Source organism: Cyprinodon tularosa, unplaced genomic scaffold (genome assembly GCF_016077235.1).
Source record: "Cyprinodon tularosa strain WSP-4 unplaced genomic scaffold, ASM1607723v1 ctg666, whole genome shotgun sequence".
Lineage (NCBI taxonomy): Eukaryota > Metazoa > Chordata > Actinopteri > Cyprinodontiformes > Cyprinodontidae > Cyprinodon > Cyprinodon tularosa.
In genome coordinates, this window is record NW_024039414.1 from 219,334 (window position 1) to 290,176 (window position 70,843).

Consider the following 70,843-nt stretch of genomic DNA (forward strand, 5'->3'; position numbering starts at 1 on the left):
TTGTATGAGTAATTTGTAATTTTCTGAGTAGTTTTTGAAATATGCAATTTTTACTTTTACTCGAGTAAATTTTAACCTAAGAAGTTTTACTTTGCTACATTTAAAACCCCCTCACGTTACTGAGTAAAAAAAAAATAATACTGATGGTGAAAAAATTAAATGGGTCTCATAATCCAGTGCTGCGCTTTGGAAGATGGCAGTTTCTAATCACGACATAGGGAGTATGGATGAGGAAAGGCCTGTAGAGGAAACATATTCTGGAGACGAAAGCCAGAAAAACCCTTGGCCATATTTGGACGGATTATTTGTTTTCAAATGCACAAAAGGGAACAATGTGATAATGCAGTGCAACATGTGCCTGCCCAGCAAAACGGAGCTTTCGTCTTTTAAAACATCAACATCCAATTTACGAAAAAATGTGGCGGTAAGTTAGTTATCATGGTGTTGTCTGTTGGACAGTAGGATTGAAAATAGTTTGCACTTTATGGTTCAGGTTGTGACTGTCCTTGTGCTGTGAGGAAGTATGTTCCTTAGCCCAGCTGATCTTTTGCAAGTGTGGATGTCCACTGAAATACGCCTTGAAATCGATTAAAACACCTTGTGCTCAATTCGATTCATGACTCATCCTTTTTTTGCATTAAATAACTCAAAGTAACTAAGTAACTTTTACTCAAATTACATTTTAAATGAAGTAATTTTGTACTTTTACTTGAGTAAATTTTGAGATGGGTAATTTTACTTTTACTCTGAGTAGAATTTAGGCAAAGTAAAGATACTTTTACTCAGTTACAATTTTTTAGTACTCTTTCCACCTCTGCCAAAAGTAAAAAACAGTCATTCTCAATCTTGAAGGCAAGTAATGCGTTTTACTACAGACTAATGCTACGTTCAGACCGCAAGCAGCAAGAGCAGCAAAAACGCGTGTGCTGCTTCATTTTTGATACAAGTTTAGTTCTGACGAGCGGCTGAAACATCTTTCCTGCTCCAGCTGCGCGGTGGAAAAGTGGATCTGATGCGCGTCGGGCAGAGCTACCCTATCCTTTATATGCCTGTAACAATGGCAGCTATATATGCTGTGATCAGTGGGTAAAAAGTAGTTTTAATATGTTTTTAAGTGAGAAAGTCCACCTGAAAACTTAATCTGTGCATTCAGTTCATCCAGATTACCATCCTGCATTCAAATATTATTTCTGCCGGAGCGGCTCAGACCCACGTACGACGGCGGTGCACTGTCACTAGGATTCCGGTTCAACCGCAGCCTCTTGCCCGGTCGCCTATTTGCCACGATGGCTGGAAGACGTTTTCATATACATAATCCTGCAGGCACCAGGATAATAAAAGTGAACATGCTTTCCCCGCAGATTTTGGCATTTTCAGTTAAATTAGATGTTAATAAACAGTTTCAGAAAAGTGATCATAGTGATCTGCATCAGCAGTACTGTGTCTGCCAGGTCCCAGATCAGCTACTCTGATTGGTTGATGTGGGGCGTCGAGCGGCAAAAGTAAAATTTTTCTAACTCCAGCAGCAGCTGCATATGCGGGATCCTTTTGCTGCGCCTTGATGGGCGTCAACCATTGACTTTGCATGTAAACTAGCTGCTTCTGCTGCCTTTGCTGCTTCTTAATCTTAAAAGAATGTCTTTTGTGGAGATTTTAGTCAAACTGTTATTCTACCAATACAAATTTGACAGTTGTTGTTGATAATAATGTCAAAGTGATTTAGCTTAATTTGGGTAACGGATTAAACTAAGAGAATCTGACCAAAAAGTCTCTATTGCTTTTATACCAGTTTGTGATTTTTTTAGATAAGCAGCACCTGTGGGGGATTTACGTCGATAATCTGATCATACAAAAATACATGCTGGATGATCTCCATCTCCCTTATAGACAACATGATATACTGATTCATGAGTGGTAATAATCTCCACAAATGCAATCACTTCTATGTTTTCTCACACATATTTAATAAAAATCAGGATATTAGGTATTTTAACAGCCACATAGCTTTTTTTTCTTCTTCTCTAGACAGCAAGACACCAACAGCTATCAGATTATGGAGGATTTATTGCACCAACAAAGGGCAGTCCTATCTTCTGAAAACAGACCAAACACTCTTAACTCACATCTACCCTTCTCACACTTTTTGTAAAGATTCTTCTGTTACTTTGATGTTGAATAACACTTTGCATGGATAAGTTTTTGCAGAGCTTTTAAATTATGCTTTTATGTCATAGGATTTTATAAGCTACTAAAACAATCTATTGACTTACTGTTACTGATATCAAACTATATCTGTTTTGTGCTTTAGCTAAGTCTGTATTTTAGACATTTTCCAGCTGCTTACAAACTATCTCTTACTTAATTAATTATGCTGTAACTCACTTTGGCCCAACTTTATTAATAAAAAAACATTTAATTTGTTCTTTCAAAACTATTAAAAGCTACTACTAAAATGTTTGCATTTAAAATAGTTAATATCAACACTTTTGAAAATCTCACTCCCACAGGTTTGACTCTCTGATGTAGCAGATTATTATTCTTACTGCTAAATGGAGATGCAAGAACTTTTCATTGACGTTTCAAATGAGCTTTTGTGCCAGAGGGATTTCAACATCTGATAGTGGAACACAGCCCCTGTTAATCCCTAACTGGAACACTTTTTTGGTTGCAACATGTGCGGTGCATGTTGAGTTTCCACATCTGCAGCGCATGTGAACCAGTCATCCAGTCGGCATGAACGAGTTTAGTTCACTCCTGTCTGACCTTTGACCCTGGATAGCCGTGGTCTAAATTTGCTTGGACAAAGCGCTGCGTTATCTTCGTCATTGAGTGTCAGTGGAGATATGTGGTGCAGCTGTGTGTGAGTTTGTGTTTTGTTTATTTACTACTATAGATAAAGAGATAGGCAGATGAGATCCTACGTGACTTGAATCATGCAGAAAGATTATGAATCTCTGGCATAAAAACATGTTTGATTATTTTTTTAGAGGCCAAACTTAAACACCTTATTAGAAAGGATTTTGATTTATCTGACCTATTCTCTTGGTATGCGTGTCTTTCCCATTATTGAATTACACAGCCATTTTTATTTTTTTTTATGGTATAAACACAAACCCCATTTGTCTGGAAAATTAAAAAATGTTAGCATGGCTTAAATTATCTCAATTCAATTCAGTTTATTTATTGATATAGCGCCAGTTCACAGGTTGGTTCAAAGTTTTGTATCTAAGGAAAACTAGCTGATTGCATCAGCTCATTGACTCAACAGCAATCCCTCACACTAAGCATGCTTGTAGCGACAGTGGAGTGGAAAAACTCCCTTTTTAACAGGAAGAAAGCTCCAACAGAAACAGGCTCAGTGTGAGCGGCCATCTGCAGAGGCCGACTGGGGTTCAAGGAGACAGAAGCAGACATACGGAAAGAAGCAGAGATACAAAAGGTAACTGTCAGCCAGCTCAACAGGTGGTCCAGGCTAGGAAAAACATAGCAAGGTAGACAGAGGATGTCAAAGGGTGATAGAGAGCACATACAGTTAGTCACAGTAAGAGAAACGTGAATACATTGAAAAAACAAGCAAAGCTCCAACATCTATAAACAAAGGTGTTATTTGAACATAGCTGATATTTCTCTCCAGGACGAACAGACCAGACGATAAAAGCAGATAAAGCATTAAGTTAGAGATTGAACTAACAAATACTGCAGAATGGGAGAATAGAGATAGAATGAAGCAAAATGATGAAAATGGGATACTATGTCCTCCAGCAGTCTAAGCCTATAGCAGCATAACAATAGAGATAGCTCAGGATCTCAGGCTTGTTTTTGTAAAAATCCTTTGGTGTTAATGAAAGGAACTGCAGTTTCCTACATTAAACCAGAGGTTGCAATATTTATGGCCACTAGATGGCAGTATATGGGCATTTCAAAATAGTTTTGAGATTAATTCTCTACTCTACGGATCTTGAAAGTTAGAATCAACAAACCAAAGGCAACAGATTTCTTAGCATTCTATGCATTTTGTGATCGCTTTCATTAGACAGTCAAAATAAGAATTAAAAATAAAAACAATTTGTTGATTTTATTTCAGCATAACTGATGAAGCCTAGGTACAATTCAGACTTCAAGTCTTGCATCAAATTGCTGCCTTTCATTTATAAGTGTATCTATATGTGCTGAACAGTCATTTAGTGTCGATATAAGGAACCAATTTTACCAAATTCTTGTGGACAAAAAAATATTTCAACCCTAGGTTGTTTTTTTTTAATGTAATGATCTTCCATGTTATTACAAACTAAGATAAAACTCCCAGACTGAGGAGTTGCTGTTTAGAAGAACTTGCTATGGACCTAACTTAATATATTATTTAAAATTAAGGGGATTTTTTTTAACATTATTGTTTTTAAATATATCAACTTGTGTTTATTGGAGCTATAAATTACATTGCTTTCTCTTTATTAATTCAATTTAGGGAAAAACTTTTTTTGTGATATTTCAAATTACTATAAATCAACAGAAGAAAAAAGACATAAAATTTATGGAAAAAAATCTTCCAAATGTGGAAGTAGAGCTGGGTGTGCAGAGATTTACTTTTTTTGGATAAATTATTTCTTTCTATAGAGCAATCAGTGATTTCTTCAAGTAGTGTTTTGAGTAAATGTGCTTAAAAACCAGTTGTGGAGATAATCTCTGGACAATACATATGTTTGCTAATTGCTTAGTTTTGTAATAATTCAAATATGAATGATGTTTTTTTTTAAACTCATTGTCATTGTTTCTTTTTTAACCAGCTTAAGAAAAAGGACCTGGAAGATGTCCCAGTAATGCCTGTTATCTCTGTTAGAGCAAAAGGTTTCAATAGGAAAAAGGGAAATACGTTTCTATCATTAAATGTGTTTTATTGCTCTATTTCCTCAACTCTATTACAGAGATGAAAGGATATACTGTGACAATTATGGCTAAATGCTTTATGCTAGAAGTTATAGCCTGTGTGTGGTGCCGTTTCCATACTATTAGTCTTTTCTAGTGGGAGAATTATGGTTTAATTCTCACTGGTCTCTTTAAAGTGCAGCCTGGTTAATGAACAAATTACTCTTGAAACTAATTAAAACAAGAAGAACAAACAAACCGGAGTCGTGGAGCATATCAAAGCCAGACGCTCACTCAGGAAACAGTTTTCCACCCAGAATGTGGGACTTTATCAACATCTCCATGCATGGGAGATGTTGAGCAGCCATGGTGACCACCAAGAGAGAGCCGTCACACTCTGATTGAGTTTCCATCCAGCTGTGGTGGAGTTTGATAGAAAGTTCCAACATCTGGTCTCTACAAAACAGGATCACATCATGCAGATGTGGGATCATTAAGGTGTTTTGAAAAAATGTGTATGTGGGATGCATATATAGTGGAATAACCATGTATTGGGTATATATATACAATTGCAATATAAAGATTTTGAGCATATTTTTAAAAAGTCTGTAAAAATACTGTGGTGTTCACAGATATTTTGACAAGCCGTTTATGCGAGGTGGTTATCTTATTAGAGGTAGAAGTACCTCCTAACTGGGGAAAAAATGTTTTTATTAAGCTTACACAAATGATCATTTTAAACATCGGCTTTGAATAAAGCTTTTCATCTTTAGAGCTAAAAAAAGATAATCAGATAAATGTTTACAAAGCGTCATCAGCAGGATAACACTTCCCTGGCTATATGAATGATAAGAAATGATAAGATTTGGAAGGGATGAAAATGAACAGTGCTTCATTGATTATATTCCCAGGAATAAGATGTTTACAAACTGACACCTTTGCAACAACCATGCTAACAATTATTTTTTTCGCTTTCTTGTATGAAAGCTGCTATTTTTTTCCTTTTTGAGCTCTTTTGTCATTGATCTCTGAAAAACGTTTTTAACAAATCTAAGTCAAAATAGTGACTATGTAATGTATCTATCAATGTATCTAGTTATTTATCTATCTATCTATCTATCTATCTACGTATCTATGTATCTATCTATCTATGTATCTACGTATCTATGTACATATCTATCTATGAATATATATATCTACATGTCTACATATCCATCTATCTATCTAATCTATCTATCTATCTTTCTACACTTCTATCTATTTATCTTTCTACGTATCTATCTATCTTTCTAAGTATCTATCTACATATCTATCTATGAATATATCTATCTACGTGTCTACATATCTATCTATCTATCTATCTATCTATCTATCTATCTATCTATCTATCTATCTACGTATCTATGTATCTATCTATCTATGTATCTACGTATCTATGTACATATCTATCTATGAATATATCTATCTACATGTCTACATATCCATCTATCTATCTAATCTATCTATCTATCTTTCTACATTTCTATCTATTTATCTTTCTACGTATCTATCTATCTTTCTAAGTATCTATCTACATATCTATCTATGAATATATCTATCTACGTGTCTACATATCCATCTATCTATATAATCTATCTATCTATCTTTCTACATATCTATCTATTTATCTTGCTACGTATCTATCTATCTTCCTACGTATATATCTACATATCTATCTATGAATATATCTACGTGTCTACATATCAATCTATGAATATATCAATCTACGTGTCTACATATCCATCTATCAATCTAATCTATCTATCTATCTATCTGTTTATCTAAACAAATGAGGAAGTATTATTGATCAAACAAATACATTTTAATTAAACTGTTTAATCTACTGCTGTTAACAATGTTGACACATAACTTTCCCAGACCACTCAGGTCTCCTAGTTCCAGTCTACTCTGTCCATCCAAAACTAGAACCAAACATGGAGAAGCAACATTTAGTTCCAAAGCTCCACTTATCTGGAACAAAGTCCCAGAAGACTGGAAAAGAGCTGAAAGCCGGAGTTCTTTTAAGTGAAAGTTAAAACCCTTTTGTTTATAACTGCTTTTGACTGTTGGAGTTAAGCTGTTAACTGAGGTATCAATAGTTTAAGGTTTTGGTCCAACGGTAATAAGAGCCTAATAATCACTATTCTGGTTTTGTTTTTCCTTTATTTAAATGTATAATTAGCGTAAAGTACTTTGAATTGTCCTTGTACTCAATTATGCTATACAAATAAACTTGAATTGCCCTAACAGTATTTTGTTCTAGTGATCAACATTGCCCTCTGGTGGGTAGAATTGGCCACTGCAAATATAAGTGCAAATATAACTACAATTGTGTTGAACTCATTAATTTTTTTCCCCCTTTTGGCTTTGAAAATAGGTTCCCATGGCGTGTTTTTATACTATATACCGATTGTATTCCCCTTCTTTCTTTATTTATCTGAAAACATATATTACATATAGTGTCCCATAGAATAACTGAGAATATGAGAAGAAATCTATTAAGGCAAAAAGTTACATTTCAACAGTAACTGCAGTAGATGGAAAGCAGTTTCAAAAATATATAAGTTAATCCTGGCTTTTAATGTCAGTTGATTTGAAATATAAGGACCAGACCAGTTAAAAACACACTCAGGAGCTACTAATGTTGGAACGCGGCCGCGTCACCCTGTCGCCATGGAAACGTAACCTAGCAGTTAGCTCGTTGTGTTTGTATTTCTCTGCGTTTTCTCAGTAATTCAGCTAAAAAAAAATCTTTGGCCTGAAGAAATGCTCAGGTTTGTATAAACCACGGTCACAGTAGACTTAGGCGCTAATAACATTCAACTAAAGCTGCCGTTTGTCACTATCAGCTGTTATTATTAAGTCCTGCTAACTTCAGTTAGCAGCGCGAACTTTAACCATATTTATTTTGGTTTCCTGTCAAGGAGTCTATCAAACTAAAAAAGCCTGATTTAGAATGATATTATTGTTTAACTATAAACGGTATTCTTTGAGTTAATATTACCCCCTGAGAATAACATCTGTACTCTAATAAACAGTGGCGGACTTAGCTATTTCAGGGCCCTGGGCTAGTTTTTTTAAAGAAAAAATATTCATATTTGTTTCAGCAACGAAAAAAATATTTGTTTTCTTTTTCTTCCCATTCACTGTCAGGTTATGCTGGAGCAGGCAGCGTTCATATAAAACACATTAAAACTAATATAACTCCTTTTTTATAAAAACATTTACATTTTATCTAATATCGGGGCCTAACGTAACTCTTCAAACTGACATGAATTTTCTTTTGTAAGATGTGGGTGTGTTCAGAAAACTTACAGTGTTTAATCCAATATTGGTGAGCTAATGTATAAATATTTTTTTTTACTTCCTGACTTTTCTACTCTGTTTTCATAGCTCTACTTCATCTCTCTCTCCTCTGATCTGTCTGCTCCAGACTGTATGTCTGGATGTCTTACTGATATGAAGGATCCATCCATTCTGGTATATGGAAAGGGAGCAAAGAAGTTGATGGCATTTTGAGTCACAATTTTTGCCACAGTTTAGATGCTAAATCCTAATTAATTCATTTCAAACATGCATAAATATCCCAGCCAGCAGGGTTCCTCACAGGTGGGGCCCCAGGCGCTTGCCTGCTTTGGCTGTATGGTAAGTCTGCCACTGCTAATTAAGCTTTTGACTAAATAGATTTTTTTCATTTAAAGGAGAAATATTAAGGGAAAAAACTATTCACACAAAATCAATACTTATATAGACTATTTTGTATCGTTTGATAAAAAATAGATCCTGAACCCACCAGTAAGATGGATTCAGAGGGAAATCATTAAGTTTAGGAAGACATGTTGGGTTTGATGCCTCCATCCAATAAGTTAAAGCATCTTGGTTCAGATGTTAATTAAAATCTTTTGGTATTTGTCTGTCAGCAGAATGAAAAAAACAGAGAAGACCTTTTCTGAGGAACAGCTAACTGATGAACCGTTCATGTCAAGGTATGAAATAGCGCTGACTACATTTCATCAGAAGAAGGTTATTGATCTCAGAGTAAACCCATGAAATCAGTGGCTTTATTATGAGCTAGAAGTTAGGTCGACTCTATATATGTGGTTTGATTTCAATGTTAGACTCTGCTCCTCCTGATTTTCTTCTAGGAACATAAAACAACATTAATTTGGGACTTTGAAATGTGTAAAATGAAGTAAAGTCCATCTAAAACAAAAAACAAGTTTTTACAGCTACAGCTATCAAAGCTGACTGATAAAGCCAGGAAGATCTGTCTGATGAAAGCAAACATGCAGGAGGTTATATATCTATGTAAAAGTCCCACAGCTCCAAACTAAAATCTGTCTTCTAACTCATCAGGAAAGCAGGAGTTCTCACATTTATACTGTTTTTACATTAATCCCTGACCAAAGGGAAAATGGTTTTGAATGAACCTGGACTTTTATTGCCACTTTTGTTAGCCTGCAATGCCCCATACCCGTCTAAGTGTCGGAAAGGGGGGTCATTAAAGAGGATTGTTTGCCTGGCTGAATAGACAAGGTCTTCTGCTCTCCTGTACAGGGGGCGTGGCCTGCGATGATAGTGGGAATGGATTAACTCAATTACTGCATTGTAGGTTTTTGAAAGCTGAAACCGGAAGCCAAATGGCCCCCATTGCAAACGGGTGGACCCCTTCGTCTGTTCAAATTTGCACGTTTTCAAAACAAAAACAAGACTTTGTTGGGCTACTTTATAAAACCTCGAACTCAACGCTATTTCTGACATTACGAATTTAAAAAAGCATCCTGGATGGGAAGCGAAACGTCTTCAAACTTGGAAACCAAGTCCAGTAGATGGTTTTTAAATTTCCTTTCGTGGAATGACTCTGACCTGGATGACTGAGAACCTTCACCAGCATATCTTCTTCATGCTGACAGAAAAATCACAAGTTAGGAAAAAGAAAAAAATACGTCTTTAATCATAATAATAAAAGGGAAGGTCCTCTTGGTAATAGTTTAATTTAACTTTGTAACAGAGACATAGCCAGAAAATTTTTATAAGGTTGGCCGGGCAATAACCAATGTAGACTGAGGGGTGGCCGAAAGCAGATAGGCACCAAAACCTCACGGTCAATCTACACTGTTCCAACAGGAAAATTAATGAGCAAAACATCCATATTTTCTAAATAAAGACAAGCTATATTTTCCCACAGCCTTTGCTAACAATTAGACAAATATATTCAAACATCTGTGATTTCTAAATAAAAGATATAGTGGATAAAATTCTTTCAGGTTTGAGTTTTGGGCGAACATGTTTTCCATTCTCATTACTTACCTACTTTTATCAGTAATCGTTCTGCATAAGTTGATATTTACAAGAACAAATATCTACATAAATTGATTATTTAAAATCTTTTTATTAAAATATTCATTTACCTATGATTTCACTGAAGACTCCTAGATGACTTTTCTCTTTACCCCACAAAACACAAAATCTATTTCTGCTTGAATTCTGTACTTATTATCTTTAATGTTAGTAAATAGATGTGCATAATTAATCACGTGTTTTTGTCAAGTAATTGGTAATATATGAAAAATTAAAATGTTTTGAATATTCCACTTGATAGTATTACATTTGCCACCATCTGTATGAGAGGGAAATAAGTGGTAGGGGTGGCCACAGGGGTGGCCAATAATTGGCTAAGGGTGGCCACGGCTACCCCTGGCCCCCCATCTAGCTACGCCCCTGCTTTATAAATGCGCACGTTTTTGATTTCATGTCAGCCCAGTGAGCAGCTTTGGAAGATATTGGATTAGAGGAATCGCTCATACATCTCATTTGAAGTGGGGGAGAGTGGGGATGGTTGCAACAGTGTCTAGAATAATAATATTTGTAGAAATTAAACTTCTACCTGTCCCCTTCACAGATTTAAAAGATATAGCAGTTTCATATAACACAAGTAACATGAGGCTGAAAGGAGTTTCGGAAAAGATGCAAATGGACCCATAACAGTGATCCTTGCGACCTGCGCATCAGAGCTACAGACATTCACAGGGTGGGGGGATATCTGTGTTGCCATAGAAACGTCTACTTTCCTTTTCTGCTGGAGGAAAGAGGAGACACATAGCTGCAACTTTCTCCATCATTCTGTGTGGCAGCAAACCACCTTTAAGTGGACTACTGCCACCGAAACGAGTAGAGATAGAAAATCTTGCTCTGCTTAAATATAAGCTGAATCCCAAACCACTAACTTAGCAATAACACTTAACTATCAAGTCTCACTCACAGTAAAGTCACATTCTAAGCTTTGGAAGGTGCTTTGATTAAAGGTTGGGGGTATAAACGAGAATGGGACAGACTTTTCCCTCCATCAGAAAAAGAAAGCAGTCGTTGCTAAGGCAACACAGTGAGCCCCCATGTGAGTGGTTGTAGGGTGACATAAGATATAACATATGCCCCTTTCTTAAAAGAAATCTATTAGATCAAATAAAGCTATTTTAAAATGGACCTTCCCTTTTGGAATTAATTAAGTTTTTTTTTTTTTACCTAACATGTGATTTTTCATCAGTGTGGTGAAGATGCAGCAAATTAGTGGAACTTACATTTAAATGCAGGCGTTTCCTCAGTCATCAATCCGCCGTTACACCTGCTGCCGAATTCCAGCGAGCCTGCACTTACGCAGACTCGCTATTTACGGGCTGAACGTTCCACTCGCCCTACCCACTAAGTGGTTTGGGACAGCACTTAATGCTGAGGGGTCAGTGCTTAGGGACCGGTTTGGGATTGGGCATTTTATGGCCAAAATTGGGAGCCTCTACCATTTACAATTGCATTTTGTTAAATTGCAGTTATATTGTAGTTCAATAAAAATCATTACTTGTCAATTCATGATATCATGTCATTTGGTAAGGACACAAAGTGATGGCAGAAATAGCTTCTTCAATGACTCCATGAGGGACAGAGACTCAATTAAACACAGACAAGAAGGGAAGGGACAGAGAGTTAATGGCTAATTTAGATCCTTTATTGACCAGACACAGAAATAGACTGATCCTGGAGATCTTTCTATGGGCTTCACAGAACAAACAGAAGCTATTGCTGCTAATAGGAGCCCACTGTTGTTTCTGTGGGATAAAAAACAACTTAATGGCAACATTAACTCTGCTGTTTTAGTGATAAGAGCAAAAACAAGGACAGCAATGCTATTCTAATCTGCCTCCTAACGATAATGCTTGATTTTTATTTCAGGTTAGAAAGCAGCCCACGGCAGCTGGTCTGTGTGGAGATGCTGAAAGAATGCAACTACAAGTACGACGGCTTCACAGCTCTGCTGTTACTCCCGCTTATTCGATCACATCGACTAACCTAACTTTGAGTTTCAGGTCGTTCGAAGAGCTCATCACGCTGTTGCGCTTAGATCGGGATCAGAGAAAAAACGCTCGGCCGTTTTCAACCATGCTGAAAGATCCGCCTCTGGAGGAACAGCGGGAAAAACTGGAGACCATGGCCTTCTACCTGAGCCGAGCGGAGAAGGCGGAAAGAGAAGGTAGTAAGCTCTGCTGTCTCCTGGATTTAGTAGAGGCAGAAGACCATTTTCATCTGGAGATCAACGTTTAATATTAAGATTTCCTAAATATTAGACTGATAAAATGACAGTTGGAAGACTTTTGACTTCAGAGTCCTCTGTTTTTAGTTTAAGTTCTTTTTTGTGTGCAGGCTTGTGGAAGCTATCCTGTGAGGAACGTCTGCATTTAGGTCACTACTTCTTCAGTCAGAAGGATCTGTGGCTCAGTTTTTATTTCTACCAAAGCTGTGCTAACAAGGAGCGTGGAGGAAGATCCAAACTGGCTACAGAGGCCAGACTGCGCATGGCTGAGATTTACCTGCAGCAAGGTAGGCCTCATGCCCAAACATCTGTAGGTGTGGAAACACAGCAGATTTAGGAGGTCATGTCCTGTCCTGCAGGTGATCTGGAGGAGTCCAGGCTGCAGGCGGAGAAGAGCCTGGAACAGGCGGAGGAAGGAGGCTGGCTGGACTCGGACGGTCGGCCTATGAAGCTCTGGGCCTCCACACACCTGGGAAGAATCTACTGTTTGCTGGCTGACGCTTCCCTCGCAGCGGCTAACTACAACACAGCCAAGAGGCTGCTGGACCGAGGCTTCAAAGTTGTCACAGAGGGTTCGTAGGAGGAGATGTAGGAGTTTTATTAAAGATCACAGAAATGCCCTGCTGCTATTCCAGTAATTCTACAGTTGACATCAAGATATATCCAGTGAGATAAAGGAATCATAGCGCTTCACTGCTTTTATTCAGAGAGTCCAGCTTCCCTGGCCCATAACCTCAGCAGCTAGATTGAAGCTAGCTTCTCAAACATATTTCCTCCAGTTTATTGATCACCTTTTTCCCATCTTCTGCACTTAGTTCATGTAAGGAGAGACGTCTCCATGCTCCTGAAAGGAGGCTCTGAATCAGAGCGGCAAACTCATAGTGAGAATTAGAAGTGGGTGGCTTCAGTATTTAAAAAATGTTTCATCATGAAGCCCTTTGAGGAAGCTGTGCTGAGAATCTTTAAGCACTTATTAAGGGTTTCGTTTTTCAATCCATTTTATAAAATTGGAAATCCTCCACATGAAATATAAAATATTCCTTGAACGAGAAGCAACCAGAGATGGTTAACATGTTGACCGGATGGGCTTTTAGTTATTATTTGAAAATTTTATGTTTTTCTGATTTTTAAAAAAGAAGCAAAAACCTGTGAGTGTGTGAAAGGTGTAGTTGTTCGTGTTTGTTTCAGTTAAAGACAAGCTGGCTGAGGCGGAGGTGCTCCTCAGACAAGGACTGCTGCTACAGCGGTTAGGAGATCATCCTGCAGCCAGGCAGGTACGCATCATCAGGAGAAAAAGATCAGTATTTTTTTAACTAAACTTCACACAACAAAAAGATTTGTTTAAATATTCGTCTTGTTTTCCGGCCTGTTTGGCCAGTAGCCTATTTGATATCGGCTATATGTTCGCTGCGTTTTACAGGTCTTCAGCCGCTGCATGAAGAACTTCAACATGATGCAGGATTTAGAAGGACAGGTGAAGACCTACAAGGCCACAGCCAAGTCCTTAGAAAGGTAGAGGCGTTCCCTCATCACCAAACACCAACAGAAAACATCTAGAAAGGTTTATTGAGTTCTTTTAAGACAGAGCTTAAACTTTCAGGTCAGGGATCCAACTCAAGGTAAAACATGGTGGCGGCTGCATTATACTGTGAGGATGAAAATACGATTTGATTGCTTCCATTAAGACCAGTTCGTTTTGAGCACAAAACACCCAGTAGAGAGTGCAGGAGGACGAGTTCAACAAACAGACAGCTTCACCAGGACTGCAACTTCATTGTAGTCCTGGTGAAGCTGTCTGTCTGTCAGACAGCTGTGTGTCTGTCCACATAATCATTCTTTCAGGTTGATGCAGCTTTTTTTAATTAGTTGTTTTTGTGAGGAAGATCAAGTCTACAGCATGGATGTCCCATTAAACCCAGAGATATTTTACCTCTGTCATTAAAAAGAAAAAACATCAGCGAACTGGACGTCAGAGGCTTTTTTATCTTCATTTTGCTCATAATCATAATCATAGCCTAGATACAGGATTTTTTTTTTATTGATTCTCTAACATTGTGAGATAGGGATATTTGACAGAATAAGCAGTTCCTTCCTAAACCAGAGGGTGGCAGCAGTGACTATTGACAACTTCAGGATCAGACGGAAAAAGTCTGGAGGTATTAAACTGAAGACAGAAAAACAAAGAAAGAGACAAGAAATGGGAGCCATTCCTCATTGGAAGAAGAAAGTTGAGCATGGGAAGAAGATTAGAGAGCAGAATTGACACCAGAGGCTGCAGACACACTGCGTGCCTCTGCCAGGGCAGCCATGCAGAGGCCTCATGTCAAGGAACAATTTGTTAAAATCTGGTTAATTGGATCATGTGTGAGTTTTAACTATAGGTGTATCAGACCTTGGTGTCACACAGCAGAGGATGGATCAACTTCTGGCGAGTTTTTGAATGAAAAACATCTCCACTGCACTTCTCCCCACATCACAACCACATATGTTAACATGATACAGATTGACAGAAAAGTTCAATCTATCTTGATTTTTGTGAGTCTACCGCATGATTCAAAGCGTCTTTTTTTTCCATATTCAGTCAGTTCTCACTATTCACAACACCAGAAACATGTCCCTCACACAGATCTCTCCTGAACACACCTTTACATTAGGATAACAATTAATTCAGGTTTCGTTTGGATTCGGTGTGATCGCATCGTCAAGGGCAGGTTAGACTTCTGCAACCGCACACATCAAATGTCGATTGGGTCTGGTCACGATCCAGTTTTGCATGTATGCTTCTGCACCGTCGGTCTGGAATTTCTAGGGAAGCACAGCAGTTTCCCGCCAAAGCACAAGGCAGAGCCTATTCGAGAATTTGCGACACAAGAACTTCAGCAGCGCCGGCGGGAGTGTTCATTTTCATAAACAACAATGGCGCGTCTGCAAGACGTTCATAGGGATGGATCTAGAGTTGCTAGACATCGAATAGGATATATTTATTAATATAATGTTTCTGAGGAATCGTACAAGTAGTTGTACTTCCAAACCTTCCCGATTAACCTTTCGTCGTAGTTGTCCATTGTAGTTGTTCCTCGATTTTTTTTAAATGGTGCGCCCCGGCACCAAATCGAGAAGGACGACCACACGGACAGCCGGAAAGGCATAACAAGGACCAATCACAGCTGCTTTTTGTCTGCGTACTTCCGCTTGAGATCTGCGGGGGTTTGCGACCGTCCAACGCGTAGTCAGGATTTTTTTGAGGTGCGCAATGGTTGCAGAACCTCTGCGCGGGGGGTGTGATCTAACAAATTAGAGTTAGTTAGAGTTAGACAGATTTATTTTTGTCATTTTGTATACACGAGTGTATACAAAAAGAAATTTTGTTTTAAACAGCTCTAGAAAATTTAATTTTTTAAAGTGCAGCCTTGAAAAACAGTAAATAAAAACATTAAAAAAAGAACAAAATACAAATATAAATAAATAAATGTATATTTACAGCTCTAAACTATTTTTATATATATATAAATAAAATGACCCATTTTACACAAAATTCAGCAGTCTAGAAATATCATATCTACATCCTACAAATGGTAAGACTGTTGACCACATGGGGGCGCCACATTAACATGGAAAACAATCACCATCACATGCATAGCCATGTATCTGCCTATTAAACGCATGTGAGAGCATACACAAGCCCATTTCTTCTGCACGCTCTGTTTAAAAGTTGCTCTTTGCATCACTCATACAAGCTTACTTTCCAAATGAAGATTTGCTATTTTTCCACTATGTCAGACTCACCACAGGTATAATTACCATTATTTTGATGATCCACCCCGAAAAAGAACATTCTCCACTATACCTTTAACTTTCAAAGTAGATATTAAATGTCACATGTTACTGTAGCCCACTCAGAAAGTGTTATTAAGACCTTGAAAGAACCCAGTACATTTATCCCATTAAAACATGTTATTTAAGTGGTGTAACATTAAGCTTATCCTTTATTTATCCCATAATGTGGAACTAAAAGCAACAGGCAAGTGCACACAATACATACAAAATTACGTAAGGATTGAAAGATATGATATAAGACGTGGATTCAGAAAAAGACACTATTAACATTACATTATGGGTAATATTTATATTCAATGGTAATAATAAAATAAAAATCACAGAAACACTGAAAGGTCAACAGTTCCATGATAAATCAAGTTTAATGTAAAAAGTATCGGTATTGATATCGGCGATACTGAGACTGTATTTACTTGATATTGCATCGATTGAGAATTCCCAATATCTCCCACCTCTAGTGGGAGACAGTACAGTAGATATCAGCAGCTTATAGTGAGGTGCACTCTACAGTCTGGAAAATACGATTTTTTTGTAAGTGCTTGTATTTAGCCAAGGTAGGTGAACTGTTGCCCAGGGTGCGATGTTGAGTAGGATTTTGCCCTGCTGATAAACAGTTCTGCATCTTTTTTATCTTTGTGACAGCGAAGGAAACATAGAGGAGACTCTTGAGATCTTGGAGAAGGCAGCAGATATCTGCAGAAGCAACGGACTGCAGGGGGAGCTGGCAGACGTCTGTCTGACTCAGGGCACCCTCTACAGCAAAATGGTACACATATAACTGGCACACAGATTAATTTCTCTTCCTTTTGTTAAAAATGGATTTCATTGTTCTCCTTCTGCAGGATCAGCTTACGAAGGGGGTTGAATTCTTTCAGCAGGGTTACAAAGCTGCACTTAACACAGGAGACAAACCTCTAGTGCAGAAAGCAAAGGTGAGTCTTCTTTAACCTCCCGCCTAATGGCAGCTGTTTGTTTAATCTGTGAGCTGATCTCATGAGAGATCCTGTTTTTTTACTCCAAAGTTCCTTTTTTTACGTTTTATCCCCAGAAAAGTTTTGATATCAGACAAAAATAATAAAAACAGCAGAATCACAAAGATTTTATTTACTAAGATGAAGAAATTATCCAATTAGAAATGTGTTTAAATGTACGAGCCTGATAATAAACTACCATATTTACCGTCAAACCTTTAGAATCAAGACATTTGATCAGAACCTGTCTGACAACATGAAGTAGACTCAAAGATCTTAAAACCCAACACACATCAGGTGTTTCTCTTCTAGACCTTAATTTCCTAATCAGGTTACTTCAAATCCACACCTAGTGTCTCCTGCACAGACCTGACATGAATTCTTTCTGCAATTTCTTTATAGAAAACGTGTTTTATCATCGATTCGTCATCATGTCGCAGTTTCATTTGAACATTTTACCCCATCTGGATTTTGGCATTTGACTTTATGGCTAAATACAGGTTTAAAGTCGTAGGGAAAAGGCCGGTTTCTCGGAAGCATATTGCTAACCGGTTAGCATCTTAGTGCTAGTAGGTTCCCAATGGGAAATTCCATTTGGACCAAGCAGCATCAAATTGGTGACTTAGAAACGACACTGTCAAGAAACACTATGGACAGAGGAAACATGCAAGAGGAGGAGAGTTTTGTGTCGGAGGTCGTGGATGAGTCTCCTCCGTCATCCATTTTTTATTTAGAGGAGGAAAGCGGGGATGAAGATGTTGTGGAAGAGGACGCCAGGGCAGCAGAAGCTTGGTTTGGTGTAGAAGGCTTACAGCCGTACATGTTTGAGCCCTTGCCTCGCAACGCTGCCAGTTCTGTTAGCTCTACGCCTGCTGAAGACACAGACGTCCATCCCCGTGAACACTGGGACAGAACTCAATAGCAAAGTAAATTATTCTTATTTCTTATTTCAACCGTTGCGTATATTAGCTGCGACACATGAATCAAGATGCTATGACTGAAAAAAATTGATTGACAAATGACCTCTGATAAATGATTGGCTGAATTTAGGTGAACAAGCTGACGTATAACAGCATGAGATAACTGAAAAAAAAAAACAAATACAGATTTTAAGACAGGATTTTTTCTTCAATAGAAATTACATTTACACAGTTATATACATGTTTAAGCCAGAATGATTTGTATGTGTGTGCTGGAGCAAGAAAACCTCTAAAACCTGGACAGCGGCCCTGGAGGATGCCTGATCTAAGATACGGAGCAAGCTAGGTAGCTCGCCACTTGGTCTTTGGAAATCTAATTCAGGTTTAACAACTTTTTACTTTTAACTTGTCAATTTGGGGGAAAAAAGCCCAGAATGTTCACAAACCAGGCTTTGAAGGAATTCTAAACTTCATTTCTAAAATCATTTCTAGTAAAAAAACAAAAATAAAGCTCATTTGGATCCCTTTTCATAGTGTTTTTTTTTTTTATCTTGCAAGGGTTTAAACAAGAATCTGACTTGTGTATTTAAACGTTAAGGTTTAGACCTCCTTCCTTTGGGCACAATTTGTTAGTAATGGTGGCAGTTCAATGTGACGACTGAGTGATTTCAGGTGTTTGGTGAAAGGCGGGCATGGTGATGTTGGCGCCCGTCCACAAGCTCAATTTATCTGTGGAGAGCGCGCCCTTGTAGACTTTTAACTTTACACAAAGATTTCACATGGAAAAAAAAAACAAGGCACTCCCGCATGCTGGATTTAGGTTTTATCTGAAGCCAAACACCCACACAGATTTTCACATTTGATTTGTTAAAACTAAAGATGAGACTGAATTATAGTCGAGGGAATTAAAGCTTGATATTTGAAGCCTTGGATGTTTAACAAGCAACACAAAAACTCTGAATTGTCTGTGAGTTTGTGGTTAAATACAAAGAGGGTGCTGTAAAGGGTTTCATGTAGCTATGAGGAAAGATTTTAGGTGTTTTAGCTTCCAGTTCAAACAGGAAGCAGATGTGCTTTACATTCTGATCACCAGGAAGTCAAAACAGGGTACGGATATTTTTTTTCTCATTCAGGACTTATTAGTTTTTGTTTCTGTCATCCCTTTCAGGACTTAATCGGTCAAGCCTGTGCAAACTTTTATATGAAAAAAAGTTGTGCTGAGCTGCAATTGCCCCCCAGCCAGGCATCTGTGACGCGACTGGTGAAATCTAAGGAGACCAGAGGATTCAGGGACTTGTTTCCAGACTTGGCGGATTAAAGTCCTGCTGCCTTTATGCGGGAAAGTTCAGCAGTTGGTTTCTTGGATGAAGACAAAGCAGGAAAATCTACTTTTCATTGCTTCTTTCCTCTGATCTTGTACAACTCATGGTAATTTAAATGCCAATATTTTTATTGCATGTGTTGCACCCTTAAAAAGAACTAAGAAAAGCACATAGTTTTTCCCTTTTGTGCAACTTTATTAAACTAAATCCACGGTTCAAGCATACAGCATATATAGTTTTTTTCCTCCTTTTTAACATATACACAGATCATGAACTTTCTTCTTCCCATCATGCATCGTGTCCTCTTAAAGGGGTATTGTAATTACAGAAATATATGAAATACAAATAAAAAATAAAAGAAAGTAGTTTGAGCACATATTTTGTCATAAACCAAATGAATTTTACTAACTCAATAATGAATCAAATAAATGCTTGCCCAATATGATAATTTTAACTTTATTATGTTCTACACTATTCTATTTCTAGGGCTCTACACCCTCCCCTACTAAAATAATAAAATGTTTTCAAAACATTTTTACACTTTAGAACTTAAAGTATATATCCTTACCACTAGCTTCTAACATTGCACTCATCCAGGTACCATTTAGTTACATGTCGCTCCTCAAAAAACAATAACAAATACTACACATTAAATGACTACAAATGCATGTATACAAGATAAGCACATTTACTTATATTCCTGTTTCGGTGTATTAACTTAAATAATTGGTACATTGGTAGGCCTCCCAAGTCCATTAAGTCACATATGGCTAAATCTACCATTCCACCTTATTAAATGTATCCACATTAAACATACACTGACTGTAGTACGACTTCTTACAGACTGCTTTTGTGTTGTCTTCAGAAACACCTTCTTCCTTCTGTTCATACATCTTAACGTTTAAGTGTAGCTGTAGTCACTAGAAATACACTTCTGCAAACTGACTCTTACTTGTAACTGAATGTTTTGTACCAAACAAATAACAGAATTTTTTTTTTAATTAACTTTAGTTGTAACTGGAACTATATAGGGTTAAAAATATAACTCCTATTTCTTCAAATATATGAAAGTAGGTTTCCCTAACTCATCATATGTAAAGATGGATTTTGGTTGACGTGTTCTTGAGGAACGTCGCTCCTGTTCCACCTCCTGATTATCCTCAGAAGAGGCACTGAGTTCAAACGCTTGATCTTCAGTATCCCTGTCCGGATTTTGACTTGGGTCTTGGTTCTGCATGTCTCCTTCCTCATCTCTCTCGTCCACTTGATTCCTAACGTCAGCAGAATCGTTCTCTTCCTGAAACTGGCTTTGTCTTTGTACAAGGCTCCTAGTTTGGGTTTCTTCTACAGGTTGGCTTGATCTGGACTGAAAGACTGGGGCTTTTGGGTTGAGACTAGTAGTCGGGCTTTAATCGGCAATCCACACAGAATACTCATCCTCACTACAACTTTCAGAATCCTCGTGAACTTGGTCTCTGGTTTGGCGTGTTTGTCTGTTTACTTGTCTCTTTTGGTTGTGTTTTTCCTTTGGTTCTTTAATGTCTTGTCCGTCAATAAGATAAGGACAAGGTAGTAAGACATTCCTATGAAGGATTCTCTCCCTCCCTTCACCATCCAATGGTGTCACCACATAAACTGGACTGTCTTGCCCTCTTCTTTCTTTTATAACATGCGTTTTGTTTTCCCAGTAAGCACGTATTTTTCCAGGTCCTCCTCTTTCAGATAGGTTTTGGACAAGAACGTGGTCGCCAGGTTGAAGTTCTGATCTCCAGGCTTTTCTATTGTAATACTTTTGTCCTCTCTTACTTGCTTTTCTCATGTTTGCTTGTGCAATGCTGTAAGCTTCTTGCATTGACCTTTGCCATTTGTCTGCATAGTCTTGATGAGACTGTGACTGATTTTGCTCTTTTGGAAACAATAAGTCTATAGGTAGGATTGGTTCTTTCCCAAATAACAGAAAGAAAGGTGAAAAACCAGTTGATTCATGCACTGTAGAGTTATATGCATGTACTACTTTGTTCAAGTAGTCTTTCCAGTTAGGTTTCTGCGTTTCTTCCAGTGTTCTGAGCATGCTTAACAAAGTTCTGTTAAAACGTTCAGCTGGGTTAGACTGAGGATGATAAGGTGTTGTCCTTGAATGTTGTATCCCACTGTAACTTTGCAACTTTCTGAACAACTCATTCTCGAATTCCCTTCCCTGATCATGGTGGATTCGAGCAGGGTATCCGAATCGTAGAATAAAGTCGTCAAAGATTTTGCGTGCAGCTGTCTTTCCAGATTTGTTAGGTGTTGCATAAGCCTGTGCAAACTTAGTAAAATGATCTACTATTACAAGAATATACTCTACTCCACCCTTACTTCTCTCTAGATGCAGATAATCGATTGAAATTAGTTCAAAAGGTGCAGAGGTTGTAATAGTTTGTAGTGGGGTTTTAGTTTTTCGGTTGGGTTTCTTTTGTTTTAAACAGCGGCAGACTCTTGTTACATAATGTTCAACTTCTTCTCGCATTTTCGGCCAAAAGAACCTCTCTCTGGCCAATGAGATCATTCTGTCCGCACCCAAATGACCCATTTCTTCATGGAGTTGCTGATAAATCAGTGCTTTGAGTTTAGCAGGAACTACAAGTTGATTTCTGGTTTTTGTCTTTCGTCGTAAAACTCCATCTTTGTCCATGTAAAGATGAGGCCATTCTCTCAAAAGTCGTTTTACTTCAGTTGGCTCTTTCACTTTGTCCCTGTATTTAACTTTCTCATTTTTCTGCTTTAATTTGATTACTCTTTGAATTACTTGATCTTCTTGTTGAGCAATTTGAATGTCTTGGATTGCTATTGGCTCAACTGGAGATGTACATGGAACAGTTAGTTGTGACAGTACATCCACATTGCACGTAACAGCTGAAATCCAGTCAGTATCACCACCTTGATCTGCTCTGAGTCCTTGTTGCAGTGCTGTTATGTCATCAGCTTTACATTCCTCTGTGCATGCTGACATTATTTTGTCCATTTCCGCAGGTTTGCGAGATAGAAAATCAGCATCTCGGTTGACTTTACCAGGTCTGTACTTCAGAGTAAAACGGAAATCAGCTAATTCTGAGACCCAGCGATGTCCTACGGCATTCAGTTTAGCACTTTTCATCACATATGTCAAGGGGTTGTTGTCACTGTACACTGTGAAGTGTGGAGCATGGAAAAGGTAATCTCGAAACCGCTCAGTGACAGCCCACTTCAGAGCTAAAAACTCAAGCTTCCCTGAATGAAGTTTGTAGTTTTTCTCAGCTGGAGTGAGTGTACGTGAACCATAGCCTATTACTCTTAATGCTCCATCCTGCCTTTGATAAAGGACAGCCCCAAGACCTTCCTCTGACGCATCCACCTGCAACACAAATGGTTTTTCAAGGTCTGGATAGGCCATTACTGGTGGATCTGATAAAGCGTCTACAAGTCTTTCAAGTGCCTCCTGCTGTAATGTTGTCCATTCCACTGACTGAGATGGTGGCAACTGTGAAGAACCTTTCTTTGAGGATTTGTTCTTTATCTTTGGATATGACAACAGATCATACAGTGGTTTTGCTATCCTTGAGAAGTCGGCTATGAATAATCTGTAGTAGCCTAAAAAACCTACAAGGGATCTTACTTCCCTGACTGTTTTAGGACATGACTTTTTCAAAGATTGTACAGCTTCTACTTCTTTTGGATTCATCCGGTATCCATCTTTTGAAACGACACGGCCAACATAACACACTTCTCTTTTAAAAAAATCACATTTGTTTGCTCTGAGTTTGATTCCACATTCTTTTTGTCTTTGTAAAACTTTTCTCACATTTTCCACATGCTGGTCAAAATCTTTGCTAAAAACTAAAACATCATCGAGGTAGGGCACACATATCTCATCCCTCAGATCTCCAAGACAACCCTCCATATACCTCTGAAAGGCAGCTGGGGCATTTGTTAGACCGAAGGGTATCCTCAGCCATTCATAAAGTCCCCATGGTGAGATGAAGGCAGTGCATGCTCGGCTCTCTGGACTAACAAAGCCTTGGTGGTAAGCTTTTCCTTGGTCTAGCACTGTAAACCAGGAATTTCCACCCAGATTTTCCAAAATTTCCTGAACTCTTGGAATGGGGTGTCTGTCGGGGTGTGTCTTTTCATTTAATTGTCTGTAGTCCACACAAAGTCGGATGGTAGAGTCTTTTTTCCTCACAATTACGATTGGTGATGAGTAAGATGAAGTTGACTCCTGTATCCACCCCTTACTGAGTAGATCTTGAATGTGCTTTTTCACTTCCTGATACAAATGACGAGGGATTGAATTATATGTTTTTGTCACTGGAATGCTGTCTTTGAGATGTATTTTCATCTGCAGATCAGGTATGCATCCTGTATCCCACTCATTTTGTGCAAAAACCTCACTTTCCTCTCTTAGCATTTTTCTCACTATTTCTTGCTGTTCCGCTGTTAAGTGTGAAACATCCACTGGTGGATCCCATGTTTGTTTCTCAGTTTTTCCTTCATTTTCTGGTGTCATTTTCATGTCTTTGGTGTGCATATGTCCAATTTCATTTTGTGGCCTTTTTGTGATTTCTTTTACATCTTGTATGTTATCCACTGGAAATAGCGAACCAATTATTGTCCTGTTTTGTAGTCTGATATTGTTGTCTGTGTTGTTTTCGACTACAACTGAAATTGTGGCTCCCTCATTAGCTGGTATGTGCATTAGCTGCTGCTGTATTTGTAATCCTTCTGGCCATGGTGTGCTTTCATTTGGTTCCAAAACTGCATATTGTCCCTTTAGCACATTTTTCTTGAATTTTCCACAGATTACTTTGAACATTTGACGTTTTGGGATAATAACATCTTGTCTCCCTAGCCTTACTGTTTGATTCTCCGAAATAGATTTCTCTTTACTTAACACAGAGAACACTGCTTTTGCTTTTTTGTGTCCTACATCTAATGCTGACCCAAGGCTGTGCAAAAACTTGTTGGGGAGAGTCCTATCTGTTGATATGTTGGACTTTGCAAGTTCTTCTATGACATTGAAACCCACTATTGGCTTGGCGATTGGCTGAGAGCTTACAAGAAATGGTACTAACAGTTCACTGTCTCTGTTTTCTGTAAGGCTAAACTCAACTCCTACCCAACCCTCATAAGGTATCTCAGTCCCATTTGCTGCAGAAAGATCTAACATACCTTCCTCAAGAAGTTCACTCACTGATCGAACGTCGGCGTCTGGTAGATGTTCTTTTTTCCAATTTAGATCCACAATTGACACTTGTGATCCGGTGTCCCAAAGAGCTGTGACTGGAACTCCTCCAATGTTGCACTGGACAAGGTTTCTGCGTCCTATTAGTTTTGCTGTCTTCTCCTGTTTTTTTGACAAAGACACGTCATTTTGTGGAACAACACTGTCAATAACATTCGCAATGTGTACCTCAATTTTATTGACATTAACTGTTGAGTCTTTCTTTTTTCGACAACCAACAGCCCAATGTTCACTGCTTCCACATTTAAAACAGTGTGTACATTTTCCTTCTGGGTTTGACTGTTCACATTGACGACATTTTCTGGGGCTCTTTCTGGTAGCACTTGAATAATATGGTTTACTTCTTATGTTTTTGTCTTCAGTTTTCACTTTTGCCTGAGTCAAATTAGCAACTTGTGTTGAAAGATTTTGGATAGCCTCACAAATAACCTTGTTATTAGCTTCCAGCTTTTCCACAATTGGGTTTGGCTTTTCTGTCTGGTTTTTGCTTTTCTTTGAGCTTCCAGTATTTTCATTTTTGCAGTTATCCTCTTCCTGAACTGAAGCCACTTTGATGCTCTTTTGTCTGGTTGAAAGTTTATTCCTTCTTTCGAGTTCAACACTGTAGGCAGCGCTCATTTTCTCAAGCAGCACTTCATCACTAACAGTAGCGTCCTGCAGGTACTGTTTAATGTCCACTCTTACAGCATCATCTTGTAATCCAGTCAGAATAGTTTGCAAAAACTGTGTCTGCACGAGCTCAGGGTTGTATTTAAGTCCAGCTTTGGCTCTATTAGAAGCAGTCAACACTTTTTGTCTAAGGTCCATGGTGCGTATGAGAAACTGAACAGGAGTTTCTCTGGGATCTTGTACTGCACGTGTCAAAGCATGATAGAGTTCTGTTGCATCTTTCTCTATGAAGTGTGTCCTAAGCACTTGCCTAAGAGAGCTCAAGGATAATTCTGACCTACTCTCTAGATAACTTTTTAATTTCACATCAGGTGCAATGGCTTGGATCACTGCTTCAACAATCTCTCCCTCGTCGTATCCTTTTTTTAGTCCTCTTTCCATTTGTCTTTCAAGACTAGTGAAGTTTAGTTTATCTTTTTGTCCCACATCACCAATTTGTCCAATAATCCGAAAATCCTTTCTGTATATTGGATGCAAATTTACTTGGTCTTTGACTTGTGATGACTCTCTTTCAGAACTTGGAGAGCTGCTTGATATATGCGGTGGTAGAACTAAAGGTGTAGTACCGATTTCTACCAGCAGAGGTTGCTCAGCGACCACTTGTTGCTCAGCAGTGGTGCGCTCCGCCGCAGCAGCCGGCACGGCACTCATAGCAGCTTTCTTACTGATGTCTTCTATCAAATCATTAGTGGTCAATAACACGGAGAATCCATTGTCCTCTAAAGACGTGACATCCTCACTTTCCAAGTGAATAAGTATTTTTCTTCTTATTAACCGACATGATTTCACCTCTTCACTCAGCTGCAAGCCTAGTGCTTCACCTAGGGCATTTAGCTCATCCAGTGACAGAGTAACCAGTTTTGTCTCAATATCGGCAAAAAGAGATTCCCACTCACTGTCCATGATGCCTTGTTTTTTTCTTTTAAGGATTCACAGCTTGGAAACACTCATGTCCGTTTCTTCATTGGTTGTTGTCTTTATTTTTAGCTGTAGATGTTGTCTTGTCGGGCTAGCTACATAGCCACTTAGCATAGCCACTTAGCATAGCCACTAGCCCGTCCGTGTTGCTCCGCCGAAAAGTAGTTCCTCTTCAAAAAAAAAAATTTACTTCTCATTTCAGAAGAAAAAATTATGCTGAACCGGGCGGAAACACCAAAATTTATGTTGCACCCTTAAAAAGAACTAAGAAAAGCACATAGTTTTTCCCTTTTGTGCAACTTTATTAAACTAAATCCACGGTTCAAGCATACAGCATATATAGTTTTTTTCCTCCTTTTTAACATATACACAGATCATGAACTTTCTTCTTCCCATCATGCATCGTGTCCTCTTAAAGGGGTATTGTAATTACAGAAATATATGAAATACAAATAAAAAATAAAAGAAAGTAGTTTGAGCACATATTTTGTCATAAACCAAATGAATTTTACTAACTCAATAATGAATCAAATAAATGCTTGCCCAATATGATAATTTTAACTTTATTATGTTCTACACTATTCTATTTCTAGGGCTCTACACATGTGCATCTAAAAAGGATTTAAAACTATTTTGGATTTTGCATTTATCAGCAGATTAATTGTCTGAATTTATTTATGCAACACAATTTCATATATCAACACATTTTCAGTTTCTGCAGTTCTAATAGATTTACATTGAATCAGAGCTTTATAATAGTTTTTAGATCCAAAAGGCTTTTAATATTTTCTGTCAACGCATATGTGCCAGATGTGAATAAAACAGCATTATAAATAAATGTTTATTCTGTAGTGTTTGTGATGACAATGTCTTGTTTAAATCGATGTGATCTAGTTCAGAATATTGTCTTTATATGGCTTTCTTTCTGTTTTCTGTTTTTTCATTGTAATAATGTAGAAATTACTCTGGATTTTATTTTTTGTTGGTTTGATTGTTAAGGCTGTTACTGTATTCTATAATTATCCAGCTATATCTGTTTTATAAATCATATATTAGCATTATAAACCATGAATGAAAAAAAGATTATTTTAATTTCACTTTATGATCCTATTTAGATTTATAGAATCAGTTTATTTTAAATTAATTTAAAAACATTTTAATATTAATAGATTTTTCTTTTTCTGCTCTTATAAGGCAATTGAAAATATATTCTTAGATTATGTTGTAACAAAATCATTTCATTTAATTGCTTTTTTATTGTTTATTTCATTTTCATTTATTTTGTCCAATAAATAATACAGTAATCTGTTATTAGAAATTTTTATAGTAAACTCGTTTACGTAATTCATATTATTAAAACTATTCTGTGATTGTTCTTTTGTTAACTGGTGTCTCAACTTTAATTAAAACAAAATTTGATTTCAAATAAAGGTTAAAAAAAAGAAAGAACTGAATGACAAATTGGCTATTATTTTCGTTTAATTTTAGCAATGAGACATTTATATCATGACAAAGTTAGTCATTAGTTCTTTAAGTCAATTTAAAAGTACCTTTTTATTTTTTGATGGTATTGCTGCGTTTGTCATTGTTTTGAGCGTGCGTTTTACATCTATTACGGTAACCTGTCTACCTTCGCCTTTACTTTGGTAATTACGGTCCCGCCGCGGCCCACGTGACCGGAAGAGGATCCTCTCGCTACGCTGCTGTTTTCAGACCAGAACTCCCCGAAGGAAAAAAAGCAGCGGCAGGTTATAGAAACCAGAGCCCGGCTGCAGCGAGAGGAGGGCCGGCGGGGTGGCCGGAGCGGAGGCTGAAACATGGGCCTCCTGGCGAGGCTGCGGAAAGAGTGGTTCATCATCGGGATAGTGCTGGTCATCCTGTCGGCCAAACTGCAGCCCAGTGTCGGTGTTAAAGGAGGTGAGGCTCCGACTTAAGACATTAGAACTTTGGGATAAGTCTGCAGTTTTTAACTTTAGATATTAAAAACTTTGAAAGAACTAAGAGCTGAATGTAAAATGAATTAACTCGGAGATACTCGGGGTTGTTTCCTCGTATCTAGGATCATAGTGACACGTTGCATTCAGCAGGAGTGTCAACACACCTGAAAAAAAAAACAACTACTGGCTTTAAAATAGAAAATCCTCCAAAGGTACTCAAAGTTAATCTGAAGAGAGTTTTTTTATTTATTGTGCCACAGGGATTATCTCAGCAACAATAAAACAGCCTGATAAGGATCCTAATCTGTAGTTTAGCTTCACCTGTAGATAAAATAACCTGCTGCTGTGTTGCCTTCAGGTGCTCATCGAAAATCCTGATTTTGATCTAATAAAGTATTTATGTTCACACTTTCCAACCGTTGATGCCTGTCGCAATCTCATAAAGATTAATTAATAATAAAAAACATTATCTGAGATTTTTATTATACATTAATTAGCATGTAAAATCAAAAATATTATATTATTTACATGTTGAAAATATTTTGCTCAGACAAATGATAAAGAAAGGAGCCTTATTATAACAAGAAAGAAATATTAAAAATAGTTTTTCGTTTTTTTCTATAAATAAATCTTAGAACTTTGTAGTGAAATGTATTGAACATCTCTTTTTCCTGATTCCTTTAAATAAAATCCACATAAAACAATAAATTGTGCCCATCTTTGGAAAGCTGTTTAGAAATAATGGCTCTAAAAGTCTACAGATTGTTAAAGAGATGAAAATCAGCTCTATGTCTGCTAGGTTTATTAAAGCGCTCTATCTAAAATGGTTTGTGTGAAAACAGATTATAGTCCAGGATGTGGGATCAGCTGAGCTGCATTTATGAGGACCCACTCTCCACATAACCAGTTATCTGACATTGTTGTTCAAGTTTTTAGAGGGAAAAAGCTGCTTTGTAATGCTTTTTACATAGTAGCTCCTATATAATCTTATTTTATGTTAATCTAAGGGCCTATTTTAGCCTTATAGTTCAGGTTGATCAGAGGTTACTTATATCCTTACTAGTATGAACTAGTCAACGTTTTTCTTCCTTTCAGGTCCATTAAAGCCAGAGATAACCATTGCTTACTTCGCCGTTTCCCTCATCTTCTTCAACAGCGGCCTGTCTCTGAAAACAGAGGTGAGAACCAGCGGTGATGCCTTCAGGTGCGGCTCAGACGCCTCCCCCCCATGTCTAACTCTCTTTCTCTCTCTCTCTGCATGTCTGCGTTAGGAGCTGAGGAGCGCGCTGCTTCATGTCCGCCTCCACCTCTTCGTCCAGTCCTTCACGCTGGTCTTCTTCCCTCTGGCCATCTGGCTGCTGCTCCAGTTCCTGGCGCTGACCGCCATCGACCAGTGGCTGCTCAAAGGGTACAGTGTGTTTGTGAATGCTGCTCCCTGTTGGGCTCTGATCCTAACTGTACCTGAGGATCCCACACAAAGAGCCACAGTAACGGTCCTTACAGTGGGCCCTCTGTGTGTCTGGTTGTTGTTTTAGGAGCCAGAATGTAGAGGTGAGGGCCAAACCTTCAGCATCACGTTTAGGTTGAAGCTCAGTGGGTTTTCTTTGGGGCCTCAGTGGTGAAACGGTCAGTCTGATGCTGCAGTTTTAAGATGGATTTCTTGTTTTTCCACCATCTTCTTCAGAGATTACTAAAGAGATGATAAAACAGATCCACAGCAACCTTTGGGCTCAATTAGATTGGATGCAGAACAACTCTGAACATGAAATTCATTCTTCCCTTAGCTGCTATGTTGAGTTTTGTTCGGACCTTTGAGTCGTTACACCGAGGCTTTAAGTTTAGGTGAATCTGTCTCATGGCTCCTTCAAGGGCTGGCCCGTATTTACGTCCATCAATGTATTCTTTTAACTTTAAGGTAAATAATCTCCACAACATGATGCTGCTTCTGCCATTTTCCAATGTAGTTTTTTTTTGTCTGAAGGGTTATTTCGTCCGATCTGAGCACAGCGCTTTCTCTAAATACATGATACATGGCTCAAGGAAAATTACAAATTAAGTCTCTTATGCTGGTGTCAATTATTTTATCAGTGATCAATAATCAATATGGTTTAAGAATATAATCTCAGGTTTATTCCTACCATATCTGATTAGTCTTTTTTTTGTGTTTCATCATAAAAAAGACAATTTACATACATCACTTTCAAAAACTAGCTTCTATTTTAATTATCCCCTTTCTGAGCTGACTTTCTTGACAACTAGCAATAAAAATATAACGCGTTAAGTATTTGCAGCTATTGGTTTTACACAGTAAGCTAGTTTATCAGTTAAATGTACACATCCAAGAACAAATGAATGAACAGATGTCGCTCTGAGCCATGGAAGCGCCGTATGTACACTGATATATATATATATAGGTTTGGGCAAACTTATTAATCTTAATTACTTTTTTTTCCTAAATATCAGAATCAGACATACTTTAATAATCCCAGAGGGAAATTACTTGTGTTGCAAGCTCCAGATATACAAACATTTATTTATATATATATATATATATATATATATATATATATATATATATATATATATATATATATATATATATATATATATAAAGGTTTGGGCAACCTTATTAATCTTAATTTTTTTTATTTTAATTTTTCAGAAATAAGGAATAAGATACATCTTTTAAGTTAACAACAGTAGAAGTCTGGTTGTTTTCTACTTCAGAGTTTCAGCACCTGAATGCAGCTTTCATTAGGAGGAACTAACAGTCTCCATTTTCACCAGCATCATACTGAGAACCTTCAGCTCTTTAGCAGATGATCCTCTTTGTTCCTCTTCCTGTTCCTCAGTTCACCCTCCTCGTCCTTTCGTTGTTGCCTAGGTTACAGACGGTGAGCTGCATGCCCCCTCCGGTGTCGTCCGCCGTTATTCTCACCAAAGCCGTCGGAGGCAACGAGGTGACCCTCACGGTTTGACCCCAGAGATGAGCGCTGGGTGAGTCTGCCTGTCGCTTCCCCCCGCCTCCCCTCTGCTGACTGATTGCTCTCTGTGTCTCCAGGCCGCTGCCATCTTCAACTCTGCGTTCGGGAGCTTCCTGGTGAGGAAAGGATGTGCTGTGGGTGGGGCCGGCAGCCTCAGCAGACAAGGTTTAACGGTTTCTGTTCTTTGCTGCAGGGGATCGTGGTGACCCCGCTGCTGCTGCTGCTCTTTGTAAGTCACACAGGAAGAAGGTGTTCTGGCTCTGTGTACACAGCTGATGGAGAATTTATTTATTGCAGGCAAATTATGATTTTTAAAGTGGTCTTTTTAGAATTGCAATAGAGTTTCTCTCTTTTTTAAATCACGGCATTATCCTTTGCATTTATCCTTAATTTTATTAAACCCAGCAAGTTCTTAAATCCAGCTCTTCCTGCTGAAAATAATTAACAATTTTCCGTAGGTTTTTATCCAGCTCAGCCTAAACGAGTTAATAATGAGTTTAATTTGCAAAGTTTTGGATCTGCGATAACTCAAGGAAAATCAGCCTTTTTTTTATTATTTGATTTAAATATTTGGATAAATCTAGGGGTGTCCCGATGCAACTTGTTCATTTGTGATACAATAACAATATTAGGGCTTTAATTATAGATTGATCTTAACAAGATGGGATATCAACAACTGTCAACAGCAATAGAAATGAGAACAGTTGAAACATCAGTTTTCTTTTAGATGCAGGTTAAAATAGTCCAGTTTTTGTACCTCGGCTGACATCAGATCAGGACGTCTCTAGATGCATATTTCTTTGGGGGAGGGAAAGAAAAACAAATATGAATTTTCGTAATAAAATAAATGTCTTTTTTTTTGCCAATCAGAGCAATGGGTTTAGAGCTTCACTGAAACCAAACAGATTTGTCTGTGTAATAAATTGAATTTTTAAGATCTTATAAGATTCATTATCCCATTTAGTTTGCTTCTATTCACAGCAAATGTTTTTTCGAGGCGCCTTATAAAATAAAAAAAAATAAAAAAAACTAGTTTAAATATATATTAACCTCTTTTAGATGAAAAAGAACCATTATTACTGTAAACCCAAGGTTAGGCTCAGGTGTCTTAAGCAGTCAGGTGGATGCAGGCATGCAGGTAATGGATGCGATCGCGGTTTAAAAGGAAACAGAAATAATACAAAACTCAATATAAAATAACATTTGCATGTATTAACTGAACGTTAATTCTGTCTCAGTTAAACAAATATTTTAGATTTAAAGGAAAATATTTTTCTATATTTTCAAAACAAAACATTTTAAGCAGCCAAAATATCTTTTTTTCTAAATCAGACAATTTAAATCTTTGTTTCACCTTTAATTCATCATTCATCACCTAGGGCCCTATAAAATCCCTTTTATTTTTTTCCAAATTCCATTTTTTTCCCCCATTTTAATTTTTGAAAATTCCGTTTTTCCGTTTTATATATGTATTTTTGCGTTTCCAATCAATGGAATGTTGACAAAACTTGCAAAACAACAGTTCACCTGACACGTAAAAGTCACGAGGGCACTGCTCGGCCCTGTACTCAGGGCTTAGCGTCGTGTTTCTCAACTTTTTCGCCCAAAGCGGAGCTGTGGAGAGCCGCTTCGCCATTTTTTCAATGTTTTGATGGGGGAGGGTGAGCGGAAATGACGGAGAGGGAGGGGATGTGTCGCCCAGATTTGCGTCCCCCCAGTGTGCATTTCCCCCCGACATACGTTCTTCTCCCACACAAAAACAGAATTTCATTTCAAATATAGAAATTCCGCGTTTACACTAGATTCCGCATTAATTTGCCAAATCCGCGATTCCGTGATCGCAGAAATTATAGGGCCCTAATCACCTGCCATTTTTCTAGGTTTCATATCTTTAAACCTTATTAGAGCGTCCTGTTCGCTATCGCTAGTCAGACTTTATTGGCTGGAGTCTGTTCATCATCCTGACCGGATGGTTTTATCTCCCCTGCCTTTTGAAACCTCTCTCCGTCTCATGCGGTGGTAGATCACCCCTCCAAGTGATCCCTCAGATCTCTGTCAGTCTCCATTGTTCATCACAAAGAACAAGGTTTGCAAACCAGAACCTGATCCCTGTTAATGTAGAAGGAGCTTAAGGAGCTGCTCATCAGCTTTAACTTTTAAATGAATTAAACTAACTTGCAGATCTTTTAGTTGATGACAGATTTACATCTCATCCATTATAAAACCAAACAATCCTCCAGTTTTCTGGAGCGCTGGTCGTGTTTGTGGATCATAATGATCCATGAGGTCATTCCCAGCACTTTTTCTACCTACATTATGATTAAATCTGTCGATGAAGAAGCAGGTAGAGTTTTAAAACTAGATGTTACCTCCTTGTCTAAGCTCTTCTTTCCCTTCTGGAGAAATCTCAGCTTGCCATCCTCTCCTCCTGCAGCTCGGATCTTCCTCCTCAGTTCCCTTCACCTCCATCTTCTCTCAGCTCTTCATGACCGTTGTGGTCCCCCTGATCCTGGGTCAGGTAGGAAGACGTTTGACGCCGCCCTCCTCTCTTCTCCCCCCCCCCCAGTGGGCTCTTTGTTCTCGCTAACGTCTTCGTCTCTACACACAGGTGTGTCGCAGTTTCCTCAGGGCGTTCCTGGACCGAAGAAAGCCTCCGTTTGGCGCCATCAGCAGCGCCGTCCTCCTCATGATCATCTACACCACGTTCTGCGACACCTTCAGCAACCCCAACATCGAGCTGGACCCCACCAGCCTGCTGCTGGTCGTCCTCATCAGTCAGTATTCAGAAGCTGCTGATTACGCCTTTAAATTAACGGCTCCTTTTGACGTGATGTCTTCCTCTAATGATGACAGCCCTGTTAAGGATGATTTTAAAAGCTTCAAAATCAATTTATCTTTTATCGCAGCAGCATGATCTCATCTAAAAAATCCAAATATTTCAAAAAAAATCAATCTTTCTGCATCCGTGGGGAAAACAATCAGACAAGAATACATTTTTGTAAAATCATCATTATCACGTTGAATATTTAAATCTAATGATTCTTGTTAAATCAAAGTATTTTTAAAGATTTACTCTGAATCTTTAGGTACTTGACATCAGCTATAATAATGGCGGGACGCAGAGCCACTCTGAAAAATGGGAAATAAAAAGGACTACTAGATTCAGGTGAAGAAAATGTTTGAGTGAATAATCCAAGAAATTAAGAATGCACCAAATTAGGAAATTATCTGATTGTAATTTTATTGAATCCAGTCCTTGTTTTCTTCTCTCCAGTGTGCATCAGGTGATTATCCACGCAAACTGTACCCCATTTACTCTACCCTTGAAAAACCGATCCGTGCCGATACCGGTCCAAGCTCGGATCAGTTAACCAGGCCAAGTTCGGTTCTGACCGTTTACACATCACCCTATCTCAGTTCCTCGACTCCTCGCCTCCTAGTGACGATCTGCGGTATTACTGCCAGTATTGAAGGAGGAAATCAAGCAGTTGGTGGCGGTAATGCACCAAAAGTTGTTTGCCAACCGCCATAAAACACAAGAAGAAGAAGACGACGAAGGAGGGAATCAAGCAAATCAAAATGGCGGCGCCCGTCACATTCAGAAAGTTATGCATGATTATTATTGCTGTACTTCGGTGTTATTATTTAAAATGTTGTGTGGACAAGATTTCGATTGCTGTTTATAGTTGTTCGTCTTCTTCTGTTTTGTGTTGGTTGGCAAGCAACTTCCAGAGGGGCATTACCGCCAACTACTGGAATGGAGTGTGAATCGCGATGTGCAGCCAGACGGAGACGACGCAATCTGCTCATGCGCTCTTGAACCGAGCCAAGCCCACCTCTGGAACTGGTCTGCAGTTATCTCGGTTTGGTTGTGTCTAGCTCGGTTCAGTTCAGTTTGCTTTCCATTTACACACGATAAGTTATCTCAGTTACTGAGCTCGGACCGGTCTCGGCACGGTTTTTCTAGGGTAGTGTAAATGGGGTAATAAGATTAGGTGTTTCTGCAAATCTGCTTTGTTGTCTAGGCGACGCTTCCTGAAGGACCTGCTGTTTTTGGGAGACCATGGCTTTGTCCGAATGTCCGCCCTGACCTATATATAGGGCACTGTATAGTGCAGGGGGAACTAGATAAAAACCATCGGGGTCCAATTAAAGAAAACCAACAACCAGTAAAGGTCCGGAGACATTTTTGATTATAATCCGTTGCATTAAGCAGCATTTAACACTGAAATAAAATGAGGTGTTTATGCATCCATGTTACACGTTTAAATAAAAACTATAAAAAAAATAGAACGTTTTTTCATTTTAAAATCTGAATTGTTTTTGAAGTAGAGAACAACAATCTCTCAGTTTGGTATATAGACAATTTCCTGACACATTTTTCAAAAAACACCTGAACTGACTATGTCCCGGAATGCTTTGCGCAGAGATCTCTCCTCACAAAGCATCATGACTAACAAGGAGCAAAAAGTAGTGGTCATCTGTTTGAACGGTCCGTTAACTGAGTTCACTATAAAGTCCCCCCTCTATATAGTGATTGAGGGATTTAGGGATTAGAGCGAAGGTTCAGCTGCAGTCAAAGATTGCTTTGTGAGGGCTCTCTTTACAAAGCCTTATGGAATTTGTTGTGGCAGTGACTAAAAGCAAAGATGGCGCAGGCACCATACAGCGAGGCGGAGTCACATGACCAAAGGGGAGCGAAAAGCTGTGCTCATCAGTCCAAACAGTCAGTTAACTGAGTCCACTATATAGTCCCCCCTCTATATAGTGATTGAGGGTCTCTAGGGGTTAGGACGGACTTTCAGACACAGCCTATTTTATCATCATTTTTGGAACCTTGTTCTAAATTGGCAACTTTGGAAACGTAATACGGCAGCTTTACGTTTCAATTTGCACAGAGGAACCGCATCCCTGTTTTCTTTTAAGCAATGATGTCATATCTCCGCCCCCACCTAACCCCCATGATCCTCTTTGCTGCCCTGTGTTTGTGTCTACTGTTTTGTAGCAGTGCCACAGCACCACCAAGGGGCCCGGCATAGGTACTACAGCTTCTCTAGGTGTGCTGTGTGCATATATGCGGACGCTGGTTTTTTTCCTTTTATGAAAACATGCTATGTCCTGCTTCATGTGGCCGTAGCATACCAATGCTGGCAGTTCAAGCTGGAAATGTGTTAAATCGCTAATGTAATCATTTTCTTTCTTTTTTTTTTATAGCATTTTTGTTACAAACATAAACAACAAATACAGGGGAGAGGAAAAAAATCCCCTCAACAAACCCAGTAGGGAGAAACATAAACTTTATGCAAAAGAACAAATCCAACTCTCAAAAGGATGAAAAACATATAAAAGATGTTAAAACTGCAAATGACCTCATCGTCACCTTACAGCCACTTTCCTAGTTCAAAATGAGAAAACTGACGTTTTAAGGACTCGGTAGAAAAGATCATACTGGTCTTCAGAAATTCATTCATTAGTGGTTGAGGACATGAGTCGTTTTCTCTGAGAAACAAATTGAAGATAACTGAGGGATCCAGAGGCAAATGTAGGACAAATCGATTAGATTAGATTAGATTAGATTAGATTCAACTTTATTGTCATTACACATGTACAGGTATAAGGCAACGAAATGCAGTTTATGTCTAACCAGAAGTGCAAAAGCAGCAAGTGCAGGATAAATAATGGTTCCATGTCAGAAATCCGTAAACCAATATCCAAAAGCTCATAGCGGGTGTACGATGTAAGGGCACAGCTGCTCTGCACGAACAGACCCGAAATGAGCAAGAAAATCACCGCAAATTTGCACAATCTGGAGAGACCGTTAGCCTCGCGATGTACCCGCGCCGCCATCTTGGTCAGGCTAGGACATTAGCTGTCCCCCACATGTTTAAATGTGCTTTGTAAATAATTTAGTTTGATCTAATTTCCACCTTTTATCTTTGCTCTAAATGACCTGACTCCTGCTTATAGAGATGTTATATTCGTTTCTTCAACCGTCTATATTTCTCAGCTTTAAAGTTCTAATAAATAAAAATGAAAAGGCTACGCTAAGCTAACATGAGCCCAAACCATTTTTGCCATGTAAGAAAAAAGACTTTCTGACCCAACAGTATTTATTCAGTGTTTTTATAAAGATCGTACCTCACTCCTGTTTCTGTTATTGCTCTCTCAGTCACTTTTTACATAACTTGGTTGTTTTAGTTGCCAATTTTTGGTGATTTTATGGTCTGTGACTGCAGATTCTATTAAATACTAGAAAACCATGGACAGTGGCTATGTAGAAGCTCTTAAATTAACTGAAACATAGGCCTAATTATTATCATTGTATTTGTCCAGACAAATACACCTTTAGTGGCACCAGAAATTTAAAAATGCCATGGAAAGTGAAGAAAACAGGGAGTCTAATCAATTGTCACCATGACTGTTCTGCTAAAGAGGCTTTGGTTAATGTTTAGCCACCATCTATCTGTTATTCTCTTCCATCACTTCCATGTCCCACCACCTTCTGTGAGGTTTAGAGCTTCGGTCACTAAGTCCTGCATCAGGTGGTCGGCACTGAGGGCAGTGCAGGTCTTTCCTTCTGGGTTAATGAGACACTAACCTGCAGATGTTGATGCATGGCGCCTAAAATATATCAACTTAACAAAGAACTGAATCATTTCAAGCAATTCTTTCATTGGATTAGATCCACTGTTTAGCTTCTACTTGAATTAATTAGAAGAAAATATCCTTAATACGTTTTATTTATACATTAAGAGCAATGGTTGAACATTTAACCTCTGCTGTAAGTAGCAGGGTAAGGAAAGTAGAGGAGAAAACCTCTAAAGGTCGAGGATGAGCTGGAATGAAGCACTTTAAGGCCACAGACCCTCCATTGTGTGTTCGGAACACATGCATTAAAGAAGAAAAGGCTTCTATGTCCGACCATAAAAACAGTAACATAGCTGATTTAAGTAGACCAATGTGCTCCGGTGGGAGGAGGCTGTGATTCAGTTCAGTTCAATAATACTTTCTTAATCAGGTGGAGCTTCACGGCAACAAACATCCCTGCTGTGCATGGAGAAAAAAAAGAATCAGAATGTGAAAAATTTCCTAAGTTCAACTCTTGGGTGCAGTAGAGGATGCATGTTGCTTTGGGCCTGTTCTTTTTTTTTTTTTCCTCTAAAGGTTCTGGCAACCTTATCGAGCTGCATGGCACGATCTCTAAAACCTTTAAACTCCAGCAGGGAACTGAAAACGTGTTGTCTCTCCAGGACATTGATCCAAATACAGTATGAAACACACGACCAAATCAACAACGAAAGGCAAAACCTGCCTTGTTCTAAAGGCGTCTCAGACCGAAGGCGAAAATAAACGCTGTGGACTGAGCTGAAGAGAGACCCCGGGACTTTCAGGAGGTGGTTGTTCAAGGTAGAACAGTTATTTTCTACACATAAGGTTTGATCTTTAAAACATTTTTTAGTTTGGATTCATGCTTCTGCTTTAGATTGATGAATTTATTTTGGGGCTTTTTAAATATCTTTCCCAGGGATGCAAATAATATTGTAGTTTCTGTGTATCTGTCTAGTCTATAATAGAATTATAACAAAGGCATCTGTTTTATTAATAGAGATTCTCTTCTTTAAAATAAAAAAAAAAATCCAGATTTTCTCTGTGGTTTATCTGAAACCAAAAACTGCAGCTGAAAAGTCTTTATTCTGTCCTCTGCAGTTTTCTCCATCCAGGTCAGCTTCATGCTGCTGACGTTCGCCTTTTCCACCAGGTCAGCCTCGTCTTTCCTCTCTTCTGCACCGCCTCTAAAGTTGTTAATCATTACGATCAGAATCAAGTCAGATGATAATTAGCTCAATGGCCACTGTCTGGACTCCCAGACTCTCCTTTTATCTGCTTTGCATACTTTTATTTATTGTTTAATTTATTTTTTAGGAAGTAATTAAACATTATGTTTGGTTACGTGAAGCTTTTTTTCAGCCTTTTAGGGGAGGTTTTTTTAAATAATTTGCATAAAAAAATTAAACCAGAATCTGTATTTATTGTAACAAAGAAACGGCCAGACCAGAGAGCTTCAAAGTGTTTTCATTTCAGGAAACTGACTGCTTGTAAGGAAAATATTAAGAGTTTTAAAAAGAGTTTTTCATTATTTTAATGACCGCATTGCTCCAGCAGGGGGAGCCGAGGAGCTCTAAGCTTTTTCTGTAACTCTGCTTCCCTTCAGGTCGGGATCAGGATTCAGTCCAGCCGACACGGTCGCCATCATATTCTGCTCCACTCACAAGTCTCTGACTCTGGGTACGACTTTCAAACAGACTCGCATCCGTTAAACACCTGCAGGTTATTTATAGCCCTGCTAAGAAATAGTTTAACTAGTTTAACCTGCTTATCTGATGATTTGTGTGTTTATATGTTGTAATATGGGTTGTTTATTTATTTTTTTTATAAAATCCAACAGTACAACAGCAACACGTGTTTTCTTTCCCTCCAGGTATTCCCATGCTGAAGATCGTTTTCGAAGGCTACGAGCACCTGTCTCTGATCTCGGTCCCGCTGCTCATCTACCACCCGGCTCAGATCCTGCTGGGCTCCATCCTCGTTCCGACGATCCGCAGCTGGATGATGAGCCGGCAGAAGGTAACCCAACAATCGGTGTAGCCCAGACACTCTGGAGGCTGATGGGAGCTGAGAGTTCAGGCCATGGCGGCAGTGTTCCAGTACTAACCTCCTGACCTTCTGTCCTCTCTGACAGTCTAGTCTGTTGTTGAGATAGGGCCGCATTCCAACACCTCTGTAGGCGCTGAGTGAGTAGAGACTGATGGCAAACGGCTAATCTTTACCTTTCACTTCCTCTCAGAGTAATTGTTCCTGATTGATTTTAATTTTCAGATGATTTTTGATGATCCCTGTGTGTCCTCAGCAGGCCGGCAGCCATCTTATACTCCCTTTAGTCAGCAGATGGCGCCATTTTCCCAAGCTTAACCTTACAGCTGTTAACCTGCCTAAAAAAACGCAACATTTTCAATGTAGATACTAAAATTATGCTTAACTTTTTCAGGTTTAACTGCTTTAACAGAATAATCTTTAATAAATCACCATGTGAGAAAAATTTACAGTGTTTTTGCAACAAAAGCAACAAAAATGCAGCGATGAGAAAATAAAATGCAAAAAGAAGGAAGGGTAACAAAAAAGACTTAAAGATTTAAGAAATGAAAAAAGAAATCCGAGTTTATGATTAAAAGCAAAAGTATCTGGAGACTGAAGAATATGTTTTAAACTGTTCTAGGGTTAATTTATTTAGGTTTTTGACCAATGTGAGTTTTACACTGAAGTCTAAAAGTATTTTCTTCCCTATAGATTTCTTCTGCTTTGTGTTTTTTTTTTTTTTATGTCTCAGATCATCAAAGAAATCTCAATTTAAGAGTAGGAGAATGTGACTAATTAAAGAAACAAAAAAAAAAACCTTCAGAGCTTTAGATGTAGATCTTGGTTCTTCTCTGACCTCCTAGCTGAGTCGTCGGTGTGTTTAGTAGTTTTGGAACGGTCTGCATTGTTCCATCTTTTCTGCTTTTGTTGATAAAGAATAAAACTTCGGTTCACTGAAGTTCCCAAGTCTTAGCAACCACTTAGCAACCCCTTTTAGACTGATAGATGTCAGTAAAAATAATTTATTAATCCATTCTTTGAGGCAGTAATCAGGCCTGGGTTTGCTTTAACCTAAAACATGTGGACAGTGACTGAAACATTTAGCAAAGGAGGTCTAACAAATAAAGTAGAATCATTAAACATATAGTAGCAGATGGTTATCATTGTCTGAGATTAAAAAATATATATATGATCTGGAATACTTATGTGTGACAAAAAAGCAATAATAGAAAAACTTTTAAAGAAGACTTCTTTCTTTTTTCTTAGAGGCACAAAGTTATACCTGAACACTTTATTCCTGAAGCTGTAAGGTGTGGGAGCTCCCCCTGCTGGTAGCAACACAGATTTCACCTGCTGGGGTCACTGCTGCCTTTCTTCAGCAGCTTCACTGATTGCGATGCTGTGGTGTTGCTCTGTTTGGTGGTGGGATTTTTCACTTGTCGCTCTTTGCACCTCTGCTTCACTTCTTTCTCCTTTTTATCAAAATATGGGAATAAAATGCAATCCTGTCTTGGTTTGAAGTCCTCTAACTTTTATGGTGTGTTCAGACCGGATGCGGTGTCCGCGGCGAGTGCGGTGGATTCAGTTAGAATTCCTGTAGCTTACAAACCGTGTGGGGAATTGCCGAGGCGATCATCCTCACTTACCTCCAGCACAGAGCCCGGTCCGTCGCTGCACACTGCCCAGCATCAGTGCTTTCTACTGGTATAGATACAAGGAAGTCCCGCTGAATTCGACGTTTATCCAGACGCAGCTCTGGATGAACCAAAGTGGGCAATTTTTTTCAGAGCTTTTGGGGCTTTTCCTAAAATGTATGGTCTCCTCAAGCGATTTAAACGTTTTTTATAAGAAACAATTTAGCATAAGTCCATTATGTTAAGTTTCACCTGTGCTTTTATTGTGAAATGCTGACAGACAGCAAGACCTGGACAGGAAATGACATGGGGTTGCCAGGGGCAACGGCAGGTCCAAAGCAAAGGTTCTGGGAGGTTGGTTATTGACTAAATATTGAACAATCATTCCAGCCACTAAATAAGGTAAACATGCCCACTTTTATATTCATTACCAGCACAAGAGTGACATGTGATGTTATGCAATAAGTTTATGTCAGTTAATGAGCGCAGTGATAATTTAAAATATTATATATTTTTTATATATTAGGGATGGAGTGGTTTAGGAAAACCGTCCAAACCGTTCGGTTCGATTCGCGTGTGTTGCGTTCGGTTCATGCGCTGCTCCTTTTTCTCACAGGCGAAGCCAACCACCAGTAGTAAACAAGAAGAAATGAAGCAGCTTAGCCGGGTGTAGCAGAAAAAAATCAGTTGTTGTGGAGAATTGTGTGGGTATGGCGAGTGGGAAAGAACAGGAGTTGGAAGACGCGCCAGCAGCACTTTATAGGTCTGCTGTATGGGACCGCTTTGCATTTAGAGTGACCTACAATGACGGCGGAAAGAGTGTTGTGGATAAAAGTGCAACAGTTTGCAAGCATTGTGCAACACGTTTTGTTTATGCTAACAGCAACATGACCAACGTGTCATGCTAACCTCAGTTTTTAGGGGAATAGTGGCTCGTTTTTTTTTGACAGTAGGCTGACAGGAAAGGGGGTATGAGACATGCGGCAAAGGACCAGAGGCCAGATCCGAACCCGGGTCGGCCGCGTTGAGGACTAAGGCCTCCGTACATTGGTCGTGTGCGCTAAACCCTGCGCCACCTGCACGCCCAATTGAAAATAATTATCGCGGTTGAATCTTAAAAAGCAAATCAACACCAACGATAGTTTTACCTGCAGAAATAAAGTAGCACTGAAAAAGTAGGATAGATAATTTAGATTAAATTCGGAGCTTAATGGAGGATAGTTGGCCTCTGGATGATCTAAAAAATGATCTTCAATATTTCTGAAACAACAGCAGAACATATAAGCATTTTTTGATATATATATATTTTTTTATTTTCCAAATGACCATTTTAAATGCACAAACCTGCAATTAGGAAGCAATAACAATTCAGTCTGTTTGCTGGGTTTTTTTCCAGTGGGTTTTCAGCTTCACGCAGCTGAAGCTCCTCTAACCCCAGGCTCTCACCGACTCCGGTCTTACCGTTGCGGTGCGGTGCGTGCGGCGCCGCAGTGATTCCAAGTCATTAAAAAGACGTAAACCTCTCTCACCGGCTGCTGAGCTGTCCGGCTGCGGTTACCGAGGCACTCCGGCGCTGCAGAAAATTCCGCAAGAAAGCTATCCTTGCGGCGTACCGGAGCCCTCCGCAACAAGCTCTCGCAAATATCGCGGCACAAACAGGAAGTTTTCCAATGAGAATAAAAGACTTCCTGTTTTTTTCAAAATAAAACACGTTCGTTTGCATGTATTGTCTGTCTTACTCATAGTAGAAAGTCAAAAAGTCGCCAAAAAATGCGGAGAAGTGTGCTGACACGCGTGAAAAATCCAAATGCGATATTTCTTTACTGGACACTTCCTTGTTTGGGTCGTGTTATCGCGTGAAGTTACGTGAACTCCAGTTCTCGCGGGTCAATCTCCGGACCTGTTGCCGGAGCCGCAGAGCCGCACCGCACCGTAGTCAAAAGGGCGGTGTGAGAGGGGGTGTGCGGGAGTTGCGGTCTCCGTCGGCTCGGTAACCGCACCGGAGTCAGTGTGAGCAAGGGGTTATTTGATGATGCGATCCAGGGTGCAAACACTGTGCATCTGAAATGCAGAGCAGTGATGCACCCTCTACCGCACTCGGTCTGAACGCACCGTTACTGTGCCACCAGAGTAAAGCCGATGGAACAATGTTTGTGTTTGACACTTTTTCTCTCTTTTAGGGGATCAAACTATCCAACCTGCAGCCCGTCTGATGGGGCTTTGAGCGGCGGAGGGATCCAGTTTTTCAAAAAAGTGCCTTTTTACGACCAACAGCAGGGACCTCATCGTGACAGAGCAGGATTCAGTGCTAGCCTTGATAGCCTGTTACTCTTTTCTACAATAACAAAAAAACAACTCACAGTTACATAATTTGTATTATTATATATTTAAATGAAAGGGGTTTTATTTTTTTATACCATGAACAGTTAAAAAAACAATCCCGGGGGAAAAGGAAGTGTTTTGAGGAACCAAATGGGCGGGGTCTCTGGGACCAGTCTTTTTTATTTTAATTTTGTTACTTTGGTTGTTCCAGCTGTTTCTGCCAAAAATTGTAAATGTTTTTGTTTAACATAATGTTGGATTGTAAGATCTAATATAGAAATAACAACGACACTTGGAATCCTGACCCTTATTTTAATAGACTAGAAGCAATGTTGGGTTTTTAAAAGAAACGGGGATGGTTTTGAGATAATCACTGACATTTCTAGATGATAAAACTACAACTCAACTATATCCGATTCACTTCAAAAATATTTATTAATCTCCAAGTTAAAGTGACCAACTGAAAACACTTTATTGTTCAACAGTCTTCTGAGCAGGATGCTCCTGATGGTCCATAATGTTCTTCGTTTTATGAAGTGTTCTTTGTGAAATAATACCCAGAGGTTCTACAGGAGTTCCTAGAAAAGAGCTGGCCTTCTTTATTAGCTTGTACAGCTTCTTTAAGTCATTAGCTCTGATGCTGTTGACCTAGCACATGATGGCAGAGAAGATCACACTCTCCACAACAGACTGATAGAAGATATGAAGCATTTTACTGCAAATGCGGAAGGACCTAGGCTTCCTTAGGAAGTTCAATCTGCTCCGTCCCTTCTTGTTGACGGCTTCACAGTTCTCCAGTCGTTTGCTGTCCAAGTGAACACAAAGGTATTTACTCTCCTCCACCACCTCCACTTCTTCTCCCATGATGCTAATAAACTTGTTCCAGTTTCTTCTAAAATCCACCTTCATCTCCCTTATTTTGCTCATAAAATAAGGGAGATGAAGGTGTTTCCTAGCCTCGTGAGACCATCCTGATCTCGCAAGCTTTCAAGGTTTCACTCCCAGATCAGTCTGGAGACTCTCCGTTAAAGAAAATTAGGAGCAGTTCACCAAACGAAACTCCATTCAGCGTTGGCTTTGAGGCGTGTTGAGGTGTGACGCAACGAGAAGCGCGACCGTTCAGTGTAAAGAACATGGCGGCTTCAGCCAATGAAACTAGCATTAGCGTGGCTATCAAGCAAGTTTTATCAGAATTACAGCGTATTTCTTCACTGAAAGAGGAGCAAAACACTGCTCTGGAGGCTTTTCTCAGAGGAAAAGATGTTTTTGCTCTTCTCCCGACTGGTTTCGGCAAGAGTTTGATCTATCAATTGGCTCCTCTTCGTCGTCGCTCTGTTAGTACGTCATATGCTTCGTTGATCTGATTGGTTTATTTGGCCCGTCTATCACCAACATAGGCCAATCAGCTAACCAGTATTTTTGCCCCTTTCCAAAACTACTTCAGCGGAGGGTTTCCAGATGGATATGCGGAGCAAATCCATCTGGCGGAGTCAGGTTAGGTGTTTCCACACCATTCCACAAAGCGTTTCACCAGCTCTCTGTACTCAGCTTATTGTCCATCTTTGATGCACCCAATGACTGTAGAGTGGGGATGTTTATCTCAACCACTAAGGTTGATTCAATACGCATCTTGATATACTTCTAAAATATAACTGTGATTCAATAAGCCCTGTCAATACGATGCCATAAACATCACTCCTGTTCAGAATTCAGTGCGATTCAAAACTGATTTCATGACGATATGACATAAGAGTTAATGTACATAATTATTTTATATAGTTAGCTGGGGTTTGAGAATTCATTAGCTCAACCCATGAGGTTTCAATAGGGCAACAGAACACAGTATTAATTGTATTTATTTGAATTTTTTTCTAAATCTTCTGTCTCAAAAATGCCTATAGAAATGCAGCTGCAGCTGGAGATGTACCACTTCAAAATCAGAGAAAATGAAAGCAAGATAATCTATTTCCAGGTTGTTTTATGATCTACAGAAGAGAAGCACTTTCACACAAAAAAACCTGCAGAATAGTGCATATTAATAAAGAAATCTTAGCAGTCACTGTGGAAACTAATAAATGAAAAGCCTAATAAAAACAGAGTTAATAAACAGGCTGTTTAAAGCTACATATGAAATGAAACTATGATATTTAATGTGAGTAAAGTAAATACTAGAGGTATAAAATCGTATCAGTTTATCCACTATTAGAATCATCTGCAACACTGAACTGAAATAACTTGAATACGGAAAAGAAAAAGCAAAAGAGACAAATGGCGCTCTGCATGAATAAAAATGAAAAGGTAAAGGTTTTGGATTTCTGAATCATTTTCTGTCGCTGAGAACCTATCGGATAGGATAGGTCCTGTCCTATTAGAGCTAACAAACAGCGACATAGAGCATCAGCTACGGCTGCAAATGGATTCAGATTTCATGGCAATCACAAACCAAAGAGAGCTGCTGTTCTCAGATTGGGTTATTTCTTTATGCACGTCGAGTGGACTTTGATGCACTTAAGAATAAAGGACATTTTACTGAAAAAAAGTCATGCATTAAATAGACATTAGCAGCTATTATTATTCAGCTCTTTAAATTGTGCTCATGCTTTGGGAGTCTTTGGGATTGAAGATGCAGCTAATTTTGCCTCCTTTTATTGACCATATAATCTAACTGGCTAACATATTTGTAATATTCGCCATAGAGGTGAGATATTGTACATTACCTTAAAGTAGCACCCCAATTCAGTTGTGTACATCCCTTTTTAGATTTCATTCAGTGTCAGGCAGCTCAGTCTGATGTCTTTCTCTTATTTGGTGCATACTGATAAAATGTTTTGTTTGTTTTTATTTTTGCCGCATTACATATCTTGTCCACGCTGATATTGCTCCTAGTTCCCTCCATCTTTATTATATAAAAGGTTCCTTGGAAAAAAATACAAGAATATCCGATTTAACTATATTTGCCGGTTCAAAGGGCTTAGAGAAGATGCGCATAAATTCACCCTGAAAATTTAACCTGATATGAATTGAATCTACCAGTACACTTCCATCTAATGTATGCATGTCTGACCTCCGATGTGAATCGGAATCTCCTCGACCCTACTGCAGAGCTATCCAAAGTATTTCTGCTGATATCAGGAGTCTGTTTTATAGTGGAAGTCATAGCTGGACAGGGTAAAAAGAAATGGTGAGAGGACCGTCCCCTGTGGTACTCCGGTTAGTCAGCTGACCTTTCAGTCTAACAAACTAGGCTCTGTTTGTCAGGTTGTCTTTGATCCAGGCGATTCTTTAGGCCTCCACCTGAGTATACCAAAGTTTCTCACAGAGCAAGTCAGGCAGAACTGTGTTATATGCAATGGAGAAATTTAAAGAACATGTTCCTTGCAGTGCTGTCTGCATTGTCTAAAGGGCAGTGGGTTTATTGAAGCAGGTGTATGATGGCATCATAAACTGCAGCGGGTCCTGATAGCTGCGTTTGTTTGGTGAGGTGAACAAATACAGTAGAAGATGTCAGGGCAACAGGTACATAGTATCTGAGGACCGTTGGATGAGTTTTCTCTGGTACTGGAACAAGGCACACATAACTGTAACTGTCTGTAGGGTCAGGCGAAGGGTGAAGAGGAGCTGCCCTTCACCACACGGTTTGCATAAGGATAAAATGTAAATCCACCACCCTCAACAACGTGCTCAGTCTGAATGCATCTTTAGGGCCAACAAGTCAATAATTCATAAATGGAAATTATTTTGAACACCCTGTTTCATAGTTTAACTACACAGAAGACACAGCATTTATGCCGTCACCATAGAGGGTTTGTTTTCAACTACTGGTAAATCAGATCATGCAGGAAAAATACCAACAGCACTAATTGATTTAGACTTAGTTAATGATTTTGGACAGTTGGTATTTTTTGGACTAAACTTTCCGTGTTTTTACTTGTTTCATCACATCATCACATTAAGTTCTAAAGCAATGCAGGCTTTGAGGCAGCAGCACCTGCTGTTTGGTTATCTTCCCTTTTTCTAAATAAAAATGTCCTAATAAGTTTTTCATTTGTACTCTGGGATAAATACATTTGGGAATAAGTCCTTTCATTTACTGGTCAGACAACAAGGTGGCAACAAATCAGATTTGGGAGCTCATTACTTTCACTGGCATGTCATTTATTTAGGACAGATGGTGCCTCTGTCACATTTGGGAGTAATAGTGATAGCACGTATGATATGGAATCGCTCAATTTAAATCATTACTCTCACTTGTAAAGTCTCAGAAAGCAAACTATACATTTATTTAAAAAAAAAAAAAAATTGCTGTCTTTGCATGTTTTAGCAGTTATTGATAATGATTGTGAAAAGGAAAAACAAAGAGCTAATACATTCAGATATACATTTCTTTAAATAGAGTTCCTGCAAAATGCTGAATAGTCTAAATGTTATGCACACAAGAAGGTTTAAAAGTTGATTTGTCCTAGTTTGACACTTTTACACATTGAAATGATCTTAATAATCTGTTATTTTGTATTTGTTTTGTTTTTTTAAGAACAGAAAAAGAATGGCAGACTCAAGGAAATTGTAGATCTTACTCATAATTTTGTCTGAAGTCCCTCATAAAACAATGTAGCACGTTCTACTGATTTATTTCAGTTCAAATTAAAACACTCTCACAATATTAAATACAACTGAGATGTTTCTAAGTACCAGAATACTAAAAATACAATTTCTGTTCTAAAGTCAATCAATACCTATTCACACTCAGGAAGGCGTTTTATTTAATATCACTCTCATTCAACATAGATTTTTAGTTCTGTTCAGAATTGAGACAAAAAACAAAACATCACTGTGAATGGGTTTTCAGTTTTGAAATAAAAAAAATCCTGACATTCAAAAAAAGAAAAAACAGAATGAAAGGTTATTTACACTATTCTCAAAAGTCTTCATGAAGATCTTGCTAAAATTAGATCTAAATATTTGTTGAGCCAAACAAAGTTGCTTATAAAGGAGTAATTTTGTACAGACTATCTATAGCCAGTGTCAGTTTATACAAGCTGCTGATTCAAAGCTAAAGACCAATTTGACCAATCTATCTTGAATCTGAGACTCAACTTTCCTCCTAGAAGATTTTGATTATTACGAAGGTACCAGGGCTGGTACATAAACTCCCTCATCAAATGATATAGAAAGCCAGTTCTTCTGTTAGTTGTTGGAGATCTATCCCAGAAGTAATGCCATGGAGAACCAATTTGTAAGCATAAGCTATCATAGGCAGAAAATGACAGATGTAGCATCTATATTGAAATTTCAGAAATAACATAAGAGCGCTTAAATGATAAGAATGCTTAAAAAATGTAGACATTTCTTATTAGTATAAAGAGTTTCTGCAAAACGTTTTGAAAACCTGAAACCAGTTCCAATGATTTACAAAGATTTACAAAGAAACAACTAAAAGTCTTAGAGTACAAAAGACAAGTGTAGGGTATTTTTGAAAATCTAAGCAAAATTCTTCATAGGTTCAAGGAACCTAAAAAAAAAAAAGGCAATCTTCCACTGGGATCTTGTATTTTTATTTTAAAAACAGAAAAGACAACTTAAACAAATACAAATGAAAATATGCCTGCTAAACTTTCATAAATCTAAGGCTCTATAGACCACAGTATGATAACAGCACGGTCAGAAAAAACGCACCAACCTTCCTCCTGCCGTGTCAATCTAAGAATGGCTGCTCTACTGCGAACTTTGCAGAATTCTACAGTCATTAAAGCCCCACTAAGTAACAGCCTTTGGGGAATCTAAATCCACATTTCAACCTTGTGCATATCTTGTTTTACTTTAAACTAAATTATTAATATCACTCATGAATTTCAAATGAATATCAAAATAACATGAAACATGAATATCAAATATACATAGTATGGGGCAAATTCAAAACTGAGCATAAAAAAGGCATCTGGCGCCTACAACTAGCTTGTTTGGATGTTGTATACATTGTCTGGAGTATCCTTTTCAGTTTGTGGCCGATGGCAATATATCGTACTCTGCCAGTAGCACAAAACTATTCTCTCTGATTTTTCTAACTCTGACCAAATCCCCACATTCCTGGAGTTGAATCAGCCCATGCCCTCCTCTTCCATATTCTCGCTCCCGGTCGTTCAAGGTCACCTCCGTCCGTCTACCACAAGCTTTCCGATAGACATACCTTATCCCGACCACCAGGACCATGCCCAAACCAGCTGAGCACCCCAACAGCATGCCTATCTCCCAGGCTCTGTGTCTGGGGATGATGTCTGGATACTTTCCATCCATATCTGGAGTTTCAGAGGGATCGGAAGGCCGCTTTGGTTGAAAGTTGAGAATGTTTGGATTGATCTCTTGGCCAGGATTTGGTCTGAGGTTGGGATAAGGTTTGGGGTTTGGATGGACAAGTTTTCTTTGTGCTAGAGAGGTAAAGTGTGTTTTAGAGAATTGATGGCGGGACCCTGTTAGCAGCCTCTCATGTACAGTGGTTTTGCGAGGCACCAGTGATAGGAAGGGAGTATTTCTAAAAAGAGGTGTCGCTGAGGTTGGTTCTTGGTAAGGAGAGGCGATGGTTGATGTAAAATATGATGAACTAGATTTTAAGGGAGGTGAAATTGAAGGTGGAGTTACTGAGAAAGGCAAAGGAGATAATGTAGGAACAGAATTGTAAGAAAATGATGAGGAAGCTTGGGACCTAGTAGAGGAAGTGGAAAACCTAGAAGTTGTGATACACTGAGGGAAGGTTGTAGTAGGCAAGGACGTTGTCGATGGATGGTTGGTGGCACTAAAGGAAGAAAAGGCGGATGGGGTTGGAAAGGTTGGCTGAGGACTGGTATAGTATTGTCGAGCTGTTAAATGCGGAGGCACTGAGATTGGGAAAGGTGAAGGGGGTACAGAATGAGCTGGGATTGTTTTGGCTTTGTTCATGGAGTGGGGGGTAATGGAATGATTAGAAGATTTTGATGTGACTGATGGGTGCTTAAGTGATGTCACTGATCCCCCAGACTGCTGTAAGGTGAAGTTTTCACCAAGGGGAACAACAGAAGTATTGTGTGAAGAATCAGAGGAGGTGGAATTGACAGGGTAGTCAATAGTTGTAAAAGAAGATTGGTTGTTTGATGGAACAAGACCATCAACCTGGGTCATCCTTTTGGCATTGCCTTGAGATTTCAGATTATTTTCTCCTCTGGATACTGCAAATAGCTGTTTAGTTAACAGTGATTGAGAATAAACCCCTTGTGGTTGGAAAGAGGGTCTGTAAGACTCCGTTGATGTGTCAGTTTGGGTTTTTTCTTCTTGAAGAGGGATACTTTGAGGTGTTTCAGTTACATGCACGGCTTGATGGATGTGAGTCGTGGTAGTTAGAGGTGAATTGGTTTGTTTCGGGGTACTTTTGGCTCCCATCAAGGTTTGACTTGTATCAATTTGAGTCTTAAGATCTACATTCGATTCAACTGTTTGAAACAAAGACTTGAATGAAGATGCTTGGTAGGATGGGGGAGTAACCTCTGTCTTAATTCTATTCATTTGTGAAGTTGTATGATTGTTAGTCACTTTCTCTGCGCTACTTGACGTTTCAGGCTTTGCAGATTTATTTTTGCCCTGTTCTTTCAAAATTTGATATTCAGGTTTTGGGGTATATGTACTGTAAAAGTCTGCAGTGGGTTGACCTTGGGTTGTGTTTGGAGTCATTGTCGTGTTTCTTCCAGGATTTTGCTCCTGTGATTTTATGTTCAGATCCATGCTTTTGGTTGATACATCCTTATGTGGGGACACGGGGCCATGACGGTTTAAGGAGGAAAATTTGGTCAACGGGTAATTTGTTGAAGTAACCGTATATCTAGTGTCAAGTAAGGGAAAAGGGCTCGTTGAATGAGAAAAAGGATCAGTTATTAGAGGTAACCCAGGAGTCTTTTTGGTGATGCTTGGAGGAAATCCTAAAGTCAAAGTCTTCCTTCTAGTCACTATGTGGTTAATCCAAAGAGTGCTGTTTGTTGGAAAGTTGGAGTGTTCATTTTTGGTTTGAAGTTGTAGAAATTCCTGAATTTCAGTTGCGGCTTTTAATTTTGTATGGCGTCCCAGAAAAGGGCCAGGAGTAGCTCCATCATTAGTATGGTTCTTCTGTACCTTATTATCTCTGAGAGCTAGGGGGAAGTAATAAATATTAAAGCTTTTTACTACATCCATTATTTAATTAGCTTTTCACAGTTTTTGACAATTTATCAGAATGATATTCCTACCTGTCTGGGCAGTAACCGTCTCTTGCACAGCATAAACGATGCTTGCTCCGTCCACCATTTTTGTCCTACTGCCTCTCCAAGCAGCAGCACTCCGATCCCGCACCACTGCAGACTCAATACCAGTCCAGTATATGAAGTATGATTGTACCACAGTGAGGCTGGAATACAAATGTGTTTATTGTTGAATATAAAATGTGAAAAGAACCTAAATTTTCGGTTTGGACAATTTAACAGGCTTATAGTTGTTAGATAATGAGAGCTTACTGGAACCGTATGTCTCCCTTGGGCATGTCAGGGGCGCGCCATACAAACGAGAGGTTTCTCTTCAGCTGTTTGTCGGAGTGTGTGACCGTGTCGCCCTCAAAGAGGCAGCGTAAAGTGTGAGTACCTGGTGGACTTCGAATCCAGGAACCACCAACCAGAAGTGGACCGAGTCTCCTGATATCATGACCTCCACCAAACCCATTCCTTTCACCACCGACACTGCGGGCCTGGAGCAGGAAACCCATGAAGTCTCTGGAGCTTCGGACAGTGACTGAGCATGGAGAGAAGGGATAATTAGTGGGTATTTAAGGACAATGTCAAAGTAGCACCATTCTAAGAACCCTAGAAGGTGAATACCTCTATAATTATCGAACCATTTAAAAAAAGTTTGGCTCTTTTAGCTAAACTCCTTGAATTGTTAGCTTTGTTTGCCTACGTTAGCTGTAACCTGTACACTATTAGCCTTTAGCTTGATCCTGCTGGATGTTAGCTGAAGTCTATTAGCTTCTGGCTTAAAACAGTTGTTAGCTGGACTGAGAAGCGGTTTGATTCGATGAACAATAAGCCAGACTGTGATGGCTGTTAGTGTGACTGTTAGCTAGTTGCTTTAGCGGGAAGCTGCTCTTTATTTTGGTAAAGCTTAGGAGTTGGCTATTAGCTTGGTTCTAAATGGGAAGTTAGAATACGTCTCAGATTAGCTGATAGTATCAATCGGAGTAAAGAACTAACATTGGGAGCTTAACTAAATCCTTCTGCTGCTCCATCTTTGATGCTCCTGAAGCGCGTCCAGTAAAGTGTGTGCAGATGCATCTGATGCTTCTGCTGCTCCTGTGTTTAATGGCAGAGAGCGGCTTTGCTATATTTGCTGTTATATGTAGTTTTAATACATTAGAGAGTCAACCTGAAAAGTTAATCTGTGCAGTCAGTTCATCAAGATTGTGATCCTGCCTTCAAATATTAATTTAATTGTTGGAGCCACTCTGACCCCCGTACATGGCATTGCTCTGTCACTGGCAATCCCGTTCAACGGCAGCCTTTGGCCGGGTCAAGTGTTTCACTAATATTTGCGACAGCAGGAAGGCATTTTTCATGTACCTAATCCAAACTGCAGGCACCAGAATAATAAAATCGAACATATTTTGCCAGCAGGTTTCAACATTTTAAGGTAATTTAGGCATTAGTAAACTGCTTCAGAGGAGTGATCACAAACATCAGCAGTGCTCTGCCTGTCTCCCTGCCAGCTCCCAGATCAGCTTCTATGATTGGTTGATGTAACGCGTCAAGCAGAAAAAGTTAAACCGTATGTCTCCCTTGGGCATGTCGTGGGCGTGCCATTTTCCAACTCTGGCAGCTGCTGCTTTCCAGAGGTGTCAAGTAACGAAGTACAAATACTTCTTTACTGTACTTAAGTACACCTTTTAGGTTTCTATACTTTACTCCATTACTTATTTTTCATCCTACTTCTGACTTCTACTCATTACATTTTCACACAAGTATCTGTACTTTCTATTCCTTACATTTTTAAAACAAACGTTACTCGTTACTCTTGGATTCAGTTTAATGTTTATAAATATTTATTTCACATCATGTGCGCCATCCAATGCAGATCATTGGCTCCATCCTCATCTAGTGAAAACTAGTGTAATTGGATGAATCATATAACGCAAACACTCATTGATTAGCTAAAGGAAATCATCAGAAGCAAGCCGGTGTTCTTCAAACTGTAAACGTGAATTTTCTATGCCATGCTACAATGTCGGATTCAGAAAAAGATGTTAAAATGTCTGAAAGGTCGGACACAGGCGAGAGCATATCGGGAGATGGAGACCTACAAGACCTCCCTCATCCTTGGCCCTATCTCAAATAATTTTTCGAAATAGTCGAAAAATTTAGCTTTCAATGCATATAGTGGCATCTGGCTGTTTTTTTTTTTTAAAGGTTACTTTATACTTTTATACTTTAAGTAGTTTTTGGAGCAGTTACTTTTTCACTTTTACTTGAGTAAAGTGGTCAAGTTGATATTTCAACTTTTACCAGAGTGTTTTTAAACTACAGTTTCTATACTTTTACTTAAGTAACACATATTTATTTTACTTTTGACACCACTGCTGTTAGGTGGTGCTTTCGCACCACATCGCATGCGTCAGATGCTCAGAAGCTGCTCATACGTGCTGCTCCTGCTGCTCTATTCTAGCTGCACTGCAGGACCTTTTTCTGCACCTTGATCCGTATCAACCATTGATTTTGCATGTAAACTAGCTGTTCCTGTTGCTTCTGTAGCATGCGGTCTGAACGTAGCATAACAGCAATTGATTCAAAAACATTAGCCTCTTATGATGTGCACCAAAATTTACCTTCAATTACATTTGAATAATTTTCACTATTGTAAAGTTTAGCTATGGGGTGGCTTTAAGGATATTAAGAATCAGAATAGCTTTTAGATGTACTTGTTAGATCTACAGACTTTAATTAATTTATTAATTTGATACAGACTTCAATTAGCTTTTACTCCACTTCTGTTGACTTCACATCATCCTTCTTTTGGGGAATTGGTCTCTCAAAAATTATTCTATCAAATCCTATTCTTTTGCAGGTAAGAAACACTGCCTGGCCAAAAAAAAAGTGGCCACCTGGATTCAACTAAGTAAATAGGTACGAGCTCAAGGGATTGGGACTGAACAGCTGTGTAGCCGTAGGAAAACCACTAATCAGTGAGGCTAACCGGGAAAAAAGGCTTCAATTTGCTAGGGAGCATAAAGATTGGACTGTGGAGCAATGGAAGAAGGTCATGTGGTCTGATGAGTCCAGATTTACCCTGTTCGAGAGTGATGCGCCCACCATGCCTAGTGCCTACTGTACAAGCCTGTGGGAGTGTTATGATCTGGGGTTGCTGCAGTTGGTCAGGTCTAGGTTCAGCAACAGTATGTGCTCAAAGAATGAGGTCAACTGACTACCCGAATATACTGAATGACCAGGTTATTCCATCAATGGACTTTTTCTTCCCTGATGGCACAGGCATATTCCAAGATGACAATGCCAGGATTCATCGGGCTCAAATTGTGAAAGCATGACACATCATTTTCACACATGGATTGGCCACCACAGAGTCGGGACCTCAACCCCATTGAGAATCTTTGGGATGTGCTAGAGAGGGCTTTGCGCAGCGGTCAGACTACCATCATCAATGGAAGATCTTGGTGAAAAATTAATGCAACACTGGATGGAAATAAATCTTTTGACATTGAAGAAGCTTATCGAAACAATGCCACAGCGGTCCAACAAAGTATTAGAGTGAGTGACCTTTTTTTTCTTAGCGACTTTTTTTCGGCCAGGCAGTGTAGTAAGAAGAATTGAACCAGTATGCCTTTAAATATCTGGGTTATTTAATACCTGTTAATAACTGCCCTGGCAGATATGAAGAGGATGAAGTTTGTATGTTGATAAAGCTGAGCTTTGGGTCCAAAGGATGAGCACGGATGTGTCCAGGGATCATCTCCTGACAGGAAGTGCGGCTTGCTCCGTGGGAGAAAGATAAGATTGATGACGCCATGGAGCATAACACCACAACCCCTCCCCAAAGAAGGAGGTAGGAGGACATAATAAACCTTCAGAGAAAAAAAAAAAATTCTTAAAATTCCAAGACAGACAGAAAATTTGCAAACGACAAACAATATAGAAAAACATTGCAATGATGAAATTATTTTTTAGTTTAGAAAACTATTTTGAAATGTTTCTTAAAGCTAGCAGCTGTTTATATTGGTGTATTTATCATACTTGTAAGGACTGATGTCCACCTAAGTTGATTTCGACAATATTTACTGGTATCAAACACAAATATGTACGTATTCCTAGATTATTTTGAGTTCAAACAGCTTCAGTTACCATGATGAAGCTAAAAAAATTAAAAACAGGAAATTGTTCAAAAATAATATCTGGCCTATACCAGGCTGAAAATTAATTCTGATATATTTACAAACATAAATTGCCCCTTTGTGGGACATTAAAGGGTTTTTTTTCTGTTCTATAAAACTGCAGACCACATGTCCATATTAGTTACTTAAAAGAGAGAAGGTCAGTTCTCTTTACTGAAAAAAAAAGATAAGAAAAGATAAAAAAAGCTCAATTCAGACAATTAACAAATAATAGAGATAATAAAAGTTAACAAACATGCATGTACCATACAAAAAAGCAATTGGTTACAGGTTGAACATTAAGTTAAATAAAATGTTCAGTTCCAAATAAATTTCATTCATTTGAACATAAATAGAAGCTAATAAAATACACAACATTTTCCACTTGATAAACTCGTCAGCATATATCACCTGAGATCTGACATTCATTATTGATTATTGATTTATGTAAATTGCCTGAAAAGTGGTATGAAGAAGTAAAACTTATTTACCATGTCCCTTCTCTACGGAAGAGGATTAGGGCCAGTGGAAAAAAAAAAAGTTAACTGATTTTTAAATTTTATTTCAGTTAAGTATGGGAAAAATGTCAGAATTCTGACTTTTTTCTCAGAATTCTGACTTTAATCTCAGACTTCTGGCTTTTTTTTCTCAGAATTCTGACTTTTTTCTCAGAGTTCTGACTTTAATCTCAGAATTCTGACTTTAATCTCAGAGTTCTGACTTTGATCTCAAAATTCTGACTTTAATCTCAGAATTCTGACTGAATTCTGATAATAAAAAAAAGTCAGAATTCTGAGAAAAAAGTCAGAATTCTGAGATTAAAGTCAGAATTCTGAGAAAAAAGTCAGAATTCTGAGAAAAAAAAGCCAGAAGTCTGAGATTAAAGTCAGAATTCTGAGATTAAAGTCAGAACTCTGATTTCTTTTCTCCCATACTATACTGAAATAAAACAAAAAAAATCAGTTAACTTTTGTTTTTCAGTGGCCCTAATCCTCTTCCGTACTTCTCCCTCTGATTTCACTTAAATTAACTTAAGCAACCTTATTGTTTAACTTCTCTTAATCACATTACATTTTTTTATTTTGTTCTCCTGACTAACACTGAATTAAGCATCCAGCGTGAATTTTATTTTAGCTCTTTATCCCAAACATGTATCAGGCACACTCAAATGCTATCACTAAAAACAATACTAGCATATGCCATGATTAAAAAGCTGTGATTGTTTTTTTTTTTTTTATTATTAAAAGCAGCAAATGAATCCAACACAATTGAAAAGTAAGGCATTTTAGTATGAAAATAGTTGTGAAACTATCTTCTATCTACTATTTTTAAACAATCAAAGATTAAAAGTGGATGAAAATAGAAAATTAAAAGAAAATAATATTGATAATTTTTAAAATGTTAAAAAAGGAGCATCCTCACCTTATGGGCTGTGACTTTGCAGCAGGTCTCTCTTCCAGATCAGCCGAGCTGTCGACTGTTGAAAGAGGGTCTGATCCAATCTGAGGCTTGTGTCTAGAAGGAGGATTATCTAGGATGCAGTGGAGGAGGCACATAGAACCAGAACCAACAGATTTGAACCAGTACCTGCTGATTTGATGCAAAATTCTGTGCAATTTTTCACATGAAGTATAAACATATTTTATTCCCCAGATAATGCTGCAGACAAAGCATCCTATATAGAAACCTTTCTGATGACAGCTAAAAGGGAAACAAAACTGGAAAAATGAGGATATTTTTTTTTCTTTCCATTCAACAGAATCTAAATGTCATGCCTTTAAAAACAGATAAAAAAAAAATAAACCCTCAGAAATCTGAAATATGACCTGAGAGATTCCCTCCTTTGTTGATTGTTACTACAGCGTGTATATGCAGGTACCTCCTGAGAGATGGCAAATCAAATGCTTAAGATGCCATAAACCAAGTTAAGGAAAACAAAACGCAAAATACAAAAGTTGTTTTGAAGCGGCTGCCAACATAACAGTAATAAGGTGTCAGTCAGTCAGAGTGGTTCATCTGGACTGACTGGTGGCAATTTCATAGAACTCAACTGGAAAAACAAAGACTACAAGTTGGATTAACAGGAAAAACACCCCATGTGAACTGTGCAAAGTAAAAGTAAAATAATGATATAAGATTAAAAAAAAAATGTTGGTGCAGCTTTATAACCTGTGATGTTGGAGCTAAACTTTGGAAAAGTGTCATCAGAGGATTTACCCCTGATGTTTCAGATCACCTTCATAGCAAAACATTTCGACACCTGAGCATGTAGGCTGTTTCTATATGTATATATCTACATGAAAATGGTTCACCCTCAGGAGGCATGCATGTGTAAGGGAAATTAATTAAATTTCCCTTTAGAAGTTGTTTGATTAGCAAAGAGAGTCTATCTGAGGTTCTGTCTTTCCTGGGTTCAGAGGTTTATTAGAGAACAAACAGCATTATGTAGATGAAGCAACACAGCAGACAGGTCAGGGAAGAAGCTGTGGAGAATTTTAAAGCAGGGAAAGATTAGAAAACAACATTCTAATCTTTAAAAATCTCACCGAACTCTGTTTATTCCATTATCTCTACAAAGGAAGAGGATAGCACCGAATGCAACATCTACCACGACCTGGACATTTACCTAAACTGAGAGCTACAGAATCTTTTGACCAGAGGACTCTTGATTTTGCAAACACCTCACAGTCATGCGACGTCCCGTTTACAGATCACCAGTAGCAATGAGGGAGAGGCTGGACGCTCAGTGGGAAGATGGATGGAGCTAAATATGGGGCGTTAGAGAAAGAAACTGCATGGAGGAGATACAAGGGACTTGGACTGGGGTGAAGGGTCACATCCAGCAGGAAAACAATTATGAACATAGAGATAGAGTTAAAAAGAGGTGAGTTAGATCAAAGCACATGTATGTTGGTGAAGATTCTCAGTCATCCAGGTCTTAGTCATTTCAAAAAAGTTAAAAAACAATCCACTGGACTTTGTTTCCAATTCCTTATAACAACCCCCCTTTCAGAGACATAGACAGGTATCGGGAATTACAGGCTAACAAAGAAAGCAAACGACCCCCATTCCAATGGGGTGGACCCGTTCTTCCGGTTCAATTTGCATGTTCTCTAAGCCAAAACAAGGCTTTGGTTTTGGTCCTCTCTTTAAAGCATCAAACTCAACACTATTTCTGTCATGAACCGAGGACAGATGGACCCAGTATTCAAGGAGAGACAGTCAGTAGGAAGGTTCAAAAAGTTTATTAAATAAAACCAAAACTTAAGTGGAGCTGTGGCTCGCGGACACTGCAGGATGGGGAGCGGGGCACCGCCCAATCACAGACACTCTGGTTTAACAGTCCAGTCCAAGAATGTCCGCCAGTGCTGCAGTTCCAGTGGACATGCTGGAAGCCGATCCTGGTCAGGAATCCAGAACAGACGGGAACAGGATCCAGATCAGGCAGGAACAGAAACAGGTGGCAGGATCCAGACTTCCAGGCATTCACAGGCTCCCAGGAGGGTTCAGAGTCTGACAGGGTCCGAAAGCGTGACCAGGTGGTCACGCACAGGAGCAGACAGGATCAGGTGCAGATGAGCAGGCTTAGTGGAAGAGGGTAGTCGAGACAGGACGTGGAACCAGAACTCGATGCACGACTTTAAACTGGTCTCCTCCCTGGAGCCAGGCTTACTGAGATAAAAACTGAACCTCCCCCCATAATGAGCCAAAAACCCAGAGGACTCAATGGGGGAGGAACAGTGGACGATCAGGAGACGAGACAAACACTAAAACCCTCTTTCCACTGGCCGTCAGGATCCAGGACATGAACCGAGGCAAAAACTGAACAGACAGACTAACAGAAAGACAAGTAATGATCTGACACTGAATGCTCAGGCTGAACTGAATATAAACAAGAGGAAACAGATGAGAGGATTAAATTATAATTGAGGCAGGGAGGGAAAACGACAGGTGAAAGGAATGACTAATTAAGGAGGAGCAAACAGGCCAGATCATGAAAATTTCTGACATTTTGAATAGAAAAGGCTTCCTAGATGGGAAGCGAAATGTCTTCAAACTCGGAAACAATGTCAAGTGGATTATTGTTTTTTTTTTTTACTTTTTTGAAAAGCACATTTATGTGTTAGGATGGCCTAGTCAAAGTCCACTTCTAGATCCAACTTGGCACTAAGTGGCAGAACTTTAACATTGGTGTTTGTAGATGATTTCCAGCCATCTGAGTAAGCTGAAAATTAAATACCTTGTTTCCAGATACATAAAGCTGATAAAGACAAACCCTGAAGAACTAACAGCTGTAGCTGGATGTAGGTCTGAAAAGTATGGACAGAGTGGCTGAATAAGAATGCAGATTATTTTTCTGAAAATCATCAAAATAACTCTGAATGGTTCGTCTTTTTTCATAGTTATGTGCTGCTTTGTGTTTGGTTACCTCATTAGTCCCAGATTTAAAGGAAAACCCACAAAGCTAGTTGATAACGTGTGTGAAAGTTGAAATGATTTGAATGTTTTGTTTTATGGTTGTAGAAAAAAAAAAGTCCTCTGCCTTTTTAAACAAAATAAACTGATAATAATAAGAAAAAATTTAAAAGGAGCAAAACCTGTGGAAGATTTATGTGGAGAAAAGGGGAGATTCTTTCTCCCCGTTCTAGTTGAGTTATCTCTATGGGATTAAATTCACCTCATCCCAGTAACAGGATGTTTGCCAGCTGTTGCCGCCTCCCCACCAGGATCTCTTGGAAATGTCTCTTGTTCTCCTCTTTCTTACTCAGTCTCCCCTAACTCCACAGGAAACGGAGGTGGGTTATCTCGAAAGAGAGCAGAGAGGAAATCTAGTTTTCATGGTGGGCTGCATCATCATGTTAGTCTGATCAACATCCAGTATAGGCAGGATTCACAGATGAATCGTTTTGTTCAACCGATTCCCCCCCCCCCCCCCCCCCCCCCCCCGCTCTCCTGTCAGAGCGAAAAACATTCAGCCTTCAGATAAAGCAAGAAATATACCTGCAAAATAACACAAATAACAGTTTTTTTTTTATTTGAGTGAGAAAACCCATGCATCAACCATGTTCTTATTTTAGTGTTTCTTAAAAAATGAAAAATCTCTGTTTCATGCTATTTATAAAACATCCAACATCTCTCTGCTGTTATGAGTAGACATGAAAGGATTTATATCAGCTCATAAAGGACCTTTGCTCACCTCAGGTTATTGCGTTTAAAAAAGAAATAAACCTTGGAATCTGTAATTGAGAGCGTATTCATTTCAATTAAATTTCTACTCATTTCTCTGCCTCTCTAGCTGCGCAGTTAAAAGGTGGCTCTGATGCGTGTTGGGTGGAGCTACCCTATTCTTTCTTTGCCTGTAACAATGGCAGCTATATTTGCTGTGATCAGTGGATAAAAATGTAGTTTTAATATGTTTTTAAGTGAGAAAGTCAGCCTGAAAAATACATCTGTGCAGTCAGGCCAACATGATTAACAATCCTGCCTTTAAATAATATTTTGCTTTCGGAGACGCTCAGACCCCCGTACACCGGCGGTCTGAGTGGCTGTAAAGTGTTTTTCAGGTACGTAATCTAACCTGCAGGCACCAGAATAATAAAAGAGAGAACATGTTTTGCAGGTAGGTTTCAAAATGTTAAGTTCATTTAGATGTTAATAAACTGTTTCAGAGGAGTGATCATGGCATCAGCATCAGCAGTGCTGTGTCTGTCTCCCTGCCAGCTCCCAGATCAGCTTCTCTGATTGGTTGATGTGGCGCGTCCAGCAGCAAAAGTTCAGTTTTTCCAACTCCAGCAGCTGCTGCTTCTGTAGCGCGTTGTGCGCATGACATGCAGCTCCTGCGGCTCAAAACGCGCCACAGGACCTTTAGCTGCGCCTTCATGCGCGCCAACCATTGACTTTGCATGTAAACTAGCTGCTCCTGCTGCCCCTGCTGCTTACGGTCTGAACGTAGCATTAGTCGTCGCATTATGTCGGTCCCACGTTCTGATGTTCCAGATGTTTTATCATCTCTTTCTGTTCTTGGTCGTATTGATAGTTCTTTAATACGAGTTATATTTTATCTCTTCAGAATGTTTCCAGAATGATGTTTAGTTTATTCTTTTGTCCATTTTGTATTATTGCCTGTTAGCTTTCTTCTCTGTGTCTTGCTCTGTTTGTCTCCTGCGTATTCTCCCGATTTGTTACCTAATAAACCTTAGACTTAGACAAGCTTTAGAAATTTCGTTGCATACAGCTTACAACTACAGAAGAGGATTAGGGCCACTGGAAAAAAAAAAAAAAGTTAACTGATTTTAAAATTTTACTTCAGTTTAGTATGGGAAAAAAGTCAGAATTCTGACTTTAATCTCAGAAATCTGAAATTAAAGTCAGAATTCTGACTTTTTTCCCATACTAAACTGAAATAAAATTTTAAAATCAGTTAACTTTTTTTTTTCCAGTGGCCCTAATCCTCTTCCGTACACAATAGTGTGATGATATTGCAGTTGGAATAGATAAACATCACCCTTATAAAGTGCAGCAGTGATCAGAATGCAAACAATGTAGGAGAAAAAAAACTAACCAGTTTAAAAATAGTAGTGCTAAAAGGCATTCATATGAAAGGGTTCAGTGCAGTGCAAAAAATAAACATGGTGTAAAATGCGTCAGAAACATTGAGTTATGTTCTGCTTAAAAGGATTATGAAAGTCCAGCAACATTTGTAGTGCAAAATGATGTGATGCAGAGTCCAGTTTGGAGTTCAACTGTTGAACTTTCTGATGCCAGCAGGGAAAAAGCTGTTGCAGAACCTGCTGAACCTGCACCGAATGCTGCAAAGCCTCTTCCCAGAGGGCAGCAGGGAGAGTGAGGGGTCGCTGATAATGTCATAGTCTTGGGACAAGCAGCGCTGGGATGAAATGTCTTTAATGGAGGGAAGAGGAGCCCCGATGATCCTCTCTGCTGTTCTTACTACTCTTCTCACCTTCTTCCAGCCTGAGGCGCCTCACCTGTCCTCTCTCCATTCATCCTTTCGCTTTCTGCTCTCTCTTGTTCTCCATCCTTCCAGTGCTGACAGTCTCTCCTCTTTGTGCCAGACCCTGTAGGATTTTGTTTTTCTTATTCTGTATTAGTAAATCATTCTAGCACATTTCTGTTCTTCTCCGTATTTGAGTTCTTTATACAATTAAATGACAAAGCTGGACCCAAAGAGATGGAGGAAAAGCCTCAGAATCTTTCAGGGAACGTTTAGTCATGCAAGGTTTGTTTGGATCGATCCGAGTTTAAGCTTTATCCTGCATCCTTTGTCATTTAGCATAAAGGAGGTAAGATATGGAGTTATTATTGTGTTTTTATTAAATTGAAGAGAACTGGGAATATGTAAAGGGAAAACATTGGATGTAAAATACAAATATTGGAGAGAAGAAATGTTCACACTGATAGCAAATAGGGATGTTTGAGACTGAAGAAAAAGTTTTGGGAGAAACTATTTGCCCATAGAATAAATCAAAGTTAAAATGAAATTTGGAAAATGATTTCCAGGGGGAAAAGTTCTCACTGAAATAAATTTGTAACCTCAGATATTGCTTTTTTTATTATTTGTTTGTTGTTGTTTTTTTGTAATCAGAGTGAAAACATTTTCTCTCAAAGTCTTTGCTCTCGATTCATGATTTTTCTCTTCATGTGAAAAATGGACGGGTCTGTGTCCCCATTGGACAGTTTCAACAGAGTTTTTGATAGAAAAACCTAATCTTTTATTTATTTTATGTCACAATATTTTCTCTCAAAACCTTTTCTTTGTCAGTTTTTGCTATCAGTGTGAAAATGCTTTCTCAGATAAATGTATTTTACTTTCTAAATTATTTTCCCCTTTCAAATAGAATTTTTTCTTTTATTTAATCACAACGCAAAAATAACTCCATTGTAAAAAGGGCTGATTATCCTTTAACCACCACTTTCTGATCTGGAATCATACGGTTGCATGAAAATCAAACATGCCTGCCTCTGTCAGTGAGCCCCAGGGCAGCTGTGGCTACAATGCAGCTTACCACCATCAGGGTGTGCGTGAACGGGTGAATGACTGTAGTGTAAAGTGCTTTTGTCCAGTCTCCGGACTTGAAAAGATTACCTGAATCTTTGAGCTGAGGAGATCCCGCCTTCTCATCAAGCCAGGATAAAAAAACAACACACCAGCATCACATAATGGCCCCTTAGTGGGGCTTTATACAGCTGAATGCTGATGAGGAAATCCAGCCGTTTGCTTCCTCTGCTGGAGAGAAGTGGATTTTATTCCCAAAGCTTGCAGACATGTTTGCCTTAGCAAGCAGATATGAACTGATATTTAGAGTTATGCACTTTTAAAAGGAGTACCACATTTCTTTTATAATCAGAAACAAACAAGTTTGTGGTGTTCAGGATCTGTCATATTTCCTCACTACCGTGTTTGTTCATCTGTTACTACACACAGCCAATGCATTGAACAAAGGTATTTTCCTCATCCATACCTTTGCTTCTACAGCTGACGCACTAAATTAAGAATTTAAACTGTAAAAAAAAAAAGAACCGGTATGAGAAGAGGCTGAGCAGCCTAATTGTCAGCCCCTCCTTTATGATTTTACAGCCAGAGGAGGAGGAGTCTCTACCTGCAATCGTGTTTCTAGTCACTACCAACATCTTAGACTGCAAGAGGCAGCGTGTTAGAGTTGCTGGTAAGTACATTAAATGTTTCTGTTCTGTTCTATTTTTTTTTTTTTTACATTGGATATTGGGATACGGCTGAAAAATGTCTTGTTTTTATTATTTTGTACATGCTTTAACCCTTTAAAGCCCGATCCAAGAATAAAACAAAACAGAAAATTACTTTTTTTTTGGTTTTAAGTCCTTATTTGGCCTTTTAACAGAATATGTAAACAGAAAAAACAAAAATACATTTTTGATATTAATAATTTATTACTATGCGATAAGTCAAGATAATTTTTTGTGTAGGCTTCTGCCCTCTGTTATCAGGTATATCTGATTGTGTACAATAGGATTTTGAGCAAAGTTTTTACCATTAAATTATGCAAAAGGTGTCAGACGCAAAACATTTCAGAAACCGTATGTATCAAATATGATATAATTGGCATTACAGGGTTAAAGCAATATGCCGGTGAAAGTTCTTAGTCATCCAGGTCATAGTCATTCCAAAAAAAGAAAATAAAATAAAAAATCCACTGGACTTTGTTTCCAAGTTTGAAGAGGTTTTGCTTATTATCCAGGAAGGTTTTTCAATTAAAAAATGTCAGGAATAGCGTTTGAGGTTTTATACAGAAGCCCATCAAAACCTTGTTTTTCTTTAGAAAACATGCAAATTATAGAAAATTAGCTTGTTTTGATGTTTTGATGGGCTACTTGGTTTTGATGTGTGTCAAAGCTGAAGGAGAACTCAGACATATAAGGAAAACGTACTTTTTGGACAACTAGAAATTGAAATCCATCTTGAACTCATTTCCTCTTAAATCTATCAGGAAATGGAGCTGATCATGCAGGTATTATTGCTGATGAATACATGACTACTTTCAGATTTTCTATTCTTAATTAAATGTCTTTTAACGGTAGATGCCAATGAGTGAAGCGATTTGTCTAGTGTAGTCAGACTCATGGTCAGTCAGTTCCTATTATGATGACAAGTGTTGGATCATTATTCAAGATATGCAAACATGTTTGTATTTATTTATTTATTTATTAAGTGTTGATCTAACTGAACACAGAAATGGTCTGAGGTTCAACAGAACCTCTAAGTTTTGCTTCAATTATCCGCTCTATTAATAAATACTACATTTTAACCCTTTATAGGGCACTCAGTGAAATACTTTGAAAATCCAAACTTCAAGCCAATAGTGTTATTGGAATCCAGGACAAGACCTTATTACCTTTGTAACATTCAAAAAATATGGATATTTAGATGACAAAAATGAATGTCAATGTAAAAACAAGAAATGCCAACTTGCCTGAATATATTAAGAAAAATAGCAAAAGTGCGTCTGTAAGAAATTAATGAAAGAAACTCTGAGAATGAAAGAAACCAATTTTTTTGGTCCAACATAACCTTAGAGGCCTTAATGCTGATACTGGCACTTACATTTTTTAGTTTATAAATCTAAATGTTATTTTTAATTAGGCTTATTATCTTTTTAACTTTACTTTTTTTTATTAACTTTTTTACCTTTTTCTTCTTTACTTTTTAACTTTTTACCTTTTTTTTTGTCTTTTTAACTTTTTACCTTTTTTCTTGACTTTTTAATTAACTTTTTAACCATTTTAACTTGACTTTTTAACTTTTTAATGAACGTTTTACCTTTTTTCTTGACTTTCTAACTTTGTAATTAACTTCTTACCTTTTTTCTTGAATTTTTAACATTTTTAACCTTTTTCTTGACTTTTTAATTGACTTTTTAACTTTTTAATGAACTTTTTACCTTTTTTTCTTGGCTTGTTAACTTTTTTTCCCCAACTTAATTTGCAGTAGGTAATATATCATTCAAGGGCTCATCTGGTCAAATGCCAAAATAAGATGTACAGCCATGTAGCAGCATCTTTTCTGAATTGCTGGATATAGATCTTTTTTTTCTGGACCTCACTGAGGGACAGGAGGGAATCCATTTGTAAGGGGTATGATCAAATACAAGTGATCAAAAATGGTAATTTGCTCTATAAAGGGTTAATACGAATACGAATAATTCAATAATAATTCAGTAATTCAATTCAGTTTATTTCTATAGCTCCAGTTCACAACACAAGTCATCTCAAGGCACTTTACAGTTCAACCAGATCATACAGTCAAATTGATTTAAAGTTTTCTATCTAAGGAAAACCAGTTGATTGCATCGACTCATTGACTTGAATACAATCCCTCACGCTAAGCATGCTTGTAGTGACAGTGGAGAGGAAAACTCCCTTTTAACGGGAAGAAACCTCCAGCAGAACCAGGATCAGTGTGAGCGGCCATCTGCTGAGGCCGACTGCGGTTCAAGGAGACAGAAGCAGAGACACAAAAAGCAGCTGTAAAAGGCGGCGCCATCCAGGAAACACACAGCCAGGCCGACGAGCTCCGGGCCAGTTCCATGCAGTGTCAGAGGATGAAAAGAGCACATCCAGCCAGTCACGGTCAGAGAAACAGGACTATAGTGGAAAAACATTACGATCTCAAATTAGATTTACTAATGTAATTAGTATTTAAATTATAACATTTATACTTTTGTAATACTTTAAAAACATCTATTATTTGTTTGCTTGATATAGATACTAGAAGTTACTCAAATATATAGAAATGTTGTAGGATTGCGCCACTCAGGGTGGCTGAATGTTGGAGTACCTCTGCTGGTTAAAATTTTGTTTCCTCTGTGAATCAAAGTTTTTCTAATGTTAGAAAAGTTTTTCTACTGTTAGTTGTATCTCTGGTAATTGATGCTGTGCAACTGAAAGGATTTTTACTAATATCTTTTTTTCCCTGATTAACTAAACTGTGCATTATGTTTACATTATGTTTTACTCTCCTAAAACATAACCTCATTTCATTGTTGTTGTTTCAAACGACTGGACTTTGTTTCCAAGTGTGAAGTCATTTAGCTTCCCAGGAAACTTTTTCAACTCAAAATGTCATAATTAGCGTTGAGTTTGTTAGGTTTATTCTTTTATACATCATGTGCATTGTTACTTTGTTAGCCAGATAGAGAGAGTAGAAGGCCTTTCTTCACATTGTGGATGTCACTTTGTGTAAGAGGGTCATATAAATAGGACAGCTTTTTGTCTTTTAAAGATACACAGGATATGGGAACATCTGGGAGCCGGACTGATAGAGGAGATGTATCTGTAATCCTTGGGCATGTCAGTTACTGACAACTAAGCATCCAACACATAGACTCATCAGCTATAAGGAGAAGATGACCTTGTTCGGGGTTCAATCTTTGTCGGAAACTCGCGGACGTGATTTTTGAGCCCAAGCGATTTCTCTGTCCTGTAACGACCTGATCTGGAATAAACTCTGTTACTTTTTTACTCCTGTTTTTATAGTCCTTTTTTTATGGTTTTACCCAGTCTGAGTTAAGAGTAGTAAATAACTTGCTCCCAGGAAAAGAACCGGTGGGGAAGCCCCGAGGCGCAACTGCCTCTTTAAGGGACATAACTTCCTCATTTAACAAGTTCAAAGCTTTATATAGCAGCTCAAAAACTTGTTTTGGCTTAGACAACATGCAAATTTAACCCTAAGAATGGTTCTGCCCCTTATTAATGGGAATAGTTTCGGGTTCTTTGTTCCCCTAAGGGGCGGACCCGTTCTTCTGGTTTAATTTGCATATTGTGGATTTGTGGATTCTTTTTTAACTTCTTTGGAATGACTATGACTTGGATGACTAAAACCCTTTTGTGAGGAGGATGAGAGGCACGTGTATGATATCTGAGCATGATCTGAGCATCAGTGTGTTTGCAAATTAAGTCCATGAAGCACCGTTCCATGGTTTCATGTCCTTCAAAGGGAAGAGAGGAGGGCAGAGCCTCGTGTTTATTTTCATCCCAGGAAGGTTGAGTAGATAAAGGCCTCTCAAGGCAAGAGTGGAGCTGAATTTCAGATAGAAACAGATTGTGTGGGTCAGGCTGGCTGTTAAGTCTTCCGGCCAGCCTTCAGAGTTTGACAAAACCCAAAAAGTACAGATGTATGGTCCACTCTGGCAAGATCCAAGCTTACATTTTTTCTCTAAGATTATACCATTTCCCAGTTGAGTGCAGAACCTGCAGCCAGCCTGCGACCCAGTGCAAGGATCACATCCAGTTTACGGTTTTGCTCCCTTAACATCTCAGTCTGAGTGTTGATAGTCCCGCAGATCCACCTTCTATCGTGGGCTGCGCTCTGGACTCGTTGGAGGAAGTGGTTGAGAGGAGTGTGCTGTCCAGGCTTAAATCCATCAAAGAAAACACCTTTCACCCGACTTGCACCAGACTGTAGAGGAGTTGACCAACTCCTTTAGTGAATGACCTTTATACCCTGTTTGTAAAAAGCAGCGCTACCGCAGGTCATTCACCCCTGCTGCTATCACAGGTAACAATGCCACTGCACTATAACCTGGTGTAATAACACTGCAATAACTCTACCAGGAGTCCATCGTGTATCCGGAGAAAAAAACGACCCTTCTGGACAGCAGGGTTCCTTATCCTGTCTTTCTGTAAAAAAAAATGTGATCAATTGCATCGAGAGACCAGCTGACAAGATCCATAATTCAGTTTGGGAAGTTATGTAAAGAGAGGTTCTAACAGAAGATGATTACAAAATACTTAAACATTTGCATCAGTTTGCTCTCATTTCCTCACTTCCTTGTTTTTCATGTTTAACTGCTTGTCGGCGGTTTGAGGAGCACTCATGCAGCCTGGTTGGGATTTTATTCAGCTGTTCTTTTTCTCAGGCATTTTATCTGTTTATTTATTTTTAGCAAACACACCACGGTGTGGAATCCATCCAATAACATGTGGGCACCATGGTTGTTAAACCAGTTTTTGGTACTATTTGGAGCGTGAGCTTACTGGAAGAGCAAATAGGCACTTTTGTTTATATGTGGAGGAATTATGGGACGCTCTTAGCTTTCCTAGTAGACTTGGCTAAATAAAGCAAACCAACAGCAGCAGATAATATGGCTCCATTAAAGGGCCCCTAATGTGTATTGATATGCAACATAAGGACTTTGACATTGTAGCAAACATGCAAATATCCTTGTTGCTTGTGCATCTTATTCTACTATACTTTTTCCTTCCACTCAACTTCTCTTGATAAAAGAGTCTGATAATTACCAGTTTCTTCACCACAGTAAATAAGCTACACTGTTTGAATTGAATTACTGAGTTTCTTTTTGTTTCTTTTCAGCTATTATGATTGATGTTGGCATACCAGTAAGTCTTCGTGGAAGAAGCATATTTTTCTCCAAAAAGCCATAAACCTGCTTCAAATCTGACTCTGTTATCACTCATTAGATAACCGCAGTGACGTTTATGACGTTCAATGTTTAAAATAGCAACAACAACATCTATTTTAATAATTAACTGATTTTCATACATTTGCTCCCAAGTAGTTTTTGTTGGTGACTTTAATGTATCTTGTTTTTATTTTGCTATGTTTTGGGGGGACTTCTGCATGCAATGCAGTCTACCATTTATTTTGTTTTATTTCTTCTAGATCATTTTTTTGTCGTCTGTTTTATAAAAGATGCAGATTAATGTTGTGCAAGTTTACCAGAAGATTATGAATATGTTAAATGACTAGATCTTGAAGTTATAGTTAATTAATAGGTCATTGAAATCAAGGGTAAAATTAATTAGCTATTATCAGTTGAATGATTGTAACTGTAACTTGCTTACTGACCAGTGTTATTAGTCTCTTACATAAAGGGTTGGACTCCTGAATCCGGCTGATTAAAGTCCAGTTGTCTTTTACCTATTTTTTTTATTTTTTTTATTACAGGAACAAAGCATAATTGCAGCATTTCAGTAGATAAACGTGCAAACTTTTCACCTACAGTTCCCACATTTTTTCTTT

General features: G+C 38.6%; 4 protein-coding genes across 7 annotated transcripts; 2 read left to right on the forward strand and 2 right to left on the reverse strand.

Moving 5' to 3' along the window:
* Positions 1-12,106: 12,106 nt before the first annotated feature.
* ttc29 (tetratricopeptide repeat domain 29) lies at positions 12,107-22,579 on the forward strand. Its single transcript, XM_038267204.1, has 9 exons — positions 12,107-12,186; positions 12,261-12,424; positions 12,595-12,771; positions 12,844-13,056; positions 13,673-13,758; positions 13,905-13,996; positions 16,964-17,087; positions 17,164-17,253; positions 22,547-22,579. The coding sequence occupies exons 1-9, from the start codon at positions 12,107-12,109 to the stop codon at positions 22,577-22,579; spliced, it is 1,059 nt and encodes a 352-aa protein (XP_038123132.1).
* Positions 22,580-22,846: 267 nt separating this feature from the next.
* LOC119771336 lies at positions 22,847-25,601 on the reverse strand. Its single transcript, XM_038267205.1, has 4 exons — positions 24,963-25,601; positions 24,408-24,896; positions 23,020-23,069; positions 22,847-22,907 (listed from the first exon to the last, which is right to left on the reverse strand). Exons 1-4 carry the CDS (start codon positions 25,599-25,601, stop codon positions 22,847-22,849), a joined length of 1,239 nt encoding a protein of 412 aa, XP_038123133.1.
* Positions 25,602-28,042: 2,441 nt separating this feature from the next.
* On the forward strand, positions 28,043-44,183 carry slc10a7 (solute carrier family 10 member 7). 4 transcript variants are annotated; one of them, XM_038267234.1, is made up of 13 exons: positions 28,044-28,298; positions 29,414-29,496; positions 29,590-29,726; positions 31,203-31,278; positions 31,380-31,418; positions 31,496-31,531; positions 33,737-33,820; positions 33,911-34,076; positions 39,010-39,061; positions 39,515-39,588; positions 39,782-39,927; positions 40,043-40,094; positions 43,751-44,183. In XM_038267234.1, the coding sequence occupies exons 1-12, from the start codon at positions 28,199-28,201 to the stop codon at positions 40,061-40,063; spliced, it is 1,014 nt and encodes a 337-aa protein (XP_038123162.1). In that variant the 5' UTR covers positions 28,044-28,198; the 3' UTR covers positions 40,064-40,094; positions 43,751-44,183. The 4 variants fall into 4 exon arrangements, 3 of the variants coding, with proteins under 3 accessions (XP_038123163.1, XP_038123162.1, XP_038123161.1); XM_038267233.1 differs by lacking the exon at positions 40,043-40,094; XM_038267235.1 differs by lacking the exons at positions 39,010-39,061; positions 39,515-39,588; positions 39,782-39,927; positions 40,043-40,094; positions 43,751-44,183 and adding an exon at positions 38,553-38,681 and having other exon boundaries at positions 28,043-28,298.
* Positions 44,184-49,578: 5,395 nt separating this feature from the next.
* LOC119771360 (uncharacterized protein PB18E9.04c-like) lies at positions 49,579-57,816 on the reverse strand. Its single transcript, XM_038267231.1, has 5 exons — positions 57,733-57,816; positions 55,790-56,004; positions 52,400-52,670; positions 52,136-52,293; positions 49,579-52,039 (listed from the first exon to the last, which is right to left on the reverse strand). The coding sequence occupies exons 2-5, from the start codon at positions 55,995-55,997 to the stop codon at positions 49,884-49,886; spliced, it is 2,793 nt and encodes a 930-aa protein (XP_038123159.1). The 5' UTR covers positions 55,998-56,004; positions 57,733-57,816; the 3' UTR covers positions 49,579-49,883.
* Between the last annotated feature and the right edge of the window lie 13,027 nt (positions 57,817-70,843).

What these genes read in the sequence shown, in the direction of transcription:
- ttc29 (XM_038267204.1), top strand. Translation starts at nt 12,107, where the DNA reads ATGCTTGATTTTTATTTCAGGTTAGAAAGCAGCCCACGGCAGCTGGTC. An exon ending in TGAGATTTACCTGCAGCAAG is followed by an intron (nt 12,772 to 12,843) that starts GTAGGCCTCATG and finishes CCTGTCCTGCAG; the next exon opens with GTGATCTGGAGGAGTCCAGG. An exon ending in CTTCAAAGTTGTCACAGAGG is followed by an intron (nt 13,057 to 13,672) that starts GTTCGTAGGAGG and finishes TGTTTGTTTCAG; the next exon opens with TTAAAGACAAGCTGGCTGAG.
- slc10a7 (XM_038267233.1), top strand. Translation starts at nt 28,199, where the DNA reads ATGGGCCTCCTGGCGAGGCTGCGGAAAGAGTGGTTCATCATCGGGATA. An exon ending in GACCAGTGGCTGCTCAAAGG is followed by an intron (nt 29,727 to 31,202) that starts GTACAGTGTGTT and finishes GTTGTTGCCTAG; the next exon opens with GTTACAGACGGTGAGCTGCA. An exon ending in CTGCGTTCGGGAGCTTCCTG is followed by an intron (nt 31,419 to 31,495) that starts GTGAGGAAAGGA and finishes TCTTTGCTGCAG; the next exon opens with GGGATCGTGGTGACCCCGCT.
- LOC119771336 (XM_038267205.1), bottom strand. Translation starts at nt 25,601, where the DNA reads ATGGACCTTAGACAAAAAGTGTTGACTGCTTCTAATAGAGCCAAAGCT. An exon ending in TTAATGTCAATAAAATTGAG is followed by an intron (nt 24,897 to 24,962) that starts GTACACATTGCG and finishes TCAAAAAAACAG; the next exon opens with GAGAAGACAGCAAAACTAAT. An exon ending in CTATTTCGGAGAATCAAACA is followed by an intron (nt 23,070 to 24,407) that starts GTAAGGCTAGGG and finishes TCATATCCAAAG; the next exon opens with ATAAAGAACAAATCCTCAAA.
- LOC119771360 (XM_038267231.1), bottom strand. Translation starts at nt 55,997, where the DNA reads ATGTCCTCCTACCTCCTTCTTTGGGGAGGGGTTGTGGTGTTATGCTCC. An exon ending in GCCAGGGCAGTTATTAACAG is followed by an intron (nt 52,671 to 55,789) that starts GTATTAAATAAC and finishes CTCCATGCTCAG; the next exon opens with TCACTGTCCGAAGCTCCAGA. An exon ending in GACGGTTACTGCCCAGACAG is followed by an intron (nt 52,040 to 52,135) that starts GTAGGAATATCA and finishes ACTTCCCCCTAG; the next exon opens with CTCTCAGAGATAATAAGGTA.